General features: G+C 40.3%; 19 non-coding genes and 2 pseudogenes across 19 annotated transcripts; all 21 read left to right on the forward strand.

Moving 5' to 3' along the window:
- The first annotated feature begins 27,426 nt into the window (after nt 1-27,426).
- LOC146030011 (U12 minor spliceosomal RNA) lies at nt 27,427-27,576 on the forward strand. Its single transcript, XR_014455527.1, has one exon. It is a non-coding gene; the product is annotated as a U12 minor spliceosomal RNA (small nuclear RNA).
- Nucleotides 27,577-29,450: 1,874 nt separating this feature from the next.
- On the forward strand, nt 29,451-29,603 carry LOC146030005 (U12 minor spliceosomal RNA). Its single transcript, XR_014455523.1, has one exon. It is a non-coding gene; the product is annotated as a U12 minor spliceosomal RNA (small nuclear RNA).
- A 1,283-nt stretch (nt 29,604-30,886) lies between these two features.
- Nucleotides 30,887-31,039, forward strand: LOC146030000 (U12 minor spliceosomal RNA). Its single transcript, XR_014455518.1, has one exon. It is a non-coding gene; the product is annotated as a U12 minor spliceosomal RNA (small nuclear RNA).
- Nucleotides 31,040-32,315: 1,276 nt separating this feature from the next.
- Nucleotides 32,316-32,468, forward strand: LOC146029989 (U12 minor spliceosomal RNA). The gene has a single exon (XR_014455508.1). It is a non-coding gene; the product is annotated as a U12 minor spliceosomal RNA (small nuclear RNA).
- Nucleotides 32,469-33,744: 1,276 nt separating this feature from the next.
- LOC146030007 (U12 minor spliceosomal RNA) lies at nt 33,745-33,898 on the forward strand. Its single transcript, XR_014455525.1, has one exon. It is a non-coding gene; the product is annotated as a U12 minor spliceosomal RNA (small nuclear RNA).
- A 1,283-nt stretch (nt 33,899-35,181) lies between these two features.
- LOC146030001 (U12 minor spliceosomal RNA) lies at nt 35,182-35,334 on the forward strand. Its single transcript, XR_014455519.1, has one exon. It is a non-coding gene; the product is annotated as a U12 minor spliceosomal RNA (small nuclear RNA).
- Nucleotides 35,335-36,610: 1,276 nt separating this feature from the next.
- Nucleotides 36,611-36,763, forward strand: LOC146029990 (U12 minor spliceosomal RNA). The gene has a single exon (XR_014455509.1). It is a non-coding gene; the product is annotated as a U12 minor spliceosomal RNA (small nuclear RNA).
- A 1,276-nt stretch (nt 36,764-38,039) lies between these two features.
- LOC146029991 (U12 minor spliceosomal RNA) lies at nt 38,040-38,192 on the forward strand. Its single transcript, XR_014455510.1, has one exon. It is a non-coding gene; the product is annotated as a U12 minor spliceosomal RNA (small nuclear RNA).
- Nucleotides 38,193-39,468: 1,276 nt separating this feature from the next.
- LOC146030010 (U12 minor spliceosomal RNA) lies at nt 39,469-39,622 on the forward strand. Its single transcript, XR_014455526.1, has one exon. It is a non-coding gene; the product is annotated as a U12 minor spliceosomal RNA (small nuclear RNA).
- A 1,283-nt stretch (nt 39,623-40,905) lies between these two features.
- Nucleotides 40,906-41,058, forward strand: LOC146029994 (U12 minor spliceosomal RNA). The gene has a single exon (XR_014455512.1). It is a non-coding gene; the product is annotated as a U12 minor spliceosomal RNA (small nuclear RNA).
- A 2,335-nt stretch (nt 41,059-43,393) lies between these two features.
- LOC146029997 (U12 minor spliceosomal RNA) lies at nt 43,394-43,546 on the forward strand. The gene has a single exon (XR_014455515.1). It is a non-coding gene; the product is annotated as a U12 minor spliceosomal RNA (small nuclear RNA).
- A 1,283-nt stretch (nt 43,547-44,829) lies between these two features.
- Nucleotides 44,830-44,982, forward strand: LOC146029993 (U12 minor spliceosomal RNA). Its single transcript, XR_014455511.1, has one exon. It is a non-coding gene; the product is annotated as a U12 minor spliceosomal RNA (small nuclear RNA).
- A 620-nt stretch (nt 44,983-45,602) lies between these two features.
- LOC146029946 (U2 spliceosomal RNA) lies at nt 45,603-45,742 on the forward strand (annotated as a pseudogene).
- Nucleotides 45,743-47,135: 1,393 nt separating this feature from the next.
- Nucleotides 47,136-47,288, forward strand: LOC146029998 (U12 minor spliceosomal RNA). The gene has a single exon (XR_014455516.1). It is a non-coding gene; the product is annotated as a U12 minor spliceosomal RNA (small nuclear RNA).
- Nucleotides 47,289-48,571: 1,283 nt separating this feature from the next.
- Nucleotides 48,572-48,724, forward strand: LOC146030002 (U12 minor spliceosomal RNA). The gene has a single exon (XR_014455520.1). It is a non-coding gene; the product is annotated as a U12 minor spliceosomal RNA (small nuclear RNA).
- A 1,283-nt stretch (nt 48,725-50,007) lies between these two features.
- LOC146030009 (U12 minor spliceosomal RNA) lies at nt 50,008-50,167 on the forward strand (annotated as a pseudogene).
- A 2,756-nt stretch (nt 50,168-52,923) lies between these two features.
- On the forward strand, nt 52,924-53,076 carry LOC146030004 (U12 minor spliceosomal RNA). The gene has a single exon (XR_014455522.1). It is a non-coding gene; the product is annotated as a U12 minor spliceosomal RNA (small nuclear RNA).
- A 4,496-nt stretch (nt 53,077-57,572) lies between these two features.
- On the forward strand, nt 57,573-57,725 carry LOC146029999 (U12 minor spliceosomal RNA). The gene has a single exon (XR_014455517.1). It is a non-coding gene; the product is annotated as a U12 minor spliceosomal RNA (small nuclear RNA).
- Nucleotides 57,726-59,007: 1,282 nt separating this feature from the next.
- On the forward strand, nt 59,008-59,160 carry LOC146030003 (U12 minor spliceosomal RNA). Its single transcript, XR_014455521.1, has one exon. It is a non-coding gene; the product is annotated as a U12 minor spliceosomal RNA (small nuclear RNA).
- Nucleotides 59,161-60,443: 1,283 nt separating this feature from the next.
- Nucleotides 60,444-60,596, forward strand: LOC146029988 (U12 minor spliceosomal RNA). Its single transcript, XR_014455507.1, has one exon. It is a non-coding gene; the product is annotated as a U12 minor spliceosomal RNA (small nuclear RNA).
- Nucleotides 60,597-71,549: 10,953 nt separating this feature from the next.
- Nucleotides 71,550-71,702, forward strand: LOC146029996 (U12 minor spliceosomal RNA). Its single transcript, XR_014455514.1, has one exon. It is a non-coding gene; the product is annotated as a U12 minor spliceosomal RNA (small nuclear RNA).
- The last annotated feature ends 387 nt before the right edge of the window (nt 71,703-72,089 follow it).

Here is a 72,089-nt window from a genome sequence, read left to right on the forward strand (position 1 = left end):
AAACCATTATTTTTTATTTCAATTAATATTAATATTAATTTTTTGCTCCCCTATATTTATTGGTGCTGTAATTTCTTATATCAGCTCAGAATAATAATAGAATAGAGAATTCTCCGTTAATCTCTGGAACAAGCCTGGGGGTTGTAATAATTATGTGTGTATAACGTGATTTAGATAGTAAGAACAATTAGATATAAAAGTTTATTATATTTATATTTATAATTATTTATTGGGTAGCTTGCTGGTGAATAAATATAAGTGCAAGAATTAAACGTGCTAAAAAATAAAACGCTAAATACTAATATGTGCAATAGTGAATTAGTGCAAAAATTGCTGTGCCACATACATATGTGGCACAGCAATTTTTGCACTAATTCACTATTGCACATATTAGTATTTAGCGTTTTATTTTTTAGCACGTTTAATTCTTGCACTTATATTTATTCACCAGCAAGCTACCCAATAAATAATTATAAATATAAATATAATAAACTTTTATATCTAATTGTTCTTACTATCTAAATCACGTTATACACACATAATTATTACAACCCCCAGGCTTGTTCCAGAGATTAACGGAGAATTCTCTATTCTATTATTATTCTGAGCTGATATAAGAAATTACAGCACCAATAAATATAGGGGAGCAAAAAATTAATATTAATATTAATTGAAATAAAAAATAATGGTTTATCAACAAATCAACAAACCATCCCTCTTATCTGTTAAGAATATAAAATTAATACGTAAAAATGGAACTGTATCCCAGCAACATCGAGGTACTGGTATATAACCTATATCAATTAACCATCAAAAGGATGTAGAAATAGAATCATCCACAGTAAATCATCTAATTAAAAACTGACTAATTAATGAACATACAAATAAATAATTTTCTGGCACGGCAAAAATTCGAGATAAATATCATTATATATGATCAAAATATGGTGATACAGGACATAAATAATATAGGAGAATACAGTACTCTAAATTGTAATAAAGGACATTTATTTCTAAATCAAATGTCCACCAATAAGGTCACGCCGATAAATTTGAAAAACCCAGAAAAAATCTTTCATTGGTCCAAGTGCAGATACGCCCCCATTAGACCAATTCCCATAAATAAAGCCCAAAGGAGGGGGGCCAGATACCTAGGTGACAGCCTTGAAAAAGCTACTGAGCGAAATGCGCATTGGCATTCACTCTGTGACTTAGTAGCAATAATTATGTGTTCATTTGTATGTCTGTTTGGTGTATAATTATTCTGTAAATATCTATTTAACTCCATTAACGTGTCTGATACTGTGGGCAGAAAGCACGCCAGCTGAAGAGATTTACTCTCTGGCTTGGGGCGGGTGCCAGCATCAGTACACGCCGGCTAAGAAAATTACTTTCTAGCTTGGAGCGACCGTTCCCCTGTCCGCATGATACGTATCATACCATGTTTAATGTTCTGACCTACTGAATATACTAGTCATCATTGCGGCAATACAAGCCAGCACAAGGAAATTTAGTCTCTGATTTACAACAGAGTTAGTAAGAACCGTTACTGTGACTGCATGTAGCGGCAGATAACTTGGTTAAACACGCGGTGCGAATGCACGCAGTGTACAGAACAATACATGGCATATTGTGATATATATGTGGGAACATACGCTTCAAAATGAGTACTAGTTATAGTCTCATGTATATGTAAATCATTGGGGTAAATAGATCTATTCAAAGTACGCTCCAATTAAGTGACTACAAATAGCCGCAGTTCTTAGTACAGTGTATGGAAAAGATAAGAGAAATTTCTCTCTAGAGATTATTGATTCCAATACTGATATTAACAGAACTGTATCGATCTTCATCCCTGCACCATTTCATGCATGAGTGGCACGATAATTATACTGTATAAACATACTGAACCTAATAACTGAATCTGTGGATTGCCACATGTGTATGGAGCAATGCAATAAGAACTTCAGTTCTAACGATCACCTGCCTCACAGTGCTTAAGGGGATTAACCCAAACTCATCTCCACAACAGATAACTAAAAATCATTAAAGTGGATACTAACACCAGTGTGATGCGTGCATAATGAATTACGACTTAACTCTGTGATCTCCTGATGTGTATGCTATTATCACGGTAATAAAAGCCAACAATAAGGACTCAGTCTCTGATATGAGACGATAGCAATATCAATAACTGCCATTGAAATAGCTGATAGCGGCAGACAGCTGCGGTTACAACACGCGGTGTGCCTGCACGCAAGATTTATGGTATACAAACATTATTGTGATTACACATGTAATATTTGCGACAAGTCTACCATATTTATTCACTAATGAGCATACTTTAATAAACTGATTAAAAAACACACATATTTTGTGTCTATATAAGACCAACAATAAATCCCACTGTGATCTATGCATAATAAATTGCGACCCAATCCTGTGATCTCCCGGTGTGTACGCAGGGATAATACATCTTATGTGTAAAAAATTAGATACCTTAAATGCAAAAATCTACCGGTGTTCACGCAGGGATATTACTGGGATAAAATGTACCTGCATGGGCAAGCTTGACACTAAAAAATCACATCCAACCAGATAAGTTGGACCAATGAGCAGGCGCATGTGAATAGAAGCAATAACAATACTATAAATTGAACTGTGTGGTTATCTAGCCTAGACGCTAAGGCTAAACATAGCATCTTCTATCCCTAATAAATTCACACTACATATATGCATACCCAGATACAGTGGTGACTGAGAGGGAACATCTCATACAAACACATCTGTGCTATTTAATTATATGTGTGTTCTTATGCACGTGGATAAGTAATATTGACCCCAGCACATCAGTAAACATACACAGGAGAAAATCTGTACAGTAATATCTGGACATCTCACATAAGGGAGCACCGGGCTGAACGGCAAGTACCCCCTTCTTTTTGTGATGTCCTAGAATAATCATCACAGTAAAACAAACCTGTGTGTATTCAGAGAAGGTGATCGCTGATACATCGGGCTGAAGATTTGACACACACTTGGAGACAGAATTAATTTCACCAAAATTTGTGTGTGAATCAATATTATATCCACACACAAAATGTACCAACTCCACTAATTGGGTAATTATCCTATGACAATACAAGTCAACTGAGGAGTGATTACATAAATATAAAAATAAATATACAAAATACAGCAGACGAGTTATAACACTCTTTATTACAAATAACAGTGAACACAGACACTATATAGCTATTACCAGCAACTTTAATATAGCTACGAATAAGTCACAGAGACATTTTTAAACTTCTACTTCTTTTGTTTCTCTATACCTTTACTTGTTTTTAATAATTTCGCTATGTGTTATCCCTTGTAAAGGGAATACTTTATAAAGGTTGAATACAATTAATAAAATTGAAAACCAAAAATATAAGAAATATAAATGATGGCCGGATAGGTCAACGTGTTAATATACAATAAAATATACACCTAACATTAGGTACGTTTTTAAAAATAGTCTTTAATTAAGACATTTTGGGTGAGGAGTGCGCCCCATTTAAAGCTGATTTCTTTTTCTTTTCTTCTGTTTATATTGATTCAATGATAAATCAGGGGGCTGCACCCTAGCAGGCCAGGAAGCATATTTTATAAAAGTTCCTGACAGGCGAGCATCTTTACTACCCAAAAGTGATATTAATCATATAAATCATCAAAATCAAATTTATGGTGCGGGTCCTCCAAACCCTTTCTATCCAGTATTTATTCAAGAGTGGTCACACCACTCGAATCTGACCCAGCACATAACCCTATACAGTATTTATCTATACTAACAATACCTGACACGTGACCTATAAGAACCATCACCAATAGGTATCGACCCAATCCGAAAAATGAGCAACTTCAGTCTAAGCAAGGAACTTGGGAGCAGGAGGGATAGGTGGAATGACGAATCAGGGAGTCTATTTTGTGAGGGCAGTTTAAACCCTCAGAGTAATCATTGGAGCACAGATCTAACAGACCTAAAGAATCTGCTATACAAACAGACCAAGGCACACTGGAACAAGGTGACCTTTGAAAACTACCTAAAATTTGACATGACACCAAGAGGACTAAGACCCCGATTATTCCCATCCTTTGAAATAGATGAAGACTTAAAGAAGGAGTGGGAGACAGCCCTATTAAAATGCTCCAGGGAATGCATAGGAATTCTTATCAAACATGATATGAGAAACCTAGAAAAATACACTGCAGAAATTGATAAGATCAGTGAAAAACTGAGACCCTCTGAAAAAGAGGAAGAGTTCCAAAAAATGTACAGCAAATATAAAGAAGACTTAGACAAATTTGAAAAAATGCTCATAGAAAGGAAAAGATCAAAATTCCAACGGGATAAAGGGGATTACATGCAAAACTTGGTTTACAAGTGGAATATCAAATATAAACGGAGAGATCCGGATAACTCCTATAACATCAGTACCTCAGAAATGGAATCCTCCGAGGGAGAGGATAACAATCTTGCATCCACTAACAACTGGCAAAGGGCCCGTTTTTTAGGAGAGGGAACATCGCGAGAAGGAGACAGAGGACCAGAGAATATAAGAAAACCAGGAGAGGGGGGAAAAAATGCCCGAAAAAGAGACAAGAGAGACTGGGAGAGATACCCACAAAGACAAAGACGACAAGCACGGAAGTACTAAGCAAAGACGAACTACAAATCATTAATCTTACCAAAAGAATATTGACACCACCACAAACTAGTGTCCTGTCAAAAGGACTCAGTTTTTCCCCAGATCAACAAATGGATAGATTCATAGTCGAAAAAGATGTACACCTATATGCAAGGAAACTGCTTTTGAAAAAACTATATTCCAGAAAAGAACAAGCAGGGGATATAATACCAACAATTCAAGACTTCAATGAAGAAGATGAACGTATCCTCAGAATATTAGAAGACCTTGAAGCTGAAAGAGAGGAAGATGCAGAACCTGACCTGCTAAATCTTAAGCCCCTGAAGAAAAAATCCACATTTACCCCTAATGCACAAATCTGTCCACAAGTACAGATCTTTACGGAATTAGTGTCCCGAGATCTTAGCAATAAGAGAGATGCAGAAATGGGACAACACAGTCTTTAAGTCATCTGACAAGGGTGGCAATATTGTCTTGTGGGACAAAGAAATGTACCTCAAGGAAGCTGATCGACAGCTGTCAGATATAACAACTTATAAGAGACTAATATTCAATCCCACAGCCAACTTCTTAAAGTTATATGAAAATATGGTTAAGAATGCATATGAGAACGGCATCATCTCTAAGACAGAAATGGAGTATCTGGGGGTAACTAACCCAAAAATGTCTACATTTTATATGCTACCCAAAATCCACAAGAATAAAATCAACCCATCTGGGAGGCCTATAATCTCGGGCATATCCAACCTTACCGAAAGAGCTAGTACATACGTGGACCACTATTTAAGGAGATTCGTAGTGGAATTACCCTCTTACATTAGGGACTCCATGGACATTCTCAGGAAATTGGAGGACATAAATGTGGCAGAAAACACCATACTCTGTACATGCGACGTGGAGTCATTGTATACCAGCATCAGTCATGAGAAGGGTATCCATGCCACTCAATACTTCCTTAAGATGAAAAAATTCGAGGAAATAGATGAATTTGTAGTCAAACTCCTGGAATTTGTTTTAACACATAATTTCTTCACCTTCGATGACAGGTACTACCTGCAGGTCCGCGGGACCGCTATGGGTAGTACCTGTGCTCCGACATACGCTAATATCTATCTTGGCTGGTGGGAGAGGGAATGGGTCTTCACCTCTGAAAATGAACTATACACCAACTGCATTGTAGGGTGGTATAGATTCATAGATGATATTCTTATAATCTGGGAAGGAAGTATGGAACTCCTCAAAGAAATGATTGACATCTTAAACATCAATGAACTAAACCTGAGACTCACCTCCTGCATCAGTAAGAAGGAAATCTCATTCCTGGATTTAAAAATTAAGAAAACTGATGACAACAGACTAATCACAGACATCTACCGCAAAGAAACGGCAACGAATAGCATCTTACACAAAACTAGCTCACATCTCCCGGCGACCCTAAGGGGCATCCCTAAAGGTGAATACATACGCCTGAGACGAAACTGCTCTGAAGATGACATCTTTGAGCAAAGAGCACAAGAACTAAAACAGAGGCTACTACTACGTGGGTATAGCAACAAACTTCTTAAACAAGCGTATGCAGCAGCAAAGAAAATCCCCAGAAGTACGTTACTCATCCCCAAATCAAAGAAGAACAATGAAAATATTCCAAGATTTATCAGCACGTATTGTACTGAATGGAAGGAAATTAACAAGATTCTAGCAAAACATCAACATGTACTTACAACGGACGAAGATCTGAAACCAACCATTGGAGACCGAATACAATGTAGTTGGAGAAAGTCAGCTAATTTAAAGGACAGACTAACTCAGAGTCACTTCATACGAAAGAAAAAGAAGATACCCACTATAGTAGGATGCCACAAATGCGGGAGATGTAAAGCATGTGAATATGTTACAGATGCCAAGAACATCAGCAACAGATATGGTGAAATCTTGAAAATACATGACTTTATAAACTGTGAATCGTCAGGAATCATTTATTGCCTTATATGTCCTTGTGGTCTCAAGTATATTGGGATGACCAAAAGACCTTGGAAAAAGAGAATACTAGAACATGTAGGCAATATCAAAAATGCCCAGAAAGAGGTGGATAAAATGAAGAAAATTACCAGTGTCGCCAGACACTTTCTGAGATGCCATCAAAGTAATCCAAAGGGATTAGAGGCAATCGCCCTGGAGAAAGTCAATCTAGGGATCAGAGGGGGAGACATAACACACGAACTCCTTAAGAAGGAAGCAAGATACATCTTCCTGATGAATAGTTTGAAACCACATGGCCTCAATGAAGAGGTACACTATTCTGCCTTTCTGTGAGGCATGGAAGGCAAACCAAACTTATTCATTATGACACCGATCTTTTTAGGGATTACAGGACACCTAAGAGGTATCTCATAATCCTATTTCACTCAATAACTAATTTTAAAATATCTCTCTTTAATATTTCTATGATACCCAATCACCTAATGCTCTCTCCAAAACTTATATGATTGGGAGACCCCTCATCTTATATATATTTATATATAAAAAATCACTTATATCCGGAACCTAAAAAGATGGGCCATTTAAGTAATTTAACACAACCCTACATATACTGGAACCAAAATGATGCTGAGACTTCAAGCCAAATGACTATAAAATTCTGACAACTTACCTTATTCCCTTCTTAAGAAAAGAATGGAATGGAACTGGAACATCCTAAAAAGAAATATAAAAAATTATGGTTATCATTTGATTAGCTACACGAAAACATGCGTCATCACAAAAAATATATAGACATGTCTAAACTTTACTAAATCACGAGCACAATCACAATGTAACTCATAAGAGTTGCAACGCACAAACACACCGTGCAATCATATATATAAGGATAACACTATTTTTAATATGGACACTGTTTGATGTCCATATACACTATTAATATTAACATCAACATATATATATATTTTTTACAGTATGTGGCACAGCAATTTTTGCACTAATTCACTATTGCACATATTAGTATTTAGCGTTTTATTTTTTAGCACGTTTAATTCTTGCACTTATATTTATTCACCAGCAAGCTACCCAATAAATAATTATAAATATAAATATAATAAACTTTTATATCTAATTGTTCTTACTATCTAAATCACGTTATACACACATAATTATTACAACCCCCAGGCTTGTTCCAGAGATTAACGGAGAATTCTCTATTCTATTATTATTCTGAGCTGATATAAGAAATTACAGCACCAATAAATATAGGGGAGCAAAAAATTAATATTAATATTAATTGAAATAAAAAATAATGGTTTATCAACAAATCAACAAACCATCCCTCTTATCTGTTAAGAATATAAAATTAATACGTAAAAATGGAACTGTATCCCAGCAACATCGAGGTACTGGTATATAACCTATATCAATTAACCATCAAAAGGATGTAGAAATAGAATCATCCACAGTAAATCATCTAATTAAAAACTGACTAATTAATGAACATACAAATAAATAATTTTCTGGCACGGCAAAAATTCGAGATAAATATCATTATATATGATCAAAATATGGTGATACAGGACATAAATAATATAGGAGAATACAGTACTCTAAATTGTAATAAAGGACATTTATTTCTAAATCAAATGTCCACCAATAAGGTCACGCCGATAAATTTGAAAAACCCAGAAAAAATCTTTCATTGGTCCAAGTGCAGATACGCCCCCATTAGACCAATTCCCATAAATAAAGCCCAAAGGAGGGGGGCCAGATACCTAGGTGACAGCCTTGAAAAAGCTACTGAGCGAAATGCGCATTGGCATTCACTCTGTGACTTAGTAGCAATAATTATGTGTTCATTTGTATGTCTGTTTGGTGTATAATTATTCTGTAAATATCTATTTAACTCCATTAACGTGTCTGATACTGTGGGCAGAAAGCACGCCAGCTGAAGAGATTTACTCTCTGGCTTGGGGCGGGTGCCAGCATCAGTACACGCCGGCTAAGAAAATTACTTTCTAGCTTGGAGCGACCGTTCCCCTGTCCGCATGATACGTATCATACCATGTTTAATGTTCTGACCTACTGAATATACTAGTCATCATCGCGGCAATACAAGCCAGCACAAGGAAATTTAGTCTCTGATTTACAACAGAGTTAGTAAGAACCGTTACTGTGACTGCATGTAGCGGCAGATAACTTGGTTAAACACGCGGTGCGAATGCACGCAGTGTACAGAACAATACATGGCATATTGTGATATATATGTGGGAACATACGCTTCAAAATGAGTACTAGTTATAGTCTCATGTATATGTAAATCATTGGGGTAAATAGATCTATTCAAAGTACGCTCCAATTAAGTGACTACAAATAGCCGCAGTTCTTAGTACAGTGTATGGAAAAGATAAGAGAAATTTCTCTCTAGAGATTATTGATTCCAATACTGATATTAACAGAACTGTATCGATCTTCATCCCTGCACCATTTCATGCATGAGTGGCACGATAATTATACTGTATAAACATACTGAACCTAATAACTGAATCTGTGGATTGCCACATGTGTATGGAGCAATGCAATAAGAACTTCAGTTCTAACGATCACCTGCCTCACAGTGCTTAAGGGGATTAACCCAAACTCATCTCCACAACAGATAACTAAAAATCATTAAAGTGGATACTAACACCAGTGTGATGCGTGCATAATGAATTACGATTTAACTCTGTGATCTCCTGATGTGTATGCTATTATCACGGTAATAAAAGCCAACAATAAGGACTCAGTCTCTGATATGAGACGATAGCAATATCAATAACTGCCATTGAAATAGCTGATAGCGGCAGACAGCTGCGGTTACAACACGCGGTGTGCCTGCACGCAAGATTTATGGTATACAAACATTATTGTGATTACACATGTAATATTTGCGACAAGTCTACCATATTTATTCACTAATGAGCATACTTTAATAAACTGATTAAAAAACACACATATTTTGTGTCTATATAAGACCAACAATAAATCCCACTGTGATCTATGCATAATAAATTGCGACCCAATCCTGTGATCTCCCGGTGTGTACGCAGGGATAATACATCTTATGTGTAAAAAATTAGATACCTTAAATGCAAAAATCTACCGGTGTTCACGCAGGGATATTACTGGGATAAAATGTACCTGCATGGGCAAGCTTGACACTAAAAAATCACATCCAACCAGATAAGTTGGACCAATGAGCAGGCGCATGTGAATAGAAGCAATAACAATACTATAAATTGAACTGTGTGGTTATCTAGCCTAGACGCTAAGGCTAAACATAGCATCTTCTATCCCTAATAAATTCACACTACATATATGCATACCCAGATACAGTGGTGACTGAGAGGGAACATCTCATACAAACACATCTGTGCTATTTAATTATATGTGTGTTCTTATGCACGTGGATAAGTAATATTGACCCCAGCACATCAGTAAACATACACAGGAGAAAATCTGTACAGTAATATCTGGACATCTCACATAAGGGAGCACCGGGCTGAACGGCAAGTACCCCCTTCTTTTTGTGATGTCCTAGAATAATCATCACAGTAAAACAAACCTGTGTGTATTCAGAGAAGGTGATCGCTGATACATCGGGCTGAAGATTTGACACACACTTGGAGACAGAATTAATTTCACCAAAATTTGTGTGTGAATCAATATTATATCCACACACAAAATGTACCAACTCCACTAATTGGGTAATTATCCTATGACAATACAAGTCAACTGAGGAGTGATTACATAAATATAAAAATAAATATACAAAATACAGCAGACGAGTTATAACACTCTTTATTACAAATAACAGTGAACACAGACACTATATAGCTATTACCAGCAACTTTAATATAGCTACGAATAAGTCACAGAGACATTTTTAAACTTCTACTTCTTTTGTTTCTCTATACCTTTACTTGTTTTTAATAATTTCGCTATGTGTTATCCCTTGTAAAGGGAATACTTTATAAAGGTTGAATACAATTAATAAAATTGAAAACCAAAAATATAAGAAATATAAATGATGGCCGGATAGGTCAACGTGTTAATATACAATAAAATATACACCTAACATTAGGTACGTTTTTAAAAATAGTCTTTAATTAAGACATTTTGGGTGAGGAGTGCGCCCCATTTAAAGCTGATTTCTTTTTCTTTTCTTCTGTTTATATTGATTCAATGATAAATCAGGGGGCTGCACCCTAGCAGGCCAGGAAGCATATTTTATAAAAGTTCCTGACAGGCGAGCATCTTTACTACCCAAAAGTGATATTAATCATATAAATCATCAAAATCAAATTTATGGTGCGGGTCCTCCAAACCCTTTCTATCCAGTATTTGTATATATCTCAGTTTTTTGTATCCATTCTCTTATGTGTCTCAGAATAGCTGCTTGGTTATACCATACTACATTGGGAAAGTTAAATCCTCCATTATTTTTCCGTTGTTGCATTTTCATTAGGCTAATTCTCCCCTTTTTCCCTTTCCATATTAATTCTCTAAATAATTTATTAATTTCCCTTGTATGGCCTTTTGTCAGTAATAAGGGTAGGTTTTGGAGGGGGTAGAGTAGTCTGGGAATTGATATCATCCTAATTAGGTTCATCCTGCCCATATATGATATTCTCAGATGTTTCCAACTGTGTATTTCTGCCCTGATTTTGTCTATTGCTTTATTTATGTTGATCGGGTACAATAAGGCTATGTCTTTTGGGAGCTGGACTCCTAAGTAACTTATTGTTTCCTTTGCCCATTTTAGGTTTATCTCTTTAGCCCATGTTGGTCTCGTATTTTCAGATTGGAGGGCCATTGCTATTGACTTTTGAAAGTTTACACTAAACCCTGATTGGCCACCTATTTTCTCTATTTTCTCCATTAGGAGATTTAACGATTCCTCTGGGTTACCTATGTATAACAGGATATCATCCGCAAATGCGGAGATCTTTACCGTTTGTTTTCCTATTTTAATACCCTTCATAGTCTTCCATGATTGTATTATTCGCAGCATGGGATCTAAGACCAAATTAAAAAGGAGTGGGGACATGGGGCAGCCTTGTCTTGTCCCACGAGACATTTCTATTTGTTTGCTTTTATGTCCATTTATCAAAAGGGTTGTTACTGGATGGGTATAGAAGAGATTTACTATTTTTTTTAAATCCCTGCCGAATCCCCTTCTTATTAAAATCTCCTTCATATATTCCCAAGAGACCTTATCAAATGCTTTTTGTGCATCGAGACTTAAGAGTACATTTGATTTTCTTTCTTCCTTTTGGGTAGATGCAGTTATTGCCGTTATAGCTGTTCTTATCCCTCTTACTGCATGTCTGCCGCTTATAAACCCTAACTGGTGATCTGTCACCAAGAGGGCTATAATTTTTTGTAGTCTTATTGCCATAATTTTGACCATTATTTTGAAATCTATGTTTAGGAGGGTAATTGGACGGTACGATGAGGGCTCTGTCGGGTCCTTTCCCTCTTTGGGTATCAAAATGGTGTGTGCTGTGTTGAATGAGGGGTATGAGGGGTGTTCTCTATGAATTAGTTGGTAAAGTTTTATTAGTAGAGGGGCCAGTTCATTTTTTAGAATTTTATAATATTCTATAGTTAGCCCGTCGGGGCCTGGCGCTTTTCCTGGAGGCAAATTGTTTATTATTGTGATTATTTCTTCCTCAGTTATGTCTACTTCTAACAGGTCCCTCTGGCTTTGTGTCAGTTTGGGGAGTTCAGCCTCGTTTAATATCTCCTCTACTATTTTAGGGTCTGTTCTATTAGCTTTATAGGTATCTTCAAAATAGTCCTCAAATTTTTTTATAATTTCCGGGGGTTTTGTGAGTATTTGTCCCAACTTTTCTCCCTTTATAGCTGTAATGTTATTTTTCCTTCTAGCTGGTTTGGACATATTTGCCAAAAGTGAGCCTGTTTTATTACCCCACCTGTAAAAGTGATTTTTAGTATAATCCACACTGTTGATGTGGATATTTGTGACTGCTGTTGCCCATGCCCTGATGAAGGAGTGGAAGGCTCCGAAAGTACTAGGCGTTATGGAGCATCCTAAAACAGCTTTTTAAATTGCATGAAACTGCGTGGAGTGCCTTCTTTTGGAAATAGTATATATGTATATATATATATATATATTTTTTATTATTATTATTATTGTTTATATACATTTGGTATATCTATAATACTTTAACTGACCCGGCATATACTGGGTCACCTAAGTGTCCATCTCCGGAAACCCCCTTCTGAAAATCCTGTGTTTGCCCCGTTGTGCTATGCTAAATCTCAGTTATATTGTTTCCCAAGATACACTAGACCAGAGGTAGTCAACTCCAGTCCTCTAGAGCTACCAACAGTTCACGTTTTCCAGCTTACCTCACAGGTGTACTCATTATTGACTGAAACATTTTAAAAGATCCACAGGTGGAACTAATTATTTCACTTGTGTTTCTGCAGAAAACGTGAACTGTTGGTAGCTCTTGAGGACTGGAGTTGGCTACTGTTGCACTAGACCAATACGTGCTTATATTTGATTTGGTCAAAATGCTTTTGCAAATTATTGGTTTTTTTTATGTATATGGTTATGATGCAAAGACATACAAAGCTAAACACATGTACAGTATAAGCACTGCTTTAAATTGTACATAGCAGAATGCATACAAATTGCACAAAGTTCCTAACCATTTATAGTACAGAGAAATAGACCTGTTGCTGCAGAAGAGCACAGGTTAAGCCAGGCTTTCCCAACCACGGTCCTCAAGGCACACCAACAGTGCAGGTTTTGTAGATATCCAGGCTTGAGCACAGGTGACTTAATTAGTACCTGAGTGATTCTCATTAAACCATCTGTGCTGAAGCCTGGATATCACCAAAACCTGCACTGTTGGTGTGCCTTGAGGACCATGGTTGGGAAAGCCTGGGTTAAGCCAAAGAAGAAGAAAAAAATCAATATGAAACGTGTGCATTATAGAAGAGGGGGCCCTGGCACTCGCCCAACAAGAAGACAAGCTGACGACTCATTAAGGAGATTGAGTTTTGTCCCATGTGGTTAAGTGTAAACTATAGCAGATCTAAGTTTGTGCAGAGGTGGATAGAGTGGAGATGTCATTTTCCCACATATTGAAAAAGGGTGCAACCTTCTTGTGAAAATAATCTCTTCCCAGTGCATGCAAAATTAAATATAGTGTCTCTATATATAACCAAAAATGCACAGTAATGGGTTGTATCCATTCTTGTAACATACATTTCTTTACATTTACTTCTTGATAAGTGTTTACTACTACCCATGATTATTTTATGTCCTCTAGGGCATTCCTAGCCAACCTGTGGCCCTTCAGCTGTTGAAAAACTACACATCCCAGCTTGCCGTGCTACATTTTTACTTTTAGTAACAGTACTTTTCTTATATTTATTTTTATGACTTGAAGTATGAGAGCATTTCAGTACAGGTCAGTTGCGCATGTAATGTATCATATAGAATGCACAATAAGGTATTAAAATAAAAGTGAATTTCAATACCTCACATCAACGTGTTGGAACAAATCAAGGAGACACATACATACAACCAGTAATTGGCTCTGGAGAGTTTGGTGCACATTTTTTTCCCTTTTTGTATATGCTTTATTTGGTCAAAGCTTCAAAACATGACCATGTGATAAATACAACATGTACATTACAAAGAAAAGGTAGACATGTTAAAATCGTCAAGTCAATAAACACAATACAAAAGTTAGTCAAACAGTGTGCAAATGTGATACATAAAAAAGTTATTATTCAAAATAAATCAGAGGCTCATTAAGCAAAATCTTCAAAAACATGATATATTGCTTGTTTAGTAGATAGTGGTAAAATTTCAATATAACTGCCGCAAAGTTTTTTTGTGGTGCACATTTAAGAACATTATAGGTACTTAATATGGGCAGGGGACAAGAATGGGCATGGCTCAAATCCAAAATATTGAGTGTGATAAACTGTTTCACCCAGTTCCACTAACCAAATTGTGGTTAAGGTATTTTCTCAATAACATTTAAAAATAAGGATATATCCTTCCATGGGGGTGTTAGTTTGGAGAGAAGCTCTTCCAGTGGGTTGTTCCACTCACCCTTAAACCATAGCATTACACCATCACCAAATAACTAATATAATGTTGTACTTGGAGGCAGGATTGATGACAGGGGAGTCAAAGGGAACACCGGTAATGGACCCTGATCCTTGTGAGGAGTCAAAATGTTCTAAAGATCTTTAAAATGGCTGTGGCAATGCAGCAACTAGCACTGTTTTATAAAGATGCTGACTGGCCACCCATCCACCTGGATTTCTGTAAGGGAACCTACTGTGATCCTCCTCTAGTAACCCCTCTGGGCCTGGTCACCTGTCTACCTACCCTACTAGATTGGGTTTGGGGGGGTCAGTCGCACAAGACTAGATTGGGTTTGGGGGGGTCAGTCGCACAAGACTAGATTGGGTTTGGGGGGGTCAGTGGCACAAGACTACAATAGTTAGATATGTTGCCCTGAAGAAGAACTGCGAAGCGTACGCTGACCTCACTAGCCGTGCGGTCGCTCCCCTCAGCCATCCTATTCTTGTTTGTGTCTGTTACTAGTCCTTTTAAGGACTCTAATGTTTATTTGTGCAATCTATTGTTCTCTGTCAGCTGTACTATTGGAAATTATCCCCGCTGGGCACCATGCTGAATGAGCCGTTTACTACACGTCCCAGTGTGCTGGCATGAGGTGAACTGCAACACAGGCAGCTCACCCAACCAGCACTGTACACATCAGGCGATGTCTGCTTGCTTTGGCAATTAACACTAACAAACGTATGGGAATCACTGTACTGCTGTCCAACATCGGACACACTTACTGCACTTTCAGATACTACAAATAAATGAGCTCTTAGATATTGCAGCACATTGAAGCACATTTGTATCAATCTGACCCCAACTCTATATATTGCAACAAAGCAACAGTATATATTATAGACACAAAAAAAATGAAAAACTTATTCATGTCGACCATGTCTGTCACCCATAACCTTGTCAACCTTTTGTCAATGTTGACCATTTTAAGGTGTCGACCTAGTCACCGTTGACCATTATTGGTTGACCTAGACATTGTTTGTCTACCATTTATACCTTAAGCAGGGTAAATATCTACTGGGACCTTAATTTGAGGGGTTCCCAGTTTAAAACATGCTGCCTTTTTCTCCAGGCTCAGGGAGAAGAGGCTTTGTTTTGACACTTCTCTTCTTAGGGAAAGGCCATACAAGAACAAATGGCAGAGCGGCATACCAATACCAATTCCTCATGGTGCTGAAACAAATGCACTTTTGTTGTCAGCATTGATCAAACCAGGTGTACAAAATTGGGAGGTATACTGCCTCAGCAGTCAGGCTTTCCACGGAGGGGGAGGGGGCCCTTCATCGAAGTGTTCTACACCAGTTGATAAATTGGTGGGGGATATCAGAGGCTCCGTGGCCATTCCAGCTGGTTTATGCATTCCAGTGTCAGCTCACTCCACCCATTCAGTGGGTCCCTCTTGGGCGGCTGCCGGGGGGTGTCTACATTACAGATGTGCCGTGCTGCTCCTTGGGCAGGCAGGCACATGTTTGTCAGGCTTTATTTGTATGATACGTTTGTGGCTTTGGAGTCTCAGTTCTGCTGTGCAGTTTAGCAGGATTCTCAGCGAGGCTGAAAGAGGTTCTAGAATATCCCCATCATAAGTAACTCTCCAGCCTCCCCTATGGGTGAAAGAGAATATAGGATTTCTCTGATTCCATAGGGGACGCTGGACGCCCACCCTGCACTGTTTTCATCTGCAATAGAATGGATGGGCTTAATTAATGCTGTGTTTTTGGTTGCAGTTCTTTGCATAGTTTTTAGGTTTTTGCATGTGTGTATCTGTTTCTCATGTTGTCAAATGTATATCCTCCACTGTTTTTTTCATTTATTCCATCTCTCCTCGGGCACAGTTCTTAACTGGTCTGCGAGGAGGGGCATAGAGGGGGAGGAGCCAGTCATACACAATAAAAAACTTTAAAGTGCCTAGCTCTGCTAATCACCCATCTATCCCCTATCTCAAGGAACTCTACGGTGGCCCCTATGGAATCACAGAAAGGCATTTATCTGTAAGTACCAACATTGTGTTTTATGGTAAGTAAAAGGTTGTAAAAGGTTGTAATAAGTAGAGAAAAGTGATAATATTAATGATGGTTTTATTCCTTTCTATCCCTTTCTATTCATATCCATGATGAAAGGCAATGACGTTTCAGGATACATGGGGTGGTAATCAATTGTTTTTCACCAACATTTTAGCTCCCTATCCCTGGGGGTGTGAGCTGGAATGCGCAAATGCGTGGCTATTCCTGACCATATGAGCGTAATTTGTAAAATCCGTAATCTTGATTTCCCTTCCACCAACATGGACACCCTGAAATGGGATCTATTGGTATAAGATGCACAGAAAAGGGTCAAGTTTGGTACTGTATTTTGAACAGTAGATCTGAAGAATGTCAGTGTAAAACATTTAAACCTTGGAACATCATTTGAGAGGACATGGGAATCTAACCTGGGAGAGACGCTGGAGGATGAGGAATGGGCAGATATTTACTCTAATGTCTTCTCCAGCTCGATTTGTGTGAGGCTGAAGGAGAATGCATACAAACTCCTTTATAGATGGTACTATGTCCCAACTCAGCTTAATAAAATGAATCTGGAGGTCTCTCCCCTTTGCTGGAGGTGCAGGGCCTCAAGTGGCTCTTTTTTGCATATTTGGTGGGACTGCCCAACTCTAGTCCCCTTTTTGCATGAATTTTTAACTTTAGCTAACTCTATTTTATCTTTGAATGTTCCCTTTAAGGCTGGTCTTCTTCTCCTCTCGGTGGATGTCCCGGACGCAACACGGGCCCAGAGCAAATTGTTTAACCACATGGTTCTGGCGGCCAGGACCTGTATAGTGAGTCATTGGAAGTCTTCAACGATTCCTCCTCTTAATGAGGTTATCGCTAAGATCTGGCACATCCACTCGATGGAGTACATCACCAGCATATTGAAATGCTCTTCCAAGAGGTTTATAAAGATTTGGGAACACTGGACCACTTATTTTTTTTTTTAAATCTCTTTATTTATAAACACCGCAGGAAAGGTTGACATTGAGGACATTACGGTACAGTATGCAAGTATGTTATTATATCAATAACAGAATACAAAACCAATGAGTATCTGTATGCATAGTCATGGCAATAAAAATCAAATTTGAAACCATGTCCGTTGGTGCAATTTTTTTTTTTTTTTTTGTCTAAACAGTAAAAATAACAATACAAAAAGAATAAAGGGGGGTGGGGGGTGGGGGGGATTGTGATTGACAACTACTGAGTCGCAAGTTTAGTTGAGGAAAAATAAAGAAAAAATAGTACCAGAATAGCATTGGTTACAGATATGCACTTAAAGAAGTGGTGAAATCATACCACACCAGGGAGTTGTCTGTGGAAATGAGAAAACCAGGGACCCCAGATACCATGGTATTTGGCCACTCTATCATGGAGAAGAGCGGTAATGTATTCCATTGATGCTAAGGACCAGATTTTATTTATTAAAGCTGGCATCGGAGGAGCAGAAGGTTGTTTCCACTGTGTGGCAATGAGGAGTTTAGCTGCGTTAAAAATATGGAGACAGAGTTTATCCTGGGGTTTAGGTAGTCCGCTCAATGGCTTGCACAGTAAAATGTGTATCGGCTCTTTAGGGTACGTGAAATTGATCACGTTGCTGACCAGAGATAGGACCTCATCCCAATATGTAGAGATCAGAGGGCATTCCCACCAAATGTGCATGAAGGTGCCCTTATTTCCACAGTTCCGCCAGCAGAGGTCTGGAGTTGTTGGGAAAATAGAATGTAATTTCTCGGGGACCAGGTACCAGCGCGAGTAAATCTTAAAAGAGTTTTCCTTAATATTTGTGTTAATAGAAGTTTTAGCTACCCGTCGTCTAATATCTGCCCAGTCTTCTTCCTCTATATTAATCCCCAAATCAGTTTCCCAGGCCCTTTCAAAAGGTTCTTTGTGTTGGTCAGGTTGGGCGTTTAATATAGAGTAGAGAACAGAAATGGCTCCTGCACGCTCAGGGCTGTAGTTGCAGATTCGCTCAAACGTTGTCATTGGCCTCGGCTTTTGTGTCTTATAGGAAGTTTGGATGAAACTTTTCAGTTGTATATATTCAAAGCTGTGTGTTGTCTCTAAATTGTACTTCTCACATAAATCTGAGAAATTCTTAGGGGCGAAATCACCCAATATGTGTAGGAATCGTGTAATCCCACGTGTGGCCCAAGGGTGCATATAGCTACTCATACAGCCCAGTTGAAAGTGGGGGTGTCGCCAGAGGGGAGTCATCGGGGATGGGTAGGGCGCCAGACCCCTTTTTTTGTTAAGCTTATCCCATGTGGTGAGGATAGCTTTAACACATGGGACATCGTGTATCGTAGCTGGTCTCAGAGCTGGGGGGAGCCATGGGAGAAAGCTAGCTTTTTGGAGTCCGATCAGATCGTTCTCAAGGGTCACCCATTTTTTGGAACCCTCCTTTGCGTGCCATGACATAATGTGGCTCAGTTGGGAGGCGTGATAATAATGCTCAAAAATAGGGAGGCCTAAGCCTCCGCTGAGTGCCGTCTTAGCCAGGCATGTCCTGCGGAGTCTAGGTTTTTTATTTGCCCACACAAAAGCGCCGCATATAGACTGAACTGAGCGAAGGAAAGGGTAGGGAACCACTATTGGTATTGTCTGAAACAGATAGAGCAGCCTAGGCAGAATGTTCATTTTAATAGTGTTAATACGTCCTATCCAGGATATATATAGAGGGGCCCACCTATTTAGATCATTCTTAATGGTTTGCAAAAGGGGGATGTAGTTGGCCTTGTACAATTGGTCTAGTGATTTAGTAATTTGAATGCCTAAGTTGGACCACTTATTTTAACGTACCCCCAGATTTCGTATAGAAATTGGGGCTTTGACCCTGCAATTCCATTTTTGATTTGGTGTTGGGTTTGACTGGACTCCACCCGCCTCCTCCCCCCCCCATTTTTTCCCCCTCTTTTCCTTTTGCCCTTAATTTCATTCCTCTCTATCTCTCCCGCTATCTCTCTCCTTCCTCAATTCTATCTATATAATACTAAATTCCATTCTGAAGGTATCTGTTGCATGGTAAATTTACCCTATTCTTGGTAGGCTTTATTGTTGTACCCTTCAGACTTCCCCTCGGTAGTCTTTTCTCTGCTTATTCTTACAATTAATGTTAAAATACAGTGATGCTTTTATATTCGCCTTTTGATCATATCTCAATATGTTATTGATCCTCTGCACAGGATATTCATTGTGCTTACAGTTTCAATCTTTATTGGTTTTTGGTACATCACTAATAAAAATTATTTACAAAAAAAAACAAAAACATTTAAACCTTGGATTTCTGTGGAATGAAATACGTTTACCCACAGTGAAAATTTGATAGTGGTTCCATTGAGCAATATTACTGTTAATGTTTTTTTTTTTTTTTCGTTTTGAGAAAATTAGTCTGCTGCAGCATTCATTTTATCTATGTTTTGATCTGCTTGTAATATTATATTGAGTAACTAGGCTCACCTATTATCTTATTAAATATATTACATGTTTTGGCTGGCATCCCACTAACCTCACCCTCTGGATCTGGGTGGAGGTACTGTAGTTTGTGAAAAAAAAAAAAGATCTGCTCACCCAGGCAATCCAGATCTAGATTAACACTGAAGTACTTATCTTAATATAAACAAAGGCAATGATTGCTTCGATATTTTGTAATTTATATATATATATATATATATATATATATATATATATAGCTGTCGGAAACAAGCGACACTCGCAGGACTTGGCAATATAAATTTAGACACAGACAAACTGTCTAGCAGCAACGTTTCAATCTTTACTGATCATTGTCAAGCTCAAAAAAACAAGTGTACATGTACATATATATATATATATATATATATATATATACCTTATCAACACACCAAGTGCCGGGCGACTGCTTCCCACGGCGAGTCTGGATCAGGTGATGTCACTGTACGTCCGGACCCGCTGTGTGGGTTGCTAGGCGACCTTAAACAAACACAAGATAACAAATAGTGAAAAATGCAATAAAAAGATCAAATATGCAGCAACAAACAACCTGTCAGGTATAAGGGAACGTATATGAATAAATGCTATAATTTAAGCATATCTAACAGGTGCATATATGCAGACGAGCAACAAGAGGGTCAGAAAGGAATACATGATATCGCTGACGAAGTCAGAAACTAGAAAATAACTAACTATCAGGTAAACAGTGTAACTCGGACTCTTGCTGGGTGCTTATAAAAAGCATGACATACTGCAACTTTCATTAAGTCCAGCCCAGAGCGACTGTATTGAGCTTATGGATCCAGCGGGATTCCCTCTGTAGCAATTTCTTATTGCGGTTGCCCCCTCTCAAGATTTTGGGGACATGGTCAATGATGGTATAGCGAAGGGTAGCTAAGCCATGTTTAAGCTCTCTAAAATGTCTGGCGACAGGTTGTTCGAATGGACCACTTTTGCCCTCCAAAGCTTGTCTGATATGCGAGCGATGGCCCGCCATATATATATATTTATATATATATATATATATATATATATATATATATATATATATATAGCGTCTGGTGGACGGCGGCACTCGGTGGAAATGTGTGAAATAAACAGGCAAGAGACCTTGTTTAACCGACGTTTCAAGCCCTGGCGGACTTTTTATTAAGGTGCAAGAGACAACTTAACAAGTGCAAAAAACAAACCTGTATGCTGGTCTGGACCGTTCCCCGCCCCCCGGGCGTGCGTCCCGGCATGGCTAACGTGACCTCATCACGGAAAGTCCGCCCGATGGGCTGGCAAAGGCTCACAAACCCCTCCTATCACTTCCACACATTAAACTGTAACAACATAATACAATGTAATCAAAAAGGGTGAACAAGTAAGTACAATGTATATAAAAAAAATACATGTATCAAAGTGCAACGTGCAATATGTATAACAATACCACATTACTTAGTGAACATGAAAAAAGTTAAAAATTAAAAAATATGGCGCTCATGTACAGCGGTCGACATATAAGTCGACACCGCAATCTGCCTGTAAGGAACACTTGCAAAAAATCCCTACAGGGTATAAATTTTAAAGGTCGCTCAGTCAGTGTGGTCTCTCACCATGCTGCGGAATGATCACTATTAAAATAATACAGAAACACACATATTTCATTTGAAGAATATTAATGACAGGTCTTATAGAAAATATGACAAGCCGGCATGCTCGTTTAGCCCCCTCGGGGCCAACGTGTCAAGCCGGAATATCCAACGGCTTTCGGCTCTACATAAACTTAACCCCCGGTCACCCCCACGTTTTGGAATGGGGATTTGTTCGATGATTCGGTACCGTAGTGATGCCAATGTGTGCCGGGCATTGGCAAAGTGCCGGGCCGCCGGCTGTTCACTGGTACCTGTAAGAATGGCTTGTTTAATGGCTGATCTATGGGCAGCAGCCCGCTCCTTAAATGCCCGTATGGTCTTGCCGACATGGGCCCTTATTCTAATTCGGACGGTACGGCCCGCGTGCGGCCGTACCGCCGATGTTTTTACTCTGCACATGCGCAGAGGTGAATCTGCGCATGTGCAGCCCCCTTCGCCGCAGACGTATTTCGTCCGCCGCAAAGGGGGCGTATAGGGGCGTGAGAGGCATCATGCCCTCATTTCCCTATGTGTACGCCCCGCGTTTCATGGGCGTTCCCATGCAAACGCGGGGCGTATGCATGGTAATGAGGCCATGACGCAACTCATGGGGGCGGAAAGCTGACGTCGCCGGATGTCAGCTTTCAGCCCCCATACAAGCTACCACACGGACGATTGTCCGTGTGGTCTCAGCTTGCGGGAGCTGCCGCGGCGTGCGGACCTGCCTTCGATGGTCGACGACCATCGAATGCAGGGGGCAGCTCCCACCATGGTGGAGGCGTACGCCTCCACCATTTTTATGCGGATCGCCAGCCGTCCGTGTACGGACGGCCGTGGCGATCCGTAGGGTGGGCGGGGATTGGTTTGTGCGGCCGGAGCCCCGTGTGCGGCTCTGGCCGCACCAACCAGAATAAGGGCCATAGTGTCGACCGCACGGGCAGCTGATAAGATATACGACGTAACATGACGTGCATGTCACCCTCTGTCGGATCTTGAATGCTTTGCCTGAAAAAGGGTGATGGAACACCCCGCCTGCTTTTATATAGCCACATGTGGTACACCCACTGCATTTGAAACATCCTAATTTTGGGATACCCAAAAAGGACGTTGGCACATTTTTTGGAGTGTCTACCACATCATTTTTAACAAGGTAATCCTTTAAATTTCTACCTCTGGTGTAGGCACACATAAGTTTAGAATTATGCAAAGAGCACAGAGAGGGGTCAGTACGGATGATGGGCCAATGAGATTTGGCCATTCTGTTGATGGCATACATAACTTTTAGGGTGGTATGACCCAGATGAATTTGTCTTGTTCCTTGCGGGGTGAAGGAGAGAGAACCTGTTCTCTAGATAAAGCTAGAACTTTTGTTTTGGATTTTAGTAAGTCCTCCAAGGGATATCCCCGAACCTTGAATTTTTCGACCATCTGGGATAATGATGACTCTAATTCATCTTGATTACTGACTATGCGGCGAACCCGCAACATCTGCGAATGAGGTAAACCGGCTTTTAAAGGTGCAGGATGATGGCTTGAGCACAACAATAAATTGTTGCGATCGGTTGGTTTACAAAATAGTGCAGTTGAAATCACTCCATTGTTGTTACTGATGGAGACATCCAAAAATTGCATGCAGCTTGGGCTTATGCTGTATGTCAATTTTATGGGGGAATCAGAACTGTTGTGTGTCGAGATGACCTTTATATATATATATATAAATTTTCCTGCCACCGGCACTCTCACTTAGCAGAACCAATACTGCCGCCCGGAGCTAGTAATCCACATGCAGTGGCCATACAACCTTAGCTTCCTGACCGCTACCACGGGCTTCTGATCCAGAAATAACTTGCACACACTTAGCTTAGTTCAGCAACGTTTCAATGTTATTTGAACATTGTCATCAGGCTTAAAACACACATATACAACATACCTTTAAATAGATATGTATCACCCATGGTGGAATCAGCGTTTCCGGGCACGGGACCGCACACCCGGCCCTGCGACGCAAAAATCAGTGGCGTCATCAGACGCTTCCCATTGCCATGGACGCTGGTGAACGCACTGTGTGCTCCATAGTAACAAAACACCGTCACCTACAATGCAAATGTAACGACTGATTATCAGTGCACAAAGAGACCATAATGGAGAAATATCAAGCAAACAAGTACAATATACCAATAACACTATAGCACATTATTTTATGTAAAGCATGCTAATCCTAGCTGGTCATTCAGACCGTGCGGGACTAAAGTTTGCAGTCGAATTATCCACTGACATTCTTTTCTTAACAGGACCGCCCCTCGATCTCCTCCTCTCCTCAGTGGGGGACATAATCGATCATGCAATATTTATTGGACGCCAAACTGTGTTTCCTTTGTACAAAATGTCTGGCGACAGGTTGTTCACTGTCGCCAACTTCTAGTGCTAATTTAATCGCTGACCTGTGGGCTTTCATACTCTCCCAGAACGTGCCTTCCGTCTTGCCTACGTATGACAAGCCACACGGGCATACAATCTGGTAAATTAAAAAGCGCATTTTGCAAGTCAGATGATATCTAATATCAAAAAAATTTCCTGACAGGCGATGACTACATTTTTCACCCTTTAAAAGAAATCCACAAGTAGTACAGCCACAACCATAACAGCGATTCTTGGCTTGTAAGAAATAAGATGGCTTCTTTGTCACAGTTTTCATATCTGTGTGAACCAAATAATCCCTCAAATTTCTGCTACGTTTGTAACAGTTGAGGAATTTAGCATCTCCAAGGCCCAAGGATTGGTCTGAGCTGACCAATGGCCAGTGTTTTTTAACAACTGTGTCTATCTGTTTGCTGCAGGGGTTAAATACAGTTACCCACTGGAATAACTGTCTATCATTACCGCTAGCATTCTTTTTGTGTAACAATTCCATTCTATCAAGCTTCAAAACCTTGTTCTTGGCTTCTTGTAACAGAGATGACGGATAACCCCGTTCTTTACATTTTTGGGACATTTCATCTATTTGTTTGATGGCGCTAGTAAGATTACTATTTATGCGCCTTACTCTCAAAAACTGAGAATACGGAAACCCTGCTTTTAAAGTGGTGGGATGAAAACTGCTGTAGAGCAGGAGGTTGTTCCGATCCGTTTCTTTTGAAAACAATGAGGGGTACTTCTTTACTTTCACGGCGCCAGTATGGCGCCGCGCGTCAGAGTCCCCTTGCGGGGCTCGCTTCGCTCGCCCACGCTGCGGGCTCGGTGGCTCGCTACGCTCGCCACGCTATTTAAAATCAACTCCATGCCAACATGGATAGTGGAGGTATGAACTATCCATGTTGGCATGGCGTTAACATTGTTTATTTTACTTAGTTTGTGGCGAGCGTAACCCGGAAGTACGCCATGCTGGCGCCGTGAAAGTAAAGAAGTACCCAATGAGGTTGACACTCTGTCGACTTCTGTAACAATTCTTACATCAAGAAAAGATACTTTGCTTCTTTTCATATTAAAGGTAAATTTAATGGGGCTGTCACTAGCATTGTGGGTTTCTATTACATTTCTAAAAGACTCTTCTGACCCTGACCAGATCATTAAGAGGTCATCTATAAATCTTTGAAAAAAAAAAGAATTTAGATGCTGTCTCAGGATTTGAAAAAAATACTGACTCCTCTATCATGAACATGTATATATTCGCGTACGATGGGGCCACTGGGGACCCCATCGCACAACCGCTCACCTGCAAGAAAAAATCTTTCATATAAGTAAAATAATTCTTGCATAAAATCATTTCCAATAATGCAATAATGAGGGATAAATCAGGGCGACTGTACTTAGGGTGATTACTGAGATGTCTTCTTACAGCCTGCACACCTGCTCCATGAGGAATCGAGGTGTACAGGCTGCTTACATCCACTGTACACAGCCACAAGTCCTCTGGTAATGCCGGTAGCTGTAATAACTCAGATAATAATGCGGTAGTGTCCAGTAAATATCGTGGGTGGCTCTGAACACAGGGCTGAAACAATCCATCGAGATATGTAGATGTTGGAATAAGGAGCCTCGAGCCGTTATAATGGGGCACCCAGGCGGTTTCACTAGATCCTTATGGATTTTTGGGATTAAATAAATCAATGGAGTTTTTGGAAATTCAGGGATCAATGACTGACACAATTTTTTAGGAATGACACATGGGCCGTTTTCCACTTCATCTGGGGCTCCAAAATGGACAGAGTGAAGCGGATTGTTATGTACAAAGACCCCCTCAAAGGTGGCAAAGGCATTCCAGACATTCCAACTATGTTGAGAGCCTTCTTTGCATGTAACTGTATCCGCAGAACTTTGATTGACAATTGTGCCGGCTTAGCGGGGAACTCCATGTCCCGCTTCTTCCTCCTACCATTGTGGAGGACCCTTAAATGGGACAAGTGGGACAGCTCCATCCCTTACAACTGGACTACTCCATGGTTCTACCTGGATGTGTCCAAGTTTGTGATGGAGCACCAACTGGAGGGATTGAAACCCTACTTGTGGAAACCTAAAACTGTCCACAAGCTCATCAGAGCCAAAGACGTCATGGAACCAATTTCAGGGCTCCCTTCAGCAACTGCCAAGTTTGTCTGGGAGTATGTGACCTCCAAAAGGCTCACAAATAGACATAAAGACATGTCATGGATGGCCATTCAGGGGGGCTTGCCTCACCGGTCATTCATGCACTCCCAAAACTTGTGTAGGTATAGACATTGTCCCTGGTGCTTAGTGCATGAAGAAACCTCCATGCACATCTTCTGGGACTGCACCTATGCACAGTTGTTGTTGGATGCCCTAGAGAATGAATTCAAGGACTCTGTGCCCTTGAACTGTCTTTCATACCTTTTGGTACTGTATGGACTATTCCCAGGCACCCACACATATGGGGCGACCCAGGAAGCCTGGCGCCTTATAAACTGTGTTAAGGACGCTTTGTGGTTTGCCAGAAATAGTCTCATATTGCGTAGGGAGAGAATGTCCGTTCAGGACTGACGCAGGCTGGTTCACAGCCTGCTCAGAGACTATTCCATTCGGGATAGCCCTGAGGAGGAAGAGGACTAAACCCCTTTTCTTTTGGTCCTTTCCCCTTGTTTGGACTGTTTTATAAGACTTTGGCCCCTTCCCCCTCACTTCACAATGTCTGTTGTTTTGTTGATGTATTTCTATTTATTGCCCTCCCCTTATATGTGTCTGTCTGGTCAATAAAGCTTCGGGCATGTGATTACTCCTCCCTCACCCCCCTACCCTCCACACCCATAGTCTTGTATACTGTTGTGTAAATGTTACCGTTAGAATGCATAGTGCATAGTATAGTCTATAGTGTGAGTTCATCTTGTACTGTATTTTATAATATGTACTATATTGTTTGCGTGTGTACTGTGTTTTGGCTGTGCTGCGACACGGTATATGTGTGATATTTGTTATCGTCTGTTTTTTTTCAATTCTTTATGTACAATAAAGACCTGCTTTTTCAATCAAAAAGTAAGGAAAATAATGAGCTGGGGTGATGCCTGGTTCCTCACTGTACATGTGAGAAGAATTTTTGCCTGTTGTTGTTGTTCTGTGGAGGATCTGCCTACTTTGTGGAGCCTTCAGGTGCTGTGAACTGCCCGATCCTTGTTTAAGTTGTATATAATAATAGATATGTGATATTCTTCTAAAGTGGTGGTTCCCAAGCTGGTTGACTTGGGTTCAATGGTCTAATATCACTTCAAACTATTTATGGTCAATATAATAGGCAAAACCAGTATTGGTGACTTCTGATCATAAAATATGTGCACAACCAGAAGTGAATCCCGCCCCTCACCATATAACTAAACCTTTGGATGCGGTAAACACATATTTAACATTTTCTATATTTCCTATGTTTAGCTTAGGGGAGCTATAAAAGCATATTCTATTAGTCAAGGTCGCCATGATTCCAAAAAGATTAGGATCCACTCTTTTAAGGTTATGGTGTGAATAAGTACTTTGGTTTGCAATTGTAAAAGCCAATTGCTGTTAAAACATTCAATATATAAAGATTCCTTTGCAAAGACGTAAATACAAATGAATCCTGATTGGTAAACTGCTGATCAAACCGTTTGCCCAGCCTTAGTAGAGTCAAATGATAATACAGCGCTCAAAGCTGAATGTATGTATGTCAGGGTGCACAAAATATGATTGCAGGACAATGGCCCTTATTCTGCTTGGTGCGGTAATATCCGCGTGCGTTCGTGCCGCCGATGTTTTGTGTCTGCGCATGTGCAGAGGTGTCTCTGCGCATGTGCGAGCGGGGCGTACGGCCAAATCCCGCATGAAATGTGGACACTACGAACAGGGGGTGGAGAGGGGCGTGAAGGGCTATTTGGGCTCATTACCATATTCATACGCCCCGCGTTTCATGGGCGTTCCCATGCAAACGCTGGGCGTACGTATGGTAATGCAGTCGTGACGCACGTCTAGGGGGCGGACATATGACATCGCCGGATGTCAGCTGCCCGCCCAGATCACTGCTTTTGCACAGAAAAATGTCCGTGTGGTCTGAGGTTGCGGGAGCTGGTGGAACACTCGGTCCAGCATTCGATGGTCTGCGACCATCGAATGATGGGGGAGGTTCCCTGAGATGGAGGAGGCGTATTCCGTGAAAAATACACGTGCGGTCCGTTCGGCCAGCTTCTTACCGCGTACGGACGGAATTGGCGATCCGTATGGAAGGCGGGGTTTCGCACGCACGGTCCTGGCCGCATATTCGGATCCGGCCACACCGATCAGAATAAGGGCCAATGTAAGGTCAAATAACTTCACAAATGTATGCACAGGGTCAAATATACTGGACATACAAATGGGTACACAGGCTAACAATGTATAGTCTTTCGAGTATAATGTTGAATGTTGGGTAAGTCAAGGCATAACTAATACAAATGTCTGTAATGGAGTCCATCATGGACCTTTGTCTTTTTTGTACATCCTGACAATTTTTATGCCAATTGTCCGGTTTTAACACACATTGGCTTGAAATTGAAACTATCACAATCCAGAGGCATGCTTCTGCAGATTTTTTGATGCATCTTCTGATCTTACTTGCTGCATGAAAGATCCATAGGAATGTACATCAGATCTTAAGATAAATCTTTTGTCAAAATGTGCTTGTCTGAAATCTTTTGTCCAGGACAGTGAAAAGATTTTAAGGGAAATTTATGCGCACATCTTAAGATCACTGATATTTCTAGTCGGCACCTTAAAGAGTCAACTGTTTTAGAGGTCATTTCCCAACATGCATTTCGCCAAGCCAGCTTATTTGCATATATTGTAGGCAGCATCTATTTCAAAGATTAAGGTTTACTTTCAACAATAATAGACACATATATAAATAATAAAACTATATAAGTTAGTCAAATTTCTAATAATATTTTTTTTAAGTTATTAAGGTAGTTTAATTTAGCTCTCCGTTATATATATAAGTATGTGTGACAGTGTGATATGACTAATACTGCAGTATCAAGGTATGCCATAAACTAATGAGTAAGGAAAATAATGAGTTGGGGTGATGCCTGGTTCCTCACTCTACATGTGAGAAGAATTTTTGCCCGGGTATAGGTTGTTGTTCTGTGGAGGATCTGCCTACTTTGTGGAACCTTCAGGTGCTGTGATCTGCCCGATCCTTGTTTAAGTTGTATATAATAATAGATATGTGATATTCTTCTAAAGTGGTGGTTCCCAAGCTGGTTGGCTTGGGTTCAATCATCTAGGATCACTTCACACTATTTATGGTCAATATAATAGGCAAAACCAGTATTGGTGACTTCTGATCATAAAATATGTGCACAACCAGAAGTGAATCCCGCCCCTCACCATATAACTAAACCTTTGGATGCGGTAAACACATATTTAACATTTTCTATATTTCCTATGTTTAGCTTAGGGGAGCTATAAAAGCATATTCTATTAGTCAAGGTCGCCATGATTCCAAAAAGATTAGGATCCACTCTTTTAAGGTTATGGTGTGAATAAGTACTTTGGTTTGCAATTGTAAAAGCCAATTGCTGTTAAAACATTCAATATATAAAGATTCCTTTGCAAAGACGTAAATACAAATGAATCCTGATTGGTAAACTGCTGATCAAACCGTTTGCCCAGCCTTAGTAGAGTCAAATGATAATACAGCGCTCAAGGCTGAATGTATGTATGTCAGGGTGCACAAAATATGATTGCAGGACAATGTGAGGTCAAATAACTTCACAAATGTATGCACAGGGTCAAATATACTGGACATACAAATGGGTACACAGGCTAACAATGTATAGTCTTTCGAGTATAATGTTTAATGTTGGGTAAGTCAAGGCATAACTAATACAAATGTCTGTAATGGAGTCCACCATGGACCTTTGTCTTTTTTGTACATCCTGACAATTTTTATGCCAATCGTCCGGTTTTAACACACATTGGCTGGAAATTGAAACTATCACAATCCAGACGCATGCTTCTGCAGATTTTTTGATGCATCTTCTGATCTTACTTGCTGCATGAAAGATCCATAGGAATGCACATCAGATCTTAAGATAAATCTTTTGTCAAAATGTGCTTGTCTGAAATCTTTTGTCCAGGACAGTGAAAAGATTTTAAGGGAAATTTATGCGCACATCTTAATATCACTGATATTTCAAGTGGGCACCTTAAAGAGTCAACTGTTATAGAGGTCATTTCCCAACATGCATTTCGCCAAGCCAGCTTATTTGCATATATTGTAGACAGCATCTATTTCAAAGATTAAGGTTTACTTTCAACAATAATAGACACATATATAAATAATAAAACTATATAAGTTAGTCAAATTTCTAATAATATTTTTTTTTAAGTTATTACGGTAGTTTAATTTAGCTCTCCGTTATATATATAAGTATGTGTGACAGTGTGATATGACTAATACTGCAGTATCAAGGTATGCCTTAAACTAATGAGTAAGGAAAATAACGAGCTGGGGTGACGCCTGGTTCCTCACTCTACATGTGAGAAGAATTTTTGCCCGGGTATAGGTTGTTGTTCTGTGGAGGATCTGCCTACTTTGTGGAACCTTCAGGTGCTGTGATCTGCCTGATCCTTGTTTAAGTTGTATATAATAATAGATATGTGATATTCTTCTAAAGTGGTGGTTCCCAAGCTGGTTGGCTTGGGTTCAATCATCTAGGGTCACTTCAAACTATTTATGGTCAATATAATAGGCAAAACCAGTATTGGTGACTTCTGATCATAAAATATGTGCACAACCAGAAGTGAATGCCGCCCCTCACCATATAACTAAACCTTTGGATGCGGTAAACACATATTTAACATTTTCTATATTTCCTATGTTTAGCTTAGGGGAGCTATAAAAGCATATTCTATTAGTCAAGGTCGCCATGATTCCAAAAAGATTAGGATCCACTCTTTTAAGGTTATGGTGTGAATAAGTACTTTGGTTTGCAATTGTAAAAGCCAATTGCTGTTAAAACATTCAATATATAAAGATTCCTTTGCAAAGACGTAAATACAAATGAATCCTGATTGGTAAACTGCTGATCAAACCGTTTGCCCAGCCTTAGTAGAGTCAAATGATAATACAGCGCTCAAGGCTGAATGTATGTATGTCAGGGTGCACAAAATATGATTGCAGGACAATGTGAGGTCAAATAACTTCACAAATGTATGCACAGGGTCAAATATACTGGACATACAAATGGGTACACAGGCTAACAATGTATAGTCTTTCGAGTATAATGTTGAATAAGTCAAGGCATAACTAATACAAATGTCTGTAATGGAGTCCATCATGGACCTTTGTCTTTTTTGTACATCCTGACAATTTTTATGCCAATCGTCCGGTTTTAACACACATTGGCTGGAAATTGAAACTATCACAATCCAGACGCATGCTTCTGCAGATTTTTTGATGCATCTTCTGATCTTACTTGCTGCATGAAAGATCCATAGGAATGCACATCAGATCTTAAGATAAATCTTTTGTCAAAATGTGCTTGTCTGAAATCTTTTGTCCAGGACAGTGAAAAGATTTTAAGGGAAATTTATGCGCACATCTTAATATCACTGATATTTCAAGTGGGCACCTTAAAGAGTCAACTGTTATAGAGGTCATTTCCCAACATGCATTTCGCCAAGCCAGCTTATTTGCATATATTGTAGATAGCATCTATTTCAAAGATTAAGGTTTACTTTCAACAATAATAGACACATATATAAATAATAAAACTATATAAGTTAGTCAAATTTCTAATAATATATTTTTTTAAGTTATTAAGGTAGTTTAATTTAGCTCTCCGTTATATATATAAGTATGTGTGACAGTGTGATATGACTAATACTGCAGTATCAAGGTATGCCTTAAACTAATGAGTAAGGAAAATAACGAGCTGGGGTGACGCCTGGTTCCTCACTCTACATGTGAGAAGAATTTTTGCCCGGGTATAGGTTGTTGTTCTGTGGAGGATCTGCCTACTTTGTGGAACCTTCAGGTGCTGTGATCTGCCCGATCCTTGTTTAAGTTGTATATAATAATACATATGTGATATTCTTCTAAAGTGGTGGTTCCCAAGCTGGTTGGCTTGGGTTCAATCATCTAGGATCACTTCAAACTATTTATGGTCAATATAATAGGCAAAACCAGTATTGGTGACTTCTGATCATAAAATATGTGCACAACCAGAAGTGAATGCCGCCCCTCACCATATAACTAAACCTTTGGATGCGGTAAACACATATTTAACATTTTCTATATTTCCTATGTTTAGCTTAGGGGAGCTATAAAAGCATATTCTATTAGTCAAGGTCGCCATGATTCCAAAAAGATTAGGATCCACTCTTTTAAGGTTATGGTGTGAATAAGTACTTTGGTTTGCAATTGTAAAAGCCAATTGCTGTTAAAACATTCAATATATAAAGATTCCTTTGCAAAGACGTAAATACAAATGAATCCTGATTGGTAAACTGCTGATCAAACCGTTTGCCCAGCCTTAGTAGAGTCAAATGATAATACAGCGCTCAAGGCTGAATGTATGTATGTCAGGGTGCACAAAATATGATTGCAGGACAATGTGAGGTCAAATAACTTCACAAATGTATGCACAGGGTCAAATATACTGGACATACAAATGGGTACACAGGCTAACAATGTATAGTCTTTCGAGTATAATGTTGAATGTTGGGTAAGTCAAGGCATAACTAATACAAATGTCTGTAATGGAGTCCATCATGGACCTTTGTCTTTTTTGTACATCCTGACAATTTTTATGCCAATCGTCCGGTTTTAACACACATTGGCTGGAAATTGAAACTATCACAATCCAGACGCATGCTTCTGCAGATTGTTTGATGCATCTTCTGATCTTACTTGCTGCATGAAAGATCCATAGGAATGCACATCAGATCTTAAGATAAATCTTTTGTCAAAATGTGCTTGTCTGAAATCTTTTGTCCAGGACAGTGAAAAGATTTTAAGGGAAATTTATGCGCACATCTTAATATCACTGATATTTCAAGTGGGCACCTTAAAGAGTTATAGAGGTCATTTCCCAACATGCATTTCGCCAAGCCAGCTTATTTGCATATATTGTAGACAGCATCTATTTCAAAGATTAAGGTTTACTTTCAACAATAATAGACACATATATAAATAATAAAACTATATAAGTTAGTCAAATTTCTAATAATATTTTTTTTTAAGTTATTAAGGTAGTTTAATTTAGCTCTCCGTTATATATATAAGTATGTGTGACAGTGTGATATGACTAATACTGCAGTATCAAGGTATGCCTTAAACTAATGAGTAAGGAAAATAACGAGCTGGGGGTGACGCTTGGTTCCTCACTCTACATGTGAAAAGAATTTTTGCCCGGGTATAGGTTGTTGTTCTGTGGAGGATCTGCCTACTTTGTGGAACCTTCAGGTGCTGTGATCTGCCCGATCCTTGTTTAAGTTGTATATAATAATAGATATGTGATATTCTTCTAAAGTGGTGGTTCCCAAGCTGGTTGGCTTGGGTTCAATCATCTAGGATCACTTCAAACTATTTATGGTCAATATAATAGGCAAAACCAGTATTGGTGACTTCTGATCATAAAATATGTGCACAACCAGAAGTGAATCCCGCCCCTCACCATATAACTAAACCTTTGGATGCGGTAAACACATATTTAACATTTTCTATATTTCCTATGTTTAGCTTAGGGGAGCTATAAAAGCATATTCTATTAGTCAAGGTCGCCATGATTCCAAAAAGATTAGGATCCACTCTTTTAAGGTTATGGTGTGAATAAGTACTTTGGTTTGCAATTGTAAAAGCCAATTGCTGTTAAAACATTCAATATATAAAGATTCCTTTGCAAAGACGTAATTACAAATGAATCCTGATTGGTAAACTGCTGATCAAACCGTTTGCCCAGCCTTAGTAAAGTCAAATGATAATACAGCGCTCAAGGCTGAATGTATGTATGTCAGGGTGCACAAAATATGATTGCAGGACAATGTGAGGTCAAATAACTTCACAAATGTATGCACAGGGTCAAATATACTGGACATACAAATGGTTACACAGGCTAACAATGTATAGTCTTTCGAGTATAATGTTGAATGTTGGGTAAGTCAAGGCATAACTAATACAAATGTCTGTAATGGAGTCCATCATGGACCTTTGTCTTTTTTGTACATCCTGACAATTTTTATGCCAATCGTCCGGTTTTAACACACATTGGCTGGAAATTGAAACTATCACAATCCAGACGCATGCTTCTGCAGATTTTTTGATGCATCTTCTGATCTTACTTGCTGCATGAAAGATCCATAGGAATGCACATCAGATCTTAAGATAAATCTTTTGTCAAAATGTGCTTGTCTGAAATCTTTTGTCCAGGACAGTGAAAAGATTTTAAGGGAAATTTATGCGCACATCTTAATATCACTGATATTTCAAGTGGGCACCTTAAAGAGTCAACTGTTATAGAGGTCATTTCCCAACATGCATTTCGCCAAGCCAGCTTATTTGCATATATTGTAGACAGCATCTATTTCAAAGATTAAGGTTTACTTTCAACAATAATAGACACATATATAAATAATAAAACTATATAAGTTAGTCAAATTTCTAATAATATATTTTTTTAAGTTATTAAGGTAGTTTAATTTAGCTCTCCGTTATATATATAAGTATGTGTGACAGTGTGATATGACTAATACTGCAGTATCAAGGTATGCCTTAAACTAATGAGTAAGGAAAATAACGAGCTGGGGTGACGCCTGGTTCCTCACTCTACATGTGAGAAGAATTTTTGCCCGGGTATAGGTTGTTGTTCTGTGGAGGATCTGCCTACTTTGTGGAACCTTCAGGTGCTGTGATCTGCCTGATCCTTGTTTAAGTTGTATATAATAATAGATATGTGATATTCTTCTAAAGTGGTGGTTCCCAAGCTGGTTGGCTTGGGTTCAATCATCTAGGATCACTTCAAACTATTTATGGTCAATATAATAGGCAAAACCAGTATTGGTGACTTCTGATCATAAAATATGTGCACAACCAGAAGTGAATGCCGCCCCTCACCATATAACTAAACCTTTGGATGCGGTAAACACATATTTAACATTTTCTATATTTCCTATGTTTAGCTTAGGGGAGCTATAAAAGCATATTCTATTAGTCAAGGTCGCCATGATTCCAAAAAGATTAGGATCCACTCTTTTAAGGTTATGGTGTGAATAAGTACTTTGGTTTGCAATTGTAAAAGCCAATTGCTGTTAAAACATTCAATATATAAAGATTCCTTTGCAAAGACGTAAATACAAATGAATCCTGATTGGTAAACTGCTGATCAAACCGTTTGCCCAGCCTTAGTAGAGTCAAATGATAATACAGCGCTCAAGGCTGAATGTATGTATGTCAGGGTGCACAAAATATGATTGCAGGACAATGTGAGGTCAAATAACTTCACAAATGTATGCACAGGGTCAAATATACTGGACATACAAATGGGTACACAGGCTAACAATGTATAGTCTTTCGAGTATAATGTTGAATAAGTCAAGGCATAACTAATACAAATGTCTGTAATGGAGTCCATCATGGACCTTTGTCTTTTTTGTACATCCTGACAATTTTTATGCCAATCGTCCGGTTTTAACACACATTGGCTGAAAATTGAAACTATCACAATCCAGACGCATGCTTCTGCAGATTTTTTGATGCATCTTCTGATCTTACTTGCTGCATGAAAGATCCATAGGAATGCACATCAGATCTTAAGATAAATCTTTTGTCAAAATGTGCTTGTCTGAAATCTTTTGTCCAGGACAGTGAAAAGATTTTAAGGGAAATTTATGCACACATCTTAATATCACTGATATTTCAAGTGGGCACCTTAAAGAGTCAACTGTTATAGAGGTCATTTCCCAACATGCATTTCGCCAAGCCAGCTTATTTGCATATATTGTAGACAGCATCTATTTCAAAGATTAAGGTTTACTTTCAACAATAATAGACACATATATAAATAATAAAACTATATAAGTTAGTCAAATTTCTAATAATATATTTTTTTAAGTTATTAAGGTAGTTTAATTTAGCTCTCCGTTATATATATAAGTATGTGTGACAGTGTGATATGACTAATACTGCAGTATCAAGGTATGCCTTAAACTAATGAGTAAGGAAAATAACGAGCTGGGGTGACGCCTGGTTCCTCACTCTACATGTGAGAAGAATTTTTGCCCGGGTATAGGTTGTTGTTCTGTGGAGGATCTGCCTACTTTGTGGAACCTTCAGGTGCTGTGATCTGCCCGATCCTTGTTTAAGTTGTATATAATAATACATATGTGATATTCTTCTAAAGTGGTGGTTCCCAAGCTGGTTGGCTTGGGTTCAATCATCTAGGATCACTTCAAACTATTTATGGTCAATATAATAGGCAAAACCAGTATTGGTGACTTCTGATCATAAAATATGTGCACAACCAGAAGTGAATGCCGCCCCTCACCATATAACTAAACCTTTGGATGCGGTAAACACATATTTAACATTTTCTATATTTCCTATGTTTAGCTTAGGGGAGCTATAAAAGCATATTCTATTAGTCAAGGTCGCCATGATTCCAAAAAGATTAGGATCCACTCTTTTAAGGTTATGGTGTGAATAAGTACTTTGGTTTGCAATTGTAAAAGCCAATTGCTGTTAAAACATTCAATATATAAAGATTCCTTTGCAAAGACGTAAATACAAATGAATCCTGATTGGTAAACTGCTGATCAAACCGTTTGCCCAGCCTTAGTAGAGTCAAATGATAATACAGCGCTCAAGGCTGAATGTATGTATGTCAGGGTGCACAAAATATGATTGCAGGACAATGTGAGGTCAAATAACTTCACAAATGTATGCACAGGGTCAAATATACTGGACATACAAATGGGTACACAGGCTAACAATGTATAGTCTTTCGAGTATAATGTTGAATAAGTCAAGGCATAACTAATACAAATGTCTGTAATGGAGTCCATCATGGACCTTTGTCTTTTTTGTACATCCTGACAATTTTTATGCCAATCGTCCGGTTTTAACACACATTGGCTGGAAATTGAAACTATCACAATCCAGACGCATGCTTCTGCAGATTTTTTGATGCATCTTCTGATCTTACTTGCTGCATGAAAGATCCATAGGAATGCACATCAGATCTTAAGATAAATCTTTTGTCAAAATGTGCTTGTCTGAAATCTTTTGTCCAGGACAGTGAAAAGATTTTAAGGGAAATTTATGCGCACATCTTAATATCACTGATATTTCAAGTGGGCACCTTAAAGAGTCAACTGTTATAGAGGTCATTTCCCAACATGCATTTCGCCAAGCCAGCTTATTTGCATATATTGTAGACAGCATCTATTTCAAAGATTAAGGTTTACTTTCAACAATAATAGACACATATATAAATAATAAAACTATATAAGTTAGTCAAATTTCTAATAATATATTTTTTTAAGTTATTAAGGTAGTTTAATTTAGCTCTCCATTATATATATAAGTATGTGTGACAGTGTGATATGACTAATACTGCAGTATCAAGGTATGCCTTAAACTAATGAGTAAGGAAAATAACGAGCTGGGGTGACGCCTGGTTCCTCACTCTACATGTGAGAAGAATTTTTGCCCGGGTATAGGTTGTTGTTCTGTGGAGGATCTGCCTACTTTGTGGAACCTTCAGGTGCTGTGATCTGCCCGATCCTTGTTTAAGTTGTATATAATAATACATATGTGATATTCTTCTAAAGTGGTGGTTCCCAAGCTGGTTGGCTTGGGTTCAATCATCTAGGATCACTTCAAACTATTTATGGTCAATATAATAGGCAAAACCAGTATTGGTGACTTCTGATCATAAAATATGTGCACAACCAGAAGTGAATGCCGCCCCTCACCATATAACTAAACCTTTGGATGCGGTAAACACATATTTAACATTTTCTATATTTCCTATGTTTAGCTTAGGGGAGCTATAAAAGCATATTCTATTAGTCAAGGTCGCCATGATTCCAAAAAGATTAGGATCCACTCTTTTAAGGTTATGGTGTGAATAAGTACTTTGGTTTGCAATTGTAAAAGCCAATTGCTGTTAAAACATTCAATATATAAAGATTCCTTTGCAAAGACGTAAATACAAATGAATCCTGATTGGTAAACTGCTGATCAAACCGTTTGCCCAGCCTTAGTAGAGTCAAATGATAATACAGCGCTCAAGGCTGAATGTATGTATGTCAGGGTGCACAAAATATGATTGCAGGACAATGTGAGGTCAAATAACTTCACAAATGCATGCACAGGGTCAAATATACTGGACATACAAATGGGTACACAGGCTAACAATGTATAGTCTTTCGAGTATAATGTTGAATGTTGGGTAAGTCAAGGCATAACTAATACAAATGTCTGTAATGGAGTCCATCATGGACCTTTGTCTTTTTTGTACATCCTGACAATTTTTATGCCAATCGTCCGGTTTTAACACACATTGGCTGGAAATTGAAACTATCACAATCCAGACGCATGCTTCTGCAGATTGTTTGATGCATCTTCTGATCTTACTTGCTGCATGAAAGATCCATAGGAATGCACATCAGATCTTAAGATAAATCTTTTGTCAAAATGTGCTTGTCTGAAATCTTTTGTCCAGGACAGTGAAAAGATTTTAAGGGAAATTTATGCGCACATCTTAATATCACTGATATTTCAAGTGGGCACCTTAAAGAGTTATAGAGGTCATTTCCCAACATGCATTTCGCCAAGCCAGCTTATTTGCATATATTGTAGACAGCATCTATTTCAAAGATTAAGGTTTACTTTTAACAATAATAGACACATATATAAATAATAAAACTATATAAGTTAGTCAAATTTCTAATAATATTTTTTTTTAAGTTATTAAGGTAGTTTAATTTAGCTCTCCGTTATATATATAAGTATGTGTGACAGTGTGATATGACTAATACTGCAGTATCAAGGTATGCCTTAAATTAATGAGTAAGGAAAATAACGAGCTGGGGGTGACGCTTGGTTCCTCACTCTACATGTGAAAAGAATTTTTGCCCGGGTATAGGTTGTTGTTCTGTGGAGGATCTGCCTACTTTGTGGAACCTTCAGGTGCTGTGATCTGCCCGATCCTTGTTTAAGTTGTATATAATAATAGATATGTGATATTCTTCTAAAGTGGTGGTTCCCAAGCTGGTTGGCTTGGGTTCAATCATCTAGGATCACTTCAAACTATTTATGGTCAATATAATAGGCAAAACCAGTATTGGTGACTTCTGATCATAAAATATGTGCACAACCAGAAGTGAATCCCGCCCCTCACCATATAACTAAACCTTTGGATGCGGTAAACACATATTTAACATTTTCTATATTTCCTATGTTTAGCTTAGGGGAGCTATAAAAGCATATTCTATTAGTCAAGGTCGCCATGATTCCAAAAAGATTAGGATCCACTCTTTTAAGGTTATGGTGTGAATAAGTACTTTGGTTTGCAATTGTAAAAGCCAATTGCTGTTAAAACATTCAATATATAAAGATTCCTTTGCAAAGACGTAAATACAAATGAATCCTGATTGGTAAACTGCTGATCAAACCGTTTGCCCAGCCTTAGTAGAGTCAAATGATAATACAGCGCTCAAGGCTGAATGTATGTATGTCAGGGTGCACAAAATATGATTGCAGGACAATGTGAGGTCAAATAACTTCACAAATGTATGCACAGGGTCAAATATACTGGACATACAAATGGGTACACAGGCTAACAATGTATAGTCTTTCGAGTATAATGTTGAATGTTGGGTAAGTCAAGGCATAACTAATACAAATGTCTGTAATGGAGTCCATCATGGACCTTTGTCTTTTTTGTACATCCTGACAATTTTTATGCCAATCGTCCGGTTTTAACACACATTGGCTGGAAATTGAAACTATCACAATCCAGACGCATGCTTCTGCAGATTTTTTGATGCATCTTCTGATCTTACTTGCTGCATGAAAGATCCATAGGAATGCACATCAGATCTTAAGATAAATCTTTTGTCAAAATGTGCTTGTCTGAAATCTTTTGTCCAGGACAGTGAAAAGATTTTAAGGGAAATTTATGCGCACATCTTAATATCACTGATATTTCAAGTGGGCACCTTAAAGAGTCAACTGTTATAGAGGTCATTTCCCAACATGCATTTCGCCAAGCCAGCTTATTTGCATATATTGTAGACAGCATCTATTTCAAAGATTAAGGTTTACTTTCAACAATAATAGACACATATATAAATAATAAAACTATATAAGTTAGTCAAATTTCTAATAATATTTTTTTTTAAGTTATTAAGGTAGTTTAATTTAGCTCTCCGTTATATATATAAGTATGTGTGACAGTGTGATATGACTAATACTGCAGTATCAAGGTATGCCTTAAACTAATGAGTAAGGAAAATAATGAGCTGGGGTGACGCCTGGTTCCTCACTCTACATGTGAGAAGAATTTTTGCCCGGGTATAGGTTGTTGTTCTGTGGAGGATCTGCCTACTTTGTGGAACCTTCAGGTGCTGTGATCTGCCCGATCCTTGTTTAAGTTGTATATAATAATAGGTATGTGATATTCTTCTAAAGTGGTGGTTCCCAAGCTGGTTGGCTTGGGTTCAATCATCTAGGATCACTTCAAACTATTTATGGTCAATATAATAGGCAAAACCAGTATTGGTGACTTCTGATCATAAAATATGTGCACAACCAGAAGTGAATCCCGCCCCTCACCATATAACTAAACCTTTGGATGCGGTAAACACATATTTAACATTTTCTATATTTCCTATGTTTAGCTTAGGGGAGCTATAAAAGCATATTCTATTAGTCAAGGTCGCCATGATTCCAAAAAGATTAGGATCCACTCTTTTAAGGTTATGGTGTGAATAAGTACTTTGGTTTGCAATTGTAAAAGCCAATTGCTGTTAAAACATTCAATATATAAAGATTCCTTTGCAAAGACGTAAATACAAATGAATCCTGATTGGTAAACTGCTGATCAAACCGTTTGCCCAGCCTTTGTAGAGTCAAATGATAATACAGCGCTCAAGGCTGAATGTATGTATGTCAGAGTGCACAAAATATGATTGCAGGACAATGTGAGGTCAAATAACTTCCCAAATGTATGCACAGGGTCAAATATACTGGACATACAAATGGGTACACAGGCTAACAATGTATAGTCTTTCGAGTATAATGTTGAATGTTGGGTAAGTCAAGGCATAACTAATACAAATGTCTGTAATGGAGTCCATCATGGACCTTTGTCTTTTTTGTACATCCTGACAAATTTTATGCCAATCGTCCGGTTTTAACACACATTGGCTTGAAATTGAAACTATCACAATCCAGACGCATGCTTCTGCAGATTTTTTGATGCATCTTCTGATCTTACTTGCTGCATGAAAGATCCATAGGAATGCACATCAGATCTTAAGATAAATCTTTTGTCAAAATGTGCTTGTCTGAAATCTTTTGTCCAGGACAGTGAAAAGATATTAAGGGAAATTTATGCGCACATCTTAAGATCACTGATATTTCTAGTGGGCACCTTAAAGAGTCAACTTTTATAGAGGTCATTTCCCAACATGCATTTCGCCAAGCCAGCTTATTTGCATATATTGTAGTGTAGAGTTTTATTTTAGGGGTCATATATCTCTCTTATCCCAATAATGGTTATTGAGATTGAAATATTATATCAAATATATTTATTATATCTTGGATTGATATAATAACATATATATTTGACATCTGCAATTATATTCTAATAGACCTTACAATACAATATGCAGAGTACTTGTCATAATTTGATTCCCCAAATATGAGAGTTCGAGACTTGTAATTTTAGCTCCAATTGGAGGATTTTATTTATAGGCAAAACAAACCATTACAGAATACATTAACACAGTAATTGATGTATATGCTATTATATATATATTTATATATACGCCTCCTTGCTTATATTACCTAAAACAACATTAAACAATTGACAGACTTAAGACTGCTATAAAACTAACATAAATTGTAGACTTCAGCATTCCATAACTTTATCAACAACTGAACATTTATATCTACCATGATTACTCACTCACTCCAGCCCATCGCTTCTAGGTTCCGTTCCTCTCTCCTGCTCCTGTCTCACATCTCTCCTCCTGACTCACTGAATAGGTTTCTTGCTGACTGTCCGTGTGTGTCTGTGTGCGAATGTGAGTGAATGTCTACTCTATCTCTCTCCTTATATCACAAATACATGAATTGAAGTTCCCTGTTCTCATGACGTTATTAAATTTATGGATGCTAATGGTGACAGGGTCTCCTGCTTGTCTGGACGCTAGTGGTAATCTCCTTTGCGAGATCTCCTGTTCTGGTCTCTCCCTGTGCATCAATCTATTTTACACTCCTGTTGTCAAAATACAATAGTGTCTTGTTTGTCCTGCAAAGTAACTTGGATGATGTACTAGCAGCTACATTCTCCATAAAGGAAACCAGATGGCTGGTGTCTGGCCTATAGTGTATACATTGCTTACTCCTTACAGCACAGACTACCTAAATACAAATATTGCTACATTCTGTAAACGTTTAAATGATATACATATTCAATTTATAGCTACATTACTTTACTTTATAGTATCAAAATAATATTCAATTTCTATGCAAACAAAATTATATATGGTAACAGTAGACAGCATCTATTTCAAAGATTAAGGTTTACTTTCAACAATAATAGACACATATATAAATAATAAAACTATATAAGTTAGTCAAATTTCTAATAATATTTTTTTTTAAGTTATTAAGGTAGTTTAATTTAGCTCTCCGTTATATATATAAGTATGTGTGACAGTGTGATATGACTAATACTGCAGTAAGGTATGCCTTAAACTAATGAGTAAGGAAAATAACGAGCTGGGGTGATGCCTGGTTCCTCACTCTACATGTGAGAAGAATTTTTGCCCGGGTATAGGTTGTTGTTCTGTGGAGGATCTGCCTACTTTGTGGAACCTTCAGGTGCTGTGATCTGCCCGATCCTTGTTTAAGTTGTATATAATAATAGATATGTGATATTCTTCTAAAGTGGTGGTTCCCAAGCTGGTTGGCTTGGGTTCAATCATCTAGGATCACTTCAAACTATTTATGGTCAATATAATAGGCAAAACCAGTATTGGTGACTTCTGATCATAAAATATGTGCACAACCAGAAGTGAATCCCGCCCCTCACCATATAACTAAACCTTTGGATGCGGAAAACACATATTTAACATTTTCTATGTTTCCTATGTTTAGCTTAGGGGAGCTATAAAAGCATATTCTATTAGTCAAGGTCGCCATGATTCCAAAAAGATTAGGATCCACTCTTTTAAGGTTATGGTGTGAATAAGTACTTTGGTTTGCAATTGTAAAAGCCAATTGCTGTTAAAACATTCAATATATAAAGATTCCTTTGCAAAGACGTAAATACAAATGAATCCTGATTGGTAAACTGCTGATCAAACCGTTTGCCCAGCCTTAGTAGAGTCAAATGATAATACAGCGCTCAAGGCTGAATGTATGTATGTCAGGGTGCACAAAATATGATTGCAGGACAATGTGAGGTCAAATAACTTCACAAATGTATGCACTGGGTCAAATATACTGGACATACAAATGGGTACACAGGCTAACAATGTATAGTCTTTTGAGTATAATGTTGAACGTTGGGAAAGTCAAGGCATAACTAATACAAATGTCTGTAATGGAGTCCATCATGGACCTTTGTCTTTTTTGTACATCCTGACAATTTTTATGCCAATCGTCCGGTTTTAACACACATTGGCTGGAAATTGAAACTATCACAATCCAGACGCATGCTTCTGCAGATTTTTTGATGCATCTTCTGATCTTACTTGCTGCATGAAAGATCCATAGGAATGCACATCAGATCTTAAGATAAATCTTTTGTCAAAATGTGCTTGTCTGAAATCTTTTGTCCAGGACAGTGAAAAGATTTTAAGGGAAATTTATGCGCACATCTTAATATCACTGATATTTCAAGTGGGCACCTTAAAGAGTCAACTGTTATAGAGGTCATTTCCCAACATGCATTTCGCCAAGCCAGCTTATTTGCATATATTGTAGACAGCATCTATTTCAAAGATTAAGGTTTACTTTCAACAATAATAGACACATATATAAATAATAAAACTATATAAGTTAGTCAAATTTCTAATAATATTTTTTTTTAAGTTATTAAGGTAGTTTAATTTAGCTCTCCGTTATATATATAAGTATGTGTGACAGTGTGATATGACTAATACTGCAGTATCAAGGTATGCCTTAAACTAATGAGTAAGGAAAATAACGAGCTGGGGTGACGCCTGGTTCCTCACTCTACATGTGAGAAGAATTTTTGCCCGGGTATAGGTTGTTGTTCTGTGGAGGATCTGCCTACTTTGTGGAACCTTCAGGTGCTGTGATCTGCCCGATCCTTGTTTAAGTTGTATATAATAATAGATATGTGATATTCTTCTAAAGTGGTGGTTCCCAAGCTGGTTGGCTTGGGTTCAATCATCTAGGATCACTTCAAACTATTTATGGTCAATATAATAGGCAAAACCAGTATTGGTGACTTCTGATCATAAAATATGTGCACAACCAGAAGTGAATCCCGCCCCTCACCATATAACTAAACCTTTGGATGCGGAAAACACATATTTAACATTTTCTATGTTTCCTATGTTTAGCTTAGGGGAGCTATAAAAGCATATTCTATTAGTCAAGGTCGCCATGATTCCAAAAAGATTAGGATCCACTCTTTTAAGGTTATGGTGTGAATAAGTACTTTGGTTTGCAATTGTAAAAGCCAATTGCTGTTAAAACATTCAATATATAAAGATTCATTTGCAAAGACGTAAATACAAATGAATCCTGATTGGTAAACTGCTGATCAAACCGTTTGCCCAGCCTTAGTAGAGTCAAATGATAATACAGCGCTCAAGGCTGAATGTATGTATGTCAGGGTGCACAAAATATGATTGCAGGACAAATGTGAGGTCAAATAACTTCACAAATGTATGCACTGGGTCAAATATACTGGACATACAAATCGCTTCTCGGCCTTTTGGCTAAGATCAAGTGTAGTATCTGTTCTTATCAGTTGAGTCTGGACCGCCCCCTGGCAGAGAATAGAGAAATGCAGTACCGTAGCATCTTGTTACTGAGCTGAGGATTAGTAATCACCTCATGTTCTGGGCGAGTGCTAGGAATGGCTTTCTCGATGCCCTGCTAGGGAGGGAATACCATTCTTTACCTGGTAGGGAGGGGAGAAGCATCGGGCTTTGAGATGGGGCTCTTGTTCAGGGGTCTTTGCCTCTGGGGGAGAGTCACTCGAAAAGCCCGGTCTAGTATCCACTCCCAGGAAGAAGGGAAAAGCTGGGACCGAGTAGATTGCTCACTGTCCGGGGGGTACATAGGACCTCGGCCAGTGAGACAGCGAAAAGCCCAGCCCAGTACTCAATCCCTGGGAGAGGTGAAACGTCGGGACTGAGTAGGTGGTTTCTTCTTCCTCAGGTGGTCTATTTGGGCCTCTGCGGGGGAGACTCACCGAAAAAGCCCGGTGGAGTATCCATTCCCATGCCGGGGGTCGGAAAGGGCCCACTGGCTGAGCGGAGAAACACTTGGTCGGACGCTGACTGGCTGGCTGCTTGGAGTCCGAGGCTGCACTGTGCCCCCGGGGAAACTCGGGGGTGCCGAACATGCACGGGTGATCCCAAAATCACCATGCACTAGTATGGCACTAGCACTGCGCACTTTCCCTCTAGGTATGCGCTTCACGTCCTTACCTCGTCCTTTTGGATGGGGTAGGACAATTTTTCACACCCCCACCCTGGCCTTCTGGCTAGGGTCCTATATTATTTATTTCTCTTCCCCCTCTCACGTTTGTCACTTTTCACGTTCCTTGTATTTTTTTGTAGTTTGTCACGTTTTTTTGGGTAGTGTGGTCGACCCTTCTGGGCCTTCCATTTCCCCAATGTGCCGAAGCTCTCGCCTTTTGGGGAGAGCTTCGGTCCCCCCGAGGACGACCCCGAGCCGCAAGGCAGAGGGAAGTCCACAGCGGGTCTCTCCAAAGCACGGGCTGCGGAGGACCCACCGTCCTAACCCTTTCGGGGGTTGAGGAATGAGGGTCTCTCTAAGCTTCGGCGAAGAGGACCCACCGTTCCCTATTTTCCCCTCTTCAGCCTTATGGTTGAGAGGGGTTAGGGGAAAAACGGGGCCCTGTCTCTTCGGAGACGGACCCATTTCGATCGCACGGCCTCCTTTGCACGTGTTTACGCACAGCACTGGTGGTGGGGAGCACACCTCGGGCTCCTGAGTTTTTTTCAAACTCACAGAGGTCATTTCCCAACATGCATTTCGCCAAGCCAGCTTATTTGCATATATTGTAGACAGCATCTATTTCAAAGATTAAGGTTTACTTTCAACAATAATAGACACATATATAAATAATAAAACTATATAAGTTAGTCAAATTTCTAATAATATTTTTTTTTAAGTTATTAAGGTAGTTTAATTTAGCTCTCCGTTATATATATAAGTATGTGTGACAGTGTGATATGACTAATACTGCAGTATCAAGGTATGCCTTAAACTAATGAGTAAGGAAAATAACGAGCTGGGGTGATGCCTGGTTCCTCACTCTACATGTGAGAAGAATTTTTGCCCGGGTATAGGTTGTTGTTCTGTGGAGGATCTGCCTACTTTGTGGAACCTTCAGGTGCTGTGATCTGCCCGATCCTTGTTTAAGTTGTATATAATAATAGATATGTGATATTCTTCTAAAGTGGTGGTTCCCAAGCTGGTTGGCTTGGGTTCAATCATCTAGGATCACTTCAAACTATTTATGGTCAATATAATAGGCAAAACCAGTATTGGTGACTTCTGATCATAAAATATGTGCACAACCAGAAGTGAATCCCGCCCCTCACCATATAACTAAACCTTTGGATGCGGTAAACACATATTTAACATTTTCTATATTTCCTATGTTTAGCTTAGGGGAGCTATAAAAGCATATTCTATTAGTCAAGGTCGCCATGATTCCAAAAAGATTAGGATCCACTCTTTTAAGGTTATGGTGTGAATAAGTACTTTGGTTTGCAATTGTAAAAGCCAATTGCTGTTAAAACATTCAATATATAAAGATTCCTTTGCAAAGACGTAAATACAAATGAATCCTGATTGGTAAACTGCTGATCAAACCGTTTGCCCAGCCTTAGTAGAGTCAAATGATAATACAGCGCTCAAGGCTGAATGTATGTATGTCAGGGTGCACAAAATATGATTGCAGGACAATGTGAGGTCAAATAACTTCACAAATGTATGCACAGGGTCAAATATACTGGACATACAAATGGGTACACAGGCTAACAATGTATAGTCTTTCGAGTATAATGTTGAATGTTGGGTAAGTCAAGGCATAACTAATACAAATGTCTGTAATGGAGTCCATCATGGACCTTTGTCTTTTTTGTACATCCTGACAATTTTTATGCCAATCGTCCGGTTTTAACACACATTGGCTGGAAATTGAAACTATCACAATCCAGACGCATGCTTCTGCAGATTTTTTGATGCATCTTCTGATCTTACTTGCTGCATGATAGATCCATAGGAATGCACATCAGATCTTAAGATAAATCTTTTGTCAAAATGTGCTTGTCTGAAATCTTTTGTCCAGGACAGTGAAAAGATTTTAAGGGAAATTTATGCGCACATCTTAATATCACTGATATTTCAAGTGGGCACCTTAAAGAGTCAACTGTTATAGAGGTCATTTCCCAACATGCATTTCGCCAAGCCAGCTTATTTGCATATATTGTAGACAGCATCTATTTCAAAGATTAAGGTTTACTTTCAACAATAATAGACACATATATAAATAATAAAACTATATAAGTTAGTCAAATTTCTAATAATATATTTTTTTAAGTTATTAAGGTAGTTTAATTTAGCTCTCCGTTATATATATAAGTATGTGTGACAGTGTGATATGACTAATACTGCAGTATCAAGGTATGCCTTAAACTAATGAGTAAGGAAAATAACGAGCTGGGGTGACGCCTGGTTCCTCACTCTACATGTGAGAAGAATTTTTGCCCGGGTATAGGTTGTTGTTCTGTGGAGGATCTGCCTACTTTGTGGAACCTTCAGGTGCTGTGATCTGCCTGATCCTTGTTTAAGTTGTATATAATAATAGATATGTGATATTCTTCTAAAGTGGTGGTTCCCAAGCTGGTTGGCTTGGGTTCAATCATCTAGGATCACTTCAAACTATTTATGGTCAATATAATAGGCAAAACCAGTATTGGTGACTTCTGATCATAAAATATGTGCACAACCAGAAGTGAATGCCGCCCCTCACCATATAACTAAACCTTTGGATGCGGTAAACACATATTTAACATTTTCTATATTTCCTATGTTTAGCTTAGGGGAGCTATAAAAGCATATTCTATTAGTCAAGGTCGCCATAATTCCAAAAAGATTAGGATCCACTCTTTTAAGGTTATGGTGTGAATAAGTACTTTGGTTTGCAATTGTAAAAGCCAATTGCTGTTAAAACATTCAATATATAAAGATTCCTTTGCAAAGACGTAAATACAAATGAATCCTGATTGGTAAACTGCTGATCAAACCGTTTGCCCAGCCTTAGTAGAGTCAAATGATAATACAGCGCTCAAGGCTGAATGTATGTATGTCAGGGTGCACAAAATATGATTGCAGGACAATGTGAGGTCAAATAACTTCACAAATGTATGCACAGGGTCAAATATACTGGACATACAAATGGGTACACAGGCTAACAATGTATAGTCTTTCGAGTATAATGTTGAATGTTGGGTAAGTCAAGGCATAACTAATACAAATGTCTGTAATGGAGTCCATCATGGACCTTTGTCTTTTTTGTACATCCTGACAATTTTTATGCCAATCGTCCGGTTTTAACACACATTGGCTGGAAATTGAAACTATCACAATCCAGACGCATGCTTCTGCAGATTTTTTGATGCATCTTCTGATCTTACTTGCTGCATGAAAGATCCATAGGAATGCACATCAGATCTTAAGATAAATCTTTTGTCAAAATGTGCTTGTCTGAAATCTTTTGTCCAGGACAGTGAAAAGATTTTAAGGGAAATGTATGCGCACATCTTAATATCACTGATATTTCAAGTGGGCACCTTAAAGAGTCAACTGTTATAGAGGTCATTTCCCAACATGCATTTCGCCAAGCCAGCTTATTTGCATATATTGTAGACAGCATCTATTTCAAAGATTAAGGTTTACTTTCAACAATAATAGACACATATATAAATAATAAAACTATATAAGTTAGTCAAATTTCTAATAATATATTTTTTTAAGTTATTAAGGTAGTTTAATTTAGCTCTCCGTTATATATATAAGTATGTGTGACAGTGTGATATGACTAATACTGCAGTATCAAGGTATGCCTTAAACTAATGAGTAAGGAAAATAACGAGCTGGGGTGACGCCTGGTTCCTCACTCTACATGTGAGAAGAATTTTTGCCCGGGTATAGGTTGTTGTTCTGTGGAGTGTGGAGGATCTGCCTACTTTGTGGAACCTTCAGGTGCTGTGATCTGCCTGATCCTTGTTTAAGTTGTATATAATAATAGATATTAGTGAAGGGAAATCTAGTTCGTTTTGGTGACTAGTTCATTATGATCTAGTTCACCCAAAAGATTAGATCAGAAGATTAGTTCATTTAGTTCATTATTCCATCCCTGACTCAGAGACTGAGAGGAGTGCATGGATCTAGATGAGCTAGACTAGATTATGACACACAGAGCAGGCATTGTAATACCAGCTCATTGTAGGAGTTTAGTCTTGTTAGAATGATCATATACTGTATGTTTAATAAATCAGATTATTATCTATTTTAGAAAAGCAATAAGTTATACAGCAACCTTCTAGTGACATGTTTATTGTTTAGCTCTGCAATATTAATCCCATTGTGGTTATTATTTTACCTTCCATAATATGCAAGTAAAATACCCAAATTCAGAGTTTTTTAATAAGTCAATTTTTTTCTGCTTTTAAGATACAGTGATTAGAAAAAAATATGTCCCCTTGCCCCAATTTAGCTGACATTAGAGAGAGATAAGAGAGATAAAGTAGAGACTTTGCAAAGTAACCAGTTGCTGATTGGTTGCTAGGGGCAACTGCTCCACTGTATGCATCATGAAGGTTCATACATATCCATCTCTGACTGTACTGTGGAGTAAACAGAGCTACTACAGTATACTGTATAACATGCAGCAGTCAGCACTGTGTCTGTGGCTGCATACACACAATACATGTGCCTGAGCACAGCAGTGCCACACATGGTAGCTCAGAGGTACTGTACAGTCTCATTATGGTGTATAGTCAGAGATTAGTTCAGGGATCTGTATGATCCGTGAACTAATTGAACTACTGAACTATTTGCAGGACTCATGAGTCATCAGGACAATGTAGTTCATTTGGATCCGCAGAGTCCAGACCATGTGTGAGCTCAGCACTGCCATCTTTGGCAGCTAACATGTACTGCCTCCTGTGTATTGCATGAGAGCTGATAACATGGCTGCTGCAGAAGCACCTACACACACAGGTCCCAGCAGAAGATTTAGCCCAGCAGTATGCTCAGTACCAGAAGCAGGAGCAAGTGCTTGGACATCTGAACTAATCATATAATGATAGTATCACATAAAGGTGAGCAGCATGAGCACACATGCTCACTCACAGACACACCACACATTGACTCTGGCTAGGCAGTGCATATTTTTATTTTATTAGATCTGTATTTGCTGGGCTTTGTTGTACTTTTAACTTTAGATACAGGAAGGAAAGATCCAGTAAATGAGCCTTGAAGCTGCTGGGCTCTGTCTGTCTGTTACACTGGGCTCTGTCTGTCTGTGTGTTACACTGGGCTCTGTCTGTCTGTGTGTTACACTGGGCTCTGTCTGTCTGTGTTACACTTCCCACTTGCTTTACTTCCTGGTGAACTAAATGAACTAATCTTTGCCAGAGCAGTGATCTGAACGATTTAGTTCACTTTGAAGATTAGTTCATTTTGAACTAATCATTCACGAACTACCCATCACTAATAGATATGTGATATTCTTCTAAAGTGGTGTTTCCCAAGCTGTTTGGCTTGGGTTCAATCATCTAGGATCACTTCAAACTATTTATGGTCAATATAATAGGCAAAACCAGTATTGGTGACTTCTGATCATAAAATATGTGCACAACCAGAAGTGAATCCCGCCCCTCACCATATAACTAAACCTTTGGATGAGGTAAACACATATTGAACATTTTCTATATTTCCTATGTTTAGCTTAGGGGAGCTATAAAAGCATATTCTATTAGTCAAGGTCGCCATGATTCCAAAAAGATTGGGATCCACTCTTTTAAGGTTATGGTGTGAATAAGTACTTTGGTTTGCAATTGTAAAAGCCAATTGCTGTTAAAACATTCAATATATAAAGATTCCTTTGCAAAGACGTAAATACAAATGAATCCTGATTGGTAAACTGCTGATCAAACCGTTTGCCCAGCCTTTGTAGAGTCAAATGATAATACAGCGCTCAAGGCTGAATGTATGTATGTCAGAGTGCACAAAATATGATTGCAGGACAATGTGAGGTCAAATAACTTCCCAAATGTATGCACAGGGTCAAATATACTGGACATACAAATGGGTACACAGGCTAACAATGTATAGTCTTTTGAGTATAATGTTGAATGTTGGGTAAGTCAAGGCATAACTAATACAAATGTCTGTAATGGAGTCCATCATGGACCTTTGTCTTTTTTGTACATCCTGACAATTTTTATGCCAATCGTCCGGTTTTAACACACATTGGCTTGAAATTGAAACTATCCCAATCCAGACGCATGCTTCTGCAGATTTTTTGATGCATCTTCTGATCTTACTTGCTGCATGAAAGATCCATAGGAATGCACATCAGATCTTAAGATAAATCTTTTGTCAAAATGTGCTTGTCTGAAATCTTTTGTCCAGGACAGTGAAAAGATATTAAGGGAAATTTATGCGCACATCTTAAGATCACTGATATTTCTAGTGGGCACCTTAAAGAGTCAACTGTTATAGAGGTCATTTCCCAACATGCATTTCGCCAAGCCAGCTTATTTGCATATATTGTAGACAGCATCTATTTCAAAGATTAAGGTTTACTTTCAACAATAATAGACACATATATAAATAATAAAACTATATAAGTTAGTCAAATTTCTAATAATATTTTTTTTTAAGTTATTAAGGTAGTTTAATTTAGCTCTCCGTTTTATATATAAGTATGTGTGACAGTGTGATATGACTAATACTGCAGTATCAAGGTATGCCTTAAACTAATGAGTAAGGAAAATAACGAGCTGGGGTGCCGCCTGTTTCCTCACTCTACATGTGAGAAGAATTTTTGCCCGGGTATAGGTTGTTGTTCTGTGGAGGATCTGCCTACTTTGTAGAACCTTCAGGTGCTGTGATCTGCCCGATCCTTGTTTAAGTTGTATCTAATAATAGATATGTGATATTCTTCTAAAGTGGTGGTTCCCAAGCTGGTTGGCTTGGGTTCAATCATCTAGGATCACTTCAAACTATTTATGGTCAATATAATAGGCAAAACCAGTATTGGTGACTTCTGATCATAAAATATGTGCACAACCAGAAGTGAATCCCGCCCCTCACCATATAACTAAACCTTTGGATGCGGAAAACACATATTTAACATTTTCTATTTTTTTTTTTTTTTTGATTGAAAAAGCAGGTCTTTATTGTACATAAAGAATGCAAAAAACAGACGATAACAAATATCACACATATACCGTGTCGCAGCACAGCCAAAACACAGTACACATGCAGACAGTATAGTACATATTATAAAATACAGTACAAGATAAACTCACACTATAGACTATACTATGCACTATGCATTCTAACGGTAACATTTATACAACAGTATACAAGACTATGGGTGTGGAGGGTAGGGGGTGAGGGAGGAGGAATCACATGCCCGAAGCTTTATTGACCAGACAGACACATATAAGGGGAGGGCAATAAATAGAAATACATCAACAAAACAACAGACATTGTGAAGTGAGGGGGAAGGGGCCACGGTCCCAAAGTCTTATAAAGCAGTCCAAACAAGGGGAAAGGACCAGAAGAAAAGGGGTTTAGTCCTCTTCCTCCTCAGGGCTATCCCGAATGGAATAGTCTCTGAGCAGGCTGTGAACCAGCCTGCGGCAGTCCTGAACGGACATTCTCTCCCTCCGCAATATGAGACGATTTCTGGCAAACCACAAAGCGTCCTTAACACAGTTTATAAGGCGCCAGGCTTCCTGGGTCGCCCCATACGTGTGGGTGCCTGGGAATAGTCCATACAATACCGAAAGGTATGAAAGACAGTTCCTGGGCACGGAGTCCTTGAATTCAGTCTCTAGGGCATCCAACAACAACTGTGCGTAGGTGCAGTCCCAGAAGATGTGCATGGAGGTTTCTTCATGCACAAAGCACCAGGGACAATGTCTATACCTACACAAGTTTCGGGAGTGCATGAATGACCGGTGAGGCAAGCCGCCCTGAATGGCCATCCATGACATGTCTTTGTGTCTATTTGTGAGCCTTTTGGAGGCCACATACTCCCAGACAAACTTGGCAGTTGCTGAAGGGAGCCCTGAAATCGGTTCCATGACGTCTTTGGCTCTGATGAGCTTGTGGACCGTTTTAGGTTTCCACAAGTCGGGTTTCAATCCCTCCAGTTGGTGCTCCCTCACAAACTTGGACACATCCAGGTAGAACCATGGAGTAGTCCAGTTGTAAGGGATGGAGCTGTCCCACTTGTCCCATTTAAGGGTCCTCCACATTGGTAGGAGGAAGAAGCGGGACATGGAGTTCCCCGCAGAGCCGGCGCAATTGTCAATCAAAGTTCTGCGGATACAGTTACATGCAAAGAAGGCTCTCAGCATAGTTGGAATGTCTGGAATGCCTTTGCCACCTTTGAGGGGATCCTTGTACATAACAATCCGCTTGACTCTGTCCATTTTGGAGCCCCAGATGAAGTGGAAAACAGCCCGTGTGATGGCCTTGCAGATCGTGGCCAGAGGTGGCCAGGCTTGGGCAGTATACTGAAGAACAGGAAGAATCTCATTCCTCAGCACAAGTGTTTTCCCTTCGATGGTAAGGTCTCTGAGACTCCACAATCCAAGTTTTTGACGCATTGTCGCAAGTCTTTCATCCCAGCACTTCAGGGCCGCTCCATCTCCTCCGAACCAGACACCAAGGATCTTGATGAGGTCTGGCTTTACCGTGAATGGAAATGGAGTGGAGGACGACAGGTGCCACTTTCCGAAGAGCATAGCCTCTGACTTCCCAAGGTTGACCCTTGCTCCCGAAGCACGGCCGAAGTCCTCGCAGGTCTGGACGAGAGCCGTCACCGATCTCTGGTCTGCGCAGAACACAGTGACGTCATCCATGTACAGCGAACACTTGGCCTCTGGGTGGTCTGGACCCGGTGCGGTGATCCCTCTGATCTCTTGATTTTGCCTGATGGATACAGCGAAGAGCTCTATAACACAAACAAAAAGAAGAGGTGAAAGAGGGCAGCCTTGTCTGACCCCAGACATAACAGAGAAGGGGTCAGTCTTCCAGCCGTTCACCAACACCGAGCTGTAAATGTCAAGGTACATCAGGTTAACATAAGAGCAGAATAGCTCACCAAGACCAAATTTACGCAGTACCTTGCCCATCAGCTCATGGGAGACACGGTCAAAGGCCTTTTCCTGATCAAGACTGATCAGGGCTGTGCACACATTACGGTCTTTCACGTAATGGACAGTGTCTCTGAGGAGGGCAAGGCTGTCTGCGATTCTGCGGCCGGGAATGGCGCAGGTTTGGTCCGGATGAACGATCTGCCCAATGACAGCCTTCAGCCGGTTGGCCAGTACCTTGGCGAGGATTTTGTAGTCCACGTTCAGAAGAGAGATGGGACGCCAATTTTTCAGGTCACATCTCTCCCCCTTACGCTTATACAAGATCGTGATCATTCCTTCCCTCAGCGAAGGAGGCATTTTGCCCTCCACCACCATCTCCTCGTACAGCTCGAGCAGGTCCGGGCCAATGAGATCCCACAGCGCAACATAGAGCTCTGCTGGGAGACCATCACTGCCCGGGGTCCTGCCCTGCCTAAAGGATTTAGCGGCAGAGAGCACCTCCTCCAACGCCAGGGGAGCGTCCATGGCTGATTTACCTGCAGGATCAATAGTGTTAGTGATACCTGACAGGAACTTATCCGCCTCATCTGTGTCTGTAGTCTTAGGGGAGTAGAGGTCGCTGTAGTAGTCGCGAACGACCTTCATCACGCCCTCCTTCCCCTGTCTGGGGATGCCATTCTCATCACGCAGTTCTGTCAGGGGCGTATGGCCAGAGTGGAGTTTCCTGAAAAAGAAAGAAGAACACGTCTCACCCTTCTCCAGATTCTCCACCTTGGAACGGAAGACGATGCGTCTGGACTCCTCCTCAAAGTGCCTTTTCAGGCTCTTTTTGGTCTCGTCCAGGTCGTCCTTCACGTCCCAGCCGCACCGCTGGAGGTCCACCAGGGACTGGAGCTCACGCTGCAGTTTTCTGAGGTTCCTCTTACGGTCGCATGCCTGGATACGCCCTTTAGCCTGAAAGAAACTGCGGATGTTAGATTTGGCATATTCCCACCAATCAGACATACAGTCAAAATAACATTTGTCATTCTTCCATGTGATGTAGGCATCCTTAAGCTCAGCCAGTACTTCCTCCTTTTCCAGTAAGGCACAGTTCAACTTCCAGGAGCCTGGGCCAGATGGAAAACCATGGCCCAGAATTCCTTGGAAGTGAATGGCCCTGTGGTCAGAGAAGAAGCAGGGAACCATAGAATGCCTAACCTGCTGCACTGCCCGGGATGTGAACACAAAGTCATTTTCTATGTTTCCTATGTTTAGCTTAGGGGAGCTATAAAAGCATATTCTATTAGTCAAGGTTGCCATGATTCCAAAAAGATTAGGATCCACTCTTTTAAGGTTATGGTGTGAATAAGTACTTTGGTTTGCAATTGTAAAAGCCAATTGCTGTTAAAACATTCAATATATAAAGATTCCATTGCAAAGACGTAAATACAAATGAATCCTGATTGGTAAACTGCTGATCAAACCGTTTGCCCAGCCTTAGTAGAGTCAAATGATAATACAGCGCTCAAGGCTGAATGTATGTATGTCAGAGTGCACAAAATATGATTGCAGGACAATGTGAGGTCAAATAACTTCCCAAATGTATGCACAGGGTCAAATATACTGGACATACAAATGGGTACACAGGCTAACAATGTATAGTCTTTCGAGTATAATGTTGAATGTTGGGTAAGTCAAGGCATAACTAATACAAATGTCTGTAATGGAGTCCATTATGGACCTTTGTCTTTTTTGTACATCCTGACAATTTTTATGCCAATCGTCCGGTTTTAACACACATTGGCTTGAAATTGAAACTATCACATTCCAGACGCATGCTTCTGCAGATTTTTTGATGCATCTTCTGATCTTACTTGCTGCATGAAAGATCCATAGGAATGCACATCAGATCTTAAGATAAATCTTTTGTCAAAATGTGCTTGTCTGAAATCTTTTGTCCAGGACAGTGAAAAGATATTAAGGGAAATTTATGCGCACATCTTAAGATCACTGATATTTCTAGTGGGCACCTTAAAGAGTCAACTGTTATAGAGGTCATTTCCCAACATGCATTTCGCCAAGCCAGCTTATTTGCATATATTGTAGACAGCATCTATTTCAAAGATTAAGGTTTACTTTCAACAATAATAGACACATATATAAATAATAAAACTATATAAGTTAGTCAAATTTCTAATAATATTTTTTTTTAAGTTATTAAGGTAGTTTAATTTAGCTCTCCGTTATATATATAAGTATGTGTGACAGTGTGATATGACTAATACTGCAGTATCAAGGTATGCCTTAAACTAATGAGTAAGGAAAATAATGAGCTGGGGTGATGCCTGGTTCCTCACTCTACATGTGAGAAGAATTTTTGCCCGGGTATAGGTTGTTGTTCTGTGGAGGATCTGCCTACTTTGTGGAACCTTCAGGTGCTGTGATCTGCCCGATCCTTGTTTAAGTTGTATATAATAATAGATATGTGATATTCTTCTAAAGTGGTGGTTCCCAAGCTGGTTGGCTTGGGTTCAATCATCTAGGATCACATCAAACTATTTATGGTCAATATAATAGGCAAAACCAGTATTGGTGACTTCTGATCATAAAATATGTGCACAACCAGAAGTGAATCCCGCCCCTCACCATATAACTAAACCTTTGGATGCGGTAAACACATATTTAACATTTTCTATGTTTCCTATGTTTAGCTTAGGGGAGCTATAAAAGCATATTCTATTAGTCAAGGTTGCCATGATTCCAAAAAGATTAGGATCCACTCTTTTAAGGTTATGGTGTGAATAAGTACTTTGGTTTGCAATTGTAAAAGCCAATTGCTGTTAAAACATTCAATATATAAAGATTCCTTTGCAAAGACGTAAATACAAATGAATCCTGATTGGTAAACTGCTGATCAAACCGTTTGCCCAGCCTTAGTAGAGTCAAATGATAATACAGCGCTCAAGGCTGAATGTATGTATGTCAGGGTGCACAAAATATGATTGCAGGACAATGTGAGGTCAAATAACTTCACAAATGTATGCACAGGGTCAAATATACTGGACATACAAATGGGTACACAGGCTAACAATGTATAGTCTTTCGAGTATAATGTTGAACGTTGGGAAAGTCAAGGCATAACTAATACAAATGTCTGTAATGGAGTCCATCATGGACCTTTGTCTTTTTTGTACATCCTGACAATTTTTATGCCAATCGTCCGGTTTTAACACACATTGGCTGGAAATTGAAACTATCACAATCCAGACGCATGCTTCTGCAGATTTTTTGATGCATCTTCTGATCTTACTTGCTGCATGAAAGATCCATAGGAATGCACATCAGATCTTAAGATAAATCTTTTGTCAAAATGTGCTTGTCTGAAATCTTTTGTCCAGGACAGTGAAAAGATATTAAGGGAAATTTATGCGCACATCTTAAGATCACTGATATTTCTAGTGGGCACCTTAAAGAGTCAACTGTTATAGAGGTAATTTCCCAACATGCATTTCGCCAAGCCAGCTTATTTGCATATATTGTAGACAGCATCTATTTCAAAGATTAAGGTTTACTTTCAACAATAATAGACACATATATAAATAATAAAACTATATAAGTTAGTCAAATTTCTAATAATATTTTTTTTAAGTTATTAAGGTAGTTTAATTTAGCTCTCCTTTATATATATAACTATGTGTGACAGTGTGATATGACTAATACTGCAGTATCAAGGTATGCCTTAAACTAATGAGTAAGGAAAATAATGAGCTGGGGTGATGCCTGGTTCCTCACTCTACATGTGAGAAGAATTTTTGCCTGGGTATAGGTTGTTGTTCTGTGGAGGATCTGCCTACTTTGTGGAACCTTCAGGTGCTGTGATCTGCCCGATCCTTGTTTAAGTTGTATATAATAATAGATATGTGATATTCTTCTAAAGTGGTGGTTCCCAAGCTGGTTGGCTTGGGTTCAATCATCTAGGATCACTTCAAACTATTTATGGTCAATATAATAGGCAAAACCAGTATTGGTGACTTCTGATCATAAAATATGTGCACAACCAGAAGTGAATCCCGCCCCTCACCATATAACTAAACCTTTGGATGCGGTAAACACATATTTAACATTTTCTATGTTTCCTATGTTTAGCTTAGGGGAGCTATAAAAGCATATTCTATTAGTCAAGGTTGCCATGATTCCAAAAAGATTAGGATCCACTCTTTTAAGGTTATGGTGTGAATAAGTACTTTGGTTTGCAATTGTAAAAGCCAATTGCTGTTAAAACATTCAATATATAAAGATTCCTTTGCAAAGACGTAAATACAAATGAATCCTGATTGGTAAACTGCTGATCAAACCGTTTGCCCAGCCTTAGTAGAGTCAAATGATAATACAGCGCTCAAGGCTGAATGTATGTATGTCAGGGTGCACAAAATATGATTGCAGGACAATGTGAGGTCAAATAACTTCACAAATGTATGCACAGGGTCAAATATACTGGACATACAAATGGGTACACAGGCTAACAATGTATAGTCTTTCGAGTATAATGTTGAACGTTGGGAAAGTCAAGGCATAACTAATAGAAATGTCTGTAATGGAGCCCATCATGGACCTTTGTCTTTTTTGTACATCCTGACAATTTTTATGCCAATCGTCCGGTTTTAACACACATTGGCTTGAAATTGAAACTATCACAATCCAGACGCATGCTTCTGCAGATTTTTTGATGCATCTTCTGATCTTACTTGCTGCATGAAAGATCCATAGGAATGCACATCAGATCTTAAGATAAATCTTTTGTCAAAATGTGCTTGTCTGAAATCTTTTGTCCAGGACAGTGAAAAGATTTTAAGGGAAATTTATGCGCACATCTTAAGATCACTGATATTTCTAGTGGGCACCTTAAAGAGTCAACTGTTATAGAGGTAATTTCCCAACATGCATTTCGCCAAGCCAGCTTATTTGCATATATTGTAGACAGCATCTATTTCAAAGATTAAGGTTTACTTTCAACAATAATAGACACATATATAAATAATAAAACTATATAAGTTAGTCAAATTTCTAATAATATATTTTTTTAAGTTATTAAGGTAGTTTAATTTAGCTCTCCGTTATATATATAAGTATGTGTGACAGTGTGATATGACTAATACTGCAGTAGCAAGGTGTGCCTTAAACTAATGAGTAAGGAAAATAATGAGCTGGGGTGACGCCTGGTTCCTCACTCTACATGTGAGAAGAATTTTTGCCCGGGTATAGGTTGTTGTTCTGTGGAGGATCTGCCTACTTTGTGGAACCTTCAGGTGCTGTGATCTGCCCGATCCTTGTTTAAGTTGTATATAATAATAGATATGTGATGTTCTTCTAAAGTGGTGGTTCCCAAGCTGGTTGGCTTGGGTTCAATCATCTAGGATCACTTCAAACTATTTATGGTCAATATAATAGGCAAAACCAGTATTGGTGACTTCTGATCATAAAATATGTGCACAACCAGAAGTGAATCCCGCCCCTCACCATATAACTAAACCTTTGGATGAGGTAAACACATATTTAACATTTTCTATATTTCCTATGTTTAGCTTAGTGGAGCTATAAAAGCATATTCTATTAGTCAAGGGAGCCATGATTCCAAAAAGATTAGGATCCACTCTTTTAAGGTTATGGTGTGAATAAGTACTTTGGTTTGCAATTGTAAAAGCCAATTGCTGTTAAAACATTCAATATATAAAGATTCCTTTGCAAAGACGTAAATACAAATGAATCCTGATTGGTAAACTGCTGATCAAACCGTTTGCCCAGCCTTAGTAGAGTCAAATGATAATACAGCGCTCAACGCTGAATGTATGTATGTCAGGGTGCACAAAATATGATTGCAGGACAATGTGAGGTCAAATAACTTCACAAATGTATGCACAGGGTCAAATATACTGGACATACAAATGGGTACACAGGCTAACAATGTATAGTCTTTCGAGTATAATGTTGAATGTTGGGTAAGTCAAGGCATAACTAATACAAATGTCTGTAATGGAGTCCATCATGGACCTTTGTCTTTTTTGTACATCCTGACAATTTTTATGCCAATCGTCCGGTTTTAACCCCTTCCTGACAGAGCCAATTTTTGCGTTCCTGACAGAGCCCTTTTTTTCAAATCTGACAGGTATCACTTAAGTGGGGATAACTTTTTTTTGCTTTTACTTATCCCAGTGATTTTGAGATTGTTTTTTCGTGACACATTGTACTTCAAGTTAGTGGTAAATTTTCGTCGATACAGTCTGTGTTTTTTTGTGAAAAATACCAAAATGTCGGAAAAAAATGGAAAATTTAGCAATTTGCAAAATGTTAAATTTTCTGCTTGTGAGACAAATAATCATACCACTCAAAATAGTTAATAACTAACATAGACCATATGTCTACTTTATGTTTCCATCATTATTTCAACTTCCTTTTAATTTTTTTGGACACTAGGAGGCTTACAATATGAATAGCACATTTTCAAATTTTCAAGAAAATTTCAAACACTGATTTTTTTAGGGACCAGTTCAGTTCTGATGTGACTTTGAGGGACTTGTATGTGAGACACCCCCATAAATGATGCCATTTCAAAAACTGCACCCCTCACAGTATTCAAAACAGCATTTTGGAAGTTTGTTAACCCTTTAGGTGTTTCACAGGAATTAAAACAAAGTGTAGGTGAAATTTCAAAATTTCATTTTTTTGCAGATTTGCAATTTTAATACATTTTTCTAAGGAACACAGTACATTTTACTAGAGAAATGTGACTAAAAATTGATTCCCCCAATTCTTTTGTTTTCATAAATATCCTATATGTGGCCCTAGTGTGCACATTGACCAAACCACAGGCTTCATAATAGAAGGAGCACCTACTTGATTTTGGAGCCTCCTTTTTATGAGATTATTTTTTAGGCACCATGTAGGTTTCTAGGCACCATAAGATGCTAAAAGTTAGGAACCTCCCCCACAAGTGACCCCATTTTGCAAACTACACCCTTCAGGGAATTCATCTAGGGGTATAGTGTACATTTCAAACCCCCAGGGGTTTCACCAATTTTGATACAGCTGGGCTGTGAAAATGAAAAAATTTAATTTTTCATTTTCACAGCTCAGTTGTATCAAAATTGGTGAAACCCCTGGGGGTTTGAAATGTACACTATACCCCTAGATGAATTCCCTAAAGGGTGTAGTTTGCAAAATGGGGTCACTTGTGGGGGGTTCCACTGTATGGGTGCTTCAGGGGTCATTCAACCAGAATCTGTGCTGCAAAATCCAAAAATCACTCCTTCCCTTCTGAGTCCTGCCATGCACCCAAATGGTATTTTTTGGTCACATGTGAGGCATTGCCGTACTCGGGAGAAATTGGGGCACAGATTTTGGGGTGCTTTGTCTCCTTCATTCCTTGTGAAAATGAAAAATTTGGAGCCAGAACTGCATTTTTGTGTAAAAAAATGTAATTTTTTACACAAAAATGCATTTCTGGCTCAAAATTTTTCATTTTCACAAGGAATGAAGGAGACAAAGCACCCCAAAATCTGTGCCCCAATTTCTCCCGAGTACTGCAATGCCTCACATGTGACCAAAAAATACCATTTGGGTGCATGGCAGGACTCAGAAGGGAAGGAGTGATATTTGGTGGTGGAATGAATGGTGGGTGCTATGTCGCATTAGCAAGACCCCCGAAGCACCAATACAGTGGAACCCCCCCACATGTGACCCCATTTTGCTCACCAGCTTTGGGAGGGGGGCTGGCGCTGCGGCTGGTGGGGGGGTGGGAGGGGTGCTGGCACTGCGGCAGCCGGGTGGGTGGGAGGGGGGGCTGCCGGGTGGGAGGGGGGGGGGGCTGGCGATCGGTGGTGATCGGTGCTGTACTTAACAGCACCGATCACCACCGATCACTGTGTTACCGAGCGGCTTAGCCGCCGGTAACACAGAAAACGCTGTGATTGGCTGTTCACATTTGAACAGCCAATCACAGCGATCGCTGATTGGGAATCAGGGACAGCAGACATCTCCAAACTGTCACCGCGTCTATAGACGCGGTGACAGTTAAAACCATGACGTATATATACGTCTCCGGTCGGGAAGTACCTCCCGACCATGACGTATATATACGTCATATGTCGGGAATATCTTTCTATCTATCTGTCTATATATATATATATATATATATATATATATATATATATATATATAGATAGATAGATAGATAGATAGATAGATATATATATATGTGTATATATTATATATATATATATATATATATATATATATGTGTGTATATATATATAGACATATATATATGTGTCTATATATATATATATATATATATACACACACATATATATATATATATACACATATATATATATATATATATATATATATACACATATATATATGTCTATATACACACATATACACACACATATATATATATATATATAATTCAGTGTGTCTTTTTTTTTTTTTTTTACTTTTACAGCAGCTCATGCTGCTGCTGCTGCTGCTGAGCCTGGCGGGGGGGGGGGGGGGGGGCGGGAGGGGGAGCGCTGCGTGCGCTCAGCGCTTCCCCTAGTGAGGACCTGCCGGGCTGCCGGGTGAGTGGGTGGGGGGGCTCCTGCTCATCGGTGGTGATCGGTGCTGTATTTAACAGCACCGATCACCACCGTTTTCTGTGTTACCGAGCGGCTTAGCCGCCGGTAACACAGGAAACGCTGTGAATGGCTGTTCAGATTTGAACAGCCAATCACAGCGATCGCCGACCGGGGGGGGCATCCCTGCCCCCCCTGGGCGGCGAGGGGGGATGTCTGCTGTCAGGGACAGCAGACATCTCCAAACTGTCACCGCGTCTATAGACGCGGTGACAGTTAGAACTCATGACGTACATTTACGCCATGTGTCGGGAAGTCCTTCCCGACCATGACGTAAATGTACGTCAAATGTCGGGAAGGGGTTAACACACATTGGCATTTTTAACACAACAATGACAAGGCTTCCCTATTTATTTTTATATATATATATGTATATCTCCTATATATTTGGCTACATCTGTCACTCAAAGTGGGTGTCTGTGTCTATAACGCTCTGTTCCTGGACTTTCCTCTTAATGGCCCTTATTCTGAATCGGACGGTACGGCCCGCGTGCGGCCGTACCGCCGATGTTTTTAGTCTGCACATGCGCAGAGGTCAATCTGCGCATGTGCAGCCCCATTCGCCGCAGACGTATTTCGTCCGCCGCAAAGGGGGCGTATAGGGGCGTGAGGGGCTTCATACCCTCATTTCCCTATGTATACGCCCCGCGTTTCATGGGCGTTCCCATGCAAACGCGGGGCGTATGCATGCTAATCAGGGTATGACGCCACTGATGGGGGCGGAAAGCTGACGTCGGCGGATGTCAGCTCTCAGCCCCCATACAAGCTATCACACGGACGATTGTCCGTGTGGTCTCAGCTTGCGGGAGCTGCTGTGGCGTGCGGCCCTGTCTTCGATGGTCGACGACCATCGAATGCAGGGGGCAGCTCCCACCATGGTGGAGGCGTACGCCCCACCATTTTTATGCGGATCGCCAGCCGTCCGTGTACGGACGGCCGTGGCGATCCATCTCGTGGGCGGGGATTGGTTTGTGCGGCCGGAGCACCGTGTGCGGCTCCGGCCGCACCAACCAGAATAAGGGCCAATGTGTGATTGCCTTCATCTGTGCTGAACACCTTTCTGAGAAATTAACCTGTTTAAAACAGGTGATGGCAATCATACATTAAGGGGAAGTCTAGAAACAGAGCATTGTGTCCCTCCTGGAGAGGGTCATGTTGGGAGGTATGTGACAGAGAACCAGCCCAGTGAGCCCACAGACAGTGCCAGACACCCACTGCCTTCCCATGTTGCCCAGCACTGCTACTCCACAGCCACCAGGTGAGCGCCCCCCTCCCGCGATTTGCGGCAAAAAACCCCCCCCCCGTGCGCCCCCCTCCCGCGATTTGCAGCAAAAATACCCGCTCCCCCGCGACCCCCCCTACCGCGATTCGCAGCAAAAACACCCCCGCGACCCCCCCTCCCGCGATTCGCTGCAAAAAGAACCCCCCCACGACCCCTCCCGCAATTCGCGGCATAACCACCACCCCGCGCCCCCCCCTCCCGCGAATCGCTGTAAACCCTCCCCCCTGACCCCCCCCCCGATTCGCGGAAAAAACACCCCCCCCGCGACCTCCCTCCCGCGATTCGCGGCAAAAAGGACCCCCCCGCGACCCCTCCTTGCACGATTGGCGGCACCCCCCCTGCGACCCCCCTCCCGCGATTCGCGGCACCCCCCCCCCGCAATTCGCAGCAGCCCCAGGATTAAATGGCATATGCAAAACACTGACATGGCTATGGTCGACAATGAAAAAGGTTGACATGAGTTTTTGAAGATTTATTTTTAATTTTTTTAATTTTTTCATATTCATTGTCATGTGTCGACATGGACACCAATGAAGTGGCACACTTATGTCAACATTTACATGTGTTGACCTTTCTGTGTTGATTTTTTCTTGTGGTGATTCGCGTCACACCCCCCGCAACCCCCCCTCCCGCGATTCGTGGCACCCCCCGTGACCCCCCACCTCCCGCAAATCGCGGCAACCCCCCACCGGAACCCCTGTGAACCCCGCCCCCCTGCGATTCGCGGCACCCACCCCCGCGACCCCCCCTCCCGCAATTCGCGGCACCCCCCCGTGATTCGCGGCAGCTCCAGAAATAAATTGCACATGGAAAACACTGACATGGCTATGGTCGACAATGAAAAAGGTTGACATGAGTTTTTGAAGTTTTTTTGTCATTTTTTGAATATTTTCATATTCATTCTCATGTGTCGACATGGACACCAATGAAGTGCCACACTTATGTCAACATATACATGTGCTGACCTTTCTGTGTTGATTTTTTTCTTGTGGCGATTCGCGTCACACCCCCCGCAACCCCCCCTCCGGCGATTCGCGGAACCCCCCACCGGAACCCCCATGAACCCCGCTCTCCCGCGATTTGCGGCAGCCCCAGGATTAAATGGCACATGCAAAACACTGGCACGGCTATGGTCGACAATGAAAAAGGTTGACATGAGTTTTTGAAGATTTATTTCATTTTTTGAATGTTTTCATATTCATTGTCATGTGTCAACATGGACACCAATGAAGTGGCACAGTTATGTCAACATTTACATGTGTTGACCTTTCTGTGTTGAGTTTTTCTTGTGGCGATTCGCGTCACACACCCCCGCAAACCCCCCTCCCGCGATTCGCGGCACCCCCCGTGACCCCCCACCTCCCGCAATTCGCGGCAACCCCCCACCGGAACCCCTGTGAACCCCGACCTCCCGCGATTCGCGGCACCCAACCCCGCGACCCCCCCCCCTCCCGCAATTCGCGGCACCCCCCGTGATTCGCGGCAGCTCCAGAATTAAATTGCACTTGGAAAACACTGACATGGCTATGGTCGACAATGAAAAAGGTTGACATGAGTTTTTGAAGTTTTTTTTTTCATTTTTTGAATGTTTTCATATTCATTCTCATGTGTCGACATGGACACCAATTAAGTGCCACACTTATGTCAACATTTACATGTGTTGACCTTTCTGTGTTGATTTTTTCTTGTGGCGATTCGCGTCACACCCCCCGCAACCCCCACTCCCGCGATTCACGGCACACACACACCCCCCCGCGATTCTCGGCACCCCACCCCGTGACCCCCCCTCCCGTGATTCACGGCACACCCCCCGCGACCCCCCCTACCATGATTCGCTGCAACCCCCGCCCCCGTAACCCCCCTCCCGCGATTTGCGGCAACCCACCCCGCGACCCCCCTCCCGCGATTCTCTGCAATCCCTCCCCTCCCGCGATTCGCAGCATCCACCCCCCCACAACCCCCCCCTCCTGCAATTCGCGGCACCCCCCGCGACCCCCCCTCCTGCAATTCGCGGCACCCTCCGCGACCCCCCCTCCCGCGATTCGCGGACACCTAAGTTGCAATACAGGGCATCTTTCATACAATTCTAACCATATTTCTCATATACAAACGTTCACAAATTAAGGGGGCGCAGCCCCTTACGACGGTGTGAAGAGCGCCCGTAGGGCGCGATGAATCACCTAGTATATATATATATATATATATATATATATATATATAATGTACAATATCTCCAGAATTTGCGCTATGCTAGGTCGGTCGCTTGATAACACTTGATCCCCTACTAGAGAGATCAAAAAGCCAATGTCCAAACCAAAAGTGTTATATAGCGCCCTGTATATTTATCAGGATACTTCCTGTCTTTCCTTTATAATACCAGATGGACCATAAACAATTTTAAAGTAGAAAACATTTATTTAAAACATTTAAAACAGAAACCTCTGTTATGGCAGCATTGCCATTTTGGTCTGTGTGCGGTACCTCTGGTTACTCAGAGGTGCTGCTGCTGGTTTTTGCATCCTGCAGTACCTATGTGTGGCCAGAGGTGCTGCTGCTTGGCCCTGCATGCAGGGTTGTGCTTTCTGAGGACAGTCCCAGCTGGTGTAATCAGCTGGGCTGTTCTCGGAGTGCTATACCCAGCTGCAGCACATGTGAGTAATTGTGGGCCTGTCTCCATGTGCTGCAGCTATTAGTCTGAGCTGCTTTAAAAGAGGCATTGGCCCTGAGCTCAGGGCCTTTGATAGCAAACATGAAGCTCACAAACCAAAAGCTAAGAGCTTCTTTTGCCATTATCCTGAATCCTTGTATCCTGAATCCTTGTATCCTGAATCCTTGTATCCTGAGTCCATGTATCCTGAGTTCCTGAATCAGTTATCTTGCTTTTGATTTCGTTTCTGTATGCATCCTGTACCTGTTCCTGAGTAAAGCAGTGAGTTCCATCCAGCCTGCCTCTGTCCGTCTGTGCCTCCAGCAATTATATTTCTGTCGTGCTGTCCTAGCAACTCCTAACATTATCAAAGGCCATACCGAATTGCTGGAGGGGGAACAGTGTAAATCTTGCTATGGAGCCTAACCCATCTCAAAGCCTGGAAGATCAGATCAGAGACCTGGCCCGTATTATGGCAGGCTTGTATCGGAGGGTGCAGGCTCCCGGAGCAGTGTCCGATGTGCACCTCCCCAAAGCTGCATCCGATGCCTCAGCCGATGGTGTGCCCCCAGGAGAGGTGGCCGATGTCATTGCCGATGTCGTATATCGCAGTGGGTCCGATGTCCAGGTCTCCGCCAGTGGGTCCGATGTCCAGGTCTTCGCCAGTGGCTCCGATGTTCCGGTCTCCGCCAGTGAGTCCATTGTCCAGGTCTCCGCCAGTGGGTCCGATGTCCCGGTATCCGCCAGTGGGTCCGATGATCCGGTCCCCGCCAAGGAGCCCGATGTTCTAGCCCCAGGAGGGGGTTCGGTCTGTCCAGCCCCAGGAGGGGGTTCCGTCTGTCCAGCCCCAGGAGGGGTTCCTGTCTGTCCAGCCCCAGGAGGGGGTCCTGTCTGTCCAGCCCCAGGAGGGGGTTCTGTCCAGCCCCAGGAGGAGGACGCTATTGCCCTGGCCTCCGGGCCTGAGGACTGTATTGCCCTGGCCTCCGGGCCTGAGGACGCTATTGACCTGGCCTCCGGGCCTGAGGACGCTATTGCCCTGGCCTCCGGGCCTGAGGACGTTATTGCCCTGGCCTTCGGGCCTGAGGACGTTATTGCCCTGGCCTTCGGGCCTGAGGATGCTATTGCCCCGGCCTCCGGGCCTGAGTCTGTTGCCTCCGTGGCCTCCGGGCCTGAGTCTGTGGCCTCCGGGCCTGAGTCTGTTGCCTCCGTGGCCTCCGGGCCTGAGTCTGTTGCCTCCGTGGCCTCCAGGCCTGAGTCTGTTGCCTCCGTGGCCTCCGGGCCTGAGTCTGTTGCCTCCGTGGCCTCCGGGCCTGAGTCTGTTGCCTCTGTGGCCTCCGGGCCTGAGTCCGTTAATGCCCATGTCATCGAGCATAAGTTGAGAGCCGCCGTGTCGGCTGTCAGTCGCAATGTCCTTTCTTTTAGTACTCCATCCGAAGTGCCAGAGGTCCGTGAGGGTCCATCCGAAGTGCCAGAGGTCCGTGAGGGTCCATCCGAAGTGCTAGAGGTCCGTGATGGTCCAGCCCCAGAAGGGGGTCCTTGCATCATTGACCCAGGAGGGGTTCTTTCTGCTCTTGCCTACGGGCATAAGATTCCATCTCTCTGGTGGCCGTCATTCCGGAAAAATTTTTTGGGGAACTGAACAAAATCATTAAAAGAGGCATCGTCATGAACTTTCCTAAGGCGTCTGGAATCCGCCTTCTCAAGGGGGGCATTATGTTATGGCAGCATTGCCATTTTGGTCTGTGTGCGGTACCTCTGGTTACTCAGAGGTGCTGCTGCTGGTTTTTGCATCCTGCAGTACCTCTGTGTGGCCAGAGGTGCTGCTGCTTGGCCCTGCATGCAGGGTTGTGCTTTCTAAAGACAGTCCCAGCTGGTGTAATCAGCTGGGCTGTTCTCGGAGTGCTATACCCAGCTGCAGCACATGTGAGTAATTGTGGGCCTGTCTCCATCTGCTGCAGCTATTGGTCTGAGCTGCTTTAAAAGAGGCATTGGCTCTGAGCTCAGGGCCTTTGATAGCTTTTGGTTTGTGAGCTTCATGTTTGTTTGCTAAGAGCTTCTTTTGCCATTATCCTGAATCCTTGTATCCTGAATCCTTGTATCCTGAATCCTTGTATCCTGAGTCCATGTATCCTGAGTTCCTGAGTCAGTTATCTTGCTTTTGATTTTGTTTCTGTATGCATCCTGTACCTGTTCCTGAGTAAAGCAGTGAGTTCCATCCAGCCTGCCTCTGTCCGTCTGTGCCTCCAGCAATTATATTTCTGTCTTGCTGTCCTAGCAACTCCTAACAACCTCATAACATCTTATGGAAGGTTTTTCTAATACAGGTGTATTCCTTGGTTTATGGATCACAATAGTAGTCAATGGTTACCCAACGCGTTTCGTCTCTTTATGAGACTTCATCAGGGGTGAAAATAGTATTGTAGTGGATCTTCTTAGGTCTTTAATCAACAGTTTTGTACAATTGCAGTGGTATACGGTCCGGTTATAGACTCAAACAGTTTACTTATTATGTCCTTTAATACCAATAAATTTGTTGATTAGTAGTATAAATTCAAGCTTTTGGCTGTAGTGGAAGTGAACCCGAATATCTTTAATTTGAAAAAGATCTTTGGGCAATGGGCGGTGCCCGTAATGGGATTTGTAGAACTTCTATTAGATTAATTCGGGTGTTTGAATACCGTTAAGTGAGATAAATAGCTCTGAACTCGTAAACAGTTTTTATGTATATAATCATTGAAGTGTAGTCCCCTAATAATATAATCCGGGATATACTGTGAAATATAATAAATAATTTCTCCAATTTCCAATATGCGATCTCCTTGAAGAACACAGGAGTATGGATGTGGTCTATAAATAAGGGATATCTTTATCCCTTATTTATGTGTGTGTGTGTGTGTGTATGTATGTATATATATATATATATATATATATATATATATATATATATATATATATATATTCTCATATGAGGCATAAAATCATGTACCCAGTCTGGCGGTTAACACAACCGCAGCAATAACAGCATAAATGTGGGTAACTGCACACCGCAGTCCGTTATGGAGTGGTTACACTCTCGTCCAAGGTCGACGCTAGGCCTAGCGTCGATCTTGGATGAGAGTGTAACCACTCCAGTCTGGCGGTTCGATCTATATATATATATACACAAAGAAGGTGACACTCCCCCAGGCTTTAGTTCAACCCCTTATTTAAATTTTGAATACTTTTTTTATTCCCCTGAAGGTTCTGTGAGAGATTTGAAATCTCTCATGCTGAATCTGCCATTATGAATATCTGGCACAAATCTGTGTGTGTGTGGCTCATTATCTGCAAAATTCAGTTTTAGGGAAATCTCTTGCGCTGAATCTCCCGTTATGAATCTCTGGCACAAATCTCTGCGTATGTAGGCCCCTTTATAGAGGTCATTTCCCAACATGCATTTCACCAAGCCAGCTTATTTGCATATATTGTAGGCAGCATCTATTTCAAAGCTTAAGGTTTACTTTCAACAATAATAGACACATATTTAAATAATAAAACTATATAAGTTAGTCAAATTTCTAATAATATTTTTTTTTAAGTTATTAAGGTAGTTTAATTTAGCTCTCTGTTATATATATATATATATATATAAGTATGTGTGACAGTGTGATATGACTAATACTGCAGTATCAAGGTATGCCTTAAACTAATGAGTAAGGAAAATAACGAGCTGGGGTGATGCCTGGTTCCTCACTCTACATGTGAGAAGAATTTTTGCTCGGGTATAGGTTGTTGTTCTATGGAGGATCTGCCTACTTTGTGGAACCTTCAGGTGCTGTGATCTGCCCGATCCTTGTTTAAGTTGTATATAATAATAGATATGTGATATTCGTCTAAAGTGGTGGTTCCCAAGCTGGTTGGCTTGGGTTCAATCATCTAGGATCACTTCAAACTTTTTATGGTCAATATAATAGGCAAAACCAGTATTGGTGACTTCTGATCATAAAATATGTGCACAACCAGAAGTGAATCCCGCCCCTCACCATATAACTAAACCTTTGGATGAGGTAAACACATATTTAACATTTTCTATAGTTCTTATGTTTAGCTTAGGGGAGCTATAAAAGCATATTCTATTAGTCAAGGTCGCCATGATTCCAAAAAGATTGGGATCCACTCTTTTAAGGTTATGGTGTGAATAAGTACTTTGGTTTGCAATTGTAAAAGCCAACTGCT

This window comes from Crinia signifera, chromosome 8, assembly GCF_055691185.1.
Source record: "Crinia signifera chromosome 8, ASM5569118v1, whole genome shotgun sequence".
In the NCBI taxonomy this organism is placed as follows: domain Eukaryota; kingdom Metazoa; phylum Chordata; class Amphibia; order Anura; family Myobatrachidae; genus Crinia; species Crinia signifera.